Genomic DNA, 72089 nt, shown 5'->3' on the forward strand with positions numbered 1-72089 from the left:
GCCCGTGCTCGCGCTCGCGGCAATTGGTCTTTGGGTGGTCTTTGGGCTTGGTGCTTGGCCCAAACTAATCTTTTTAGACCACCGCCGAGTCAGCAGTCCAAGTGGCTTGACACGTCGTCAAGCGAGGCACAGTCACGACTGCCACGTGAGAATCCACACGCTCCACACGCGAATGGCACACTCCTGCAACACGCTTGTAACCGCCGTCGGTTACGAATCTGCCATGAGAGCCTTCATGGCTTGGTTGACCCTGCATGGTGGCTTGGCCTATAAATAGGCTAGCCATACAACTGCATTAGGACACACATACAAGCATTCTCTGCATAAGCTCTCTCCCTTTCTCTGCATTGTCCTTCTGTCGAAGCTCTGCCCTCTCCTCCATCCCGTTCGCCGGAGCTCTGCTGATTGCGGTGCTGCATCAAAAGAGACGTAGCCGTTTTACCTTTGGGGACGACACGCCAAACCGAGAGCACTACCGGGGCATATCTCTTCTTGCGGGAAGAGGCCTCCTCGACTCGGCTATCATACCATACTGGTTTAGTTGCTTCATTTTTAAGTTGTAATTTCAGTTCAGTTCTTCCTTCTGTGTTCCTTCTTTTGGGTTGTATTACGCCCGGATTTGCTATCTTGTAATCCAGAAACCAATAATCGCAAAACGAGATATAACTTGCCTTTGAAGGAATTTGGACTCTAAACTGAACCTAAAAACTTTCGAAACACTTAATACCTTTGCTGGAGATGTCGACTGATTCCAACACCGCCGTTGCCACCTCCGCCGCTGCCATTCCCTCCACCATGGCGACCACTGGACCGGTCAACACTTCATCGATTCTGTCGATGATGCCAACCCCTGGGTTCTATCCATCTTCATCAACAACCCCGTGTATGTTAACACCCATGGGCTCACTGGCGGATCCACCTCGAGTGGAACAGTTGGTTCCACTTTTAGTGGTTCCTTCGGATCCTTTAATGGATCGAGTGCTGGGGCCTTCGGGTCTCACACGGGTGCTGGCTCCTTCTGGACCAACACGGGTATTGGCTCCTCCGGGACCAATATGAACATGACGGGCTCTATGCCCGACATGACCATGGCGGGCTCTATGCCCAACCATGTTGTTGGCTCCTTTGGGGGCAACGGAATTGGTCCCTTCCATGGACCAACTGCGGCACCTTTGGCACCAAGAATGATGCCACCTGCCGAGAAACCACCCAAGTTTGGAGGATCTGACTTCAAGAGGTGGTACCAAAAGATGTTGTTCTACTTGACAACATTGGGCGTCGCCAACTTTCTCACTGAAAACGAGCCACCCGCGCCAAGCGACCTAGAGACTAGGCTCGAAGTCATGGCGGACTATGAAGCTTGGAGAAAAGGGGATTATCTATGTAAAAATTTTATTTTAAGTGCATTAGATGATAGCCTCTACAATGTATACTCCAATGTAACCACATCTAAACAAATGTGGGAAAACCTAGAAAAGAAGTATAGCATAGATAATGCTGCAGGGACGGAACAAGTTGTAGCTTCCAAATTTATGGACTACAAGATGGTCGATTCTCGACCCGTCATGGAGCAAGTCCAAGAGCTCCAAATGATCATCCACTCATTAGTGGCTGAAGGGATGACCTTGCCCGACAAATTCCTAAGGTGCACGATCATTAACAAGCTCCCTCCCATTTGGAAGGACTTCAAGAGTTATCTCAAGCACAAGCGAAAGCAGATGACCCTTGAAGATTTGATCGTGAAATTGCGCATTGAGGCTGATGTGTGCAAAAGCGACCAAAAGGCTAAGGGCTTCACCCCACTTGAAGCCAAAGCCAATCTGTTGGAGCGGGGCGGTCCCTCCAACAAACGCCCTCGCCCCAACCGTCCAAGCGACAAAGGGAAGGGAAAGCAGCCTTCAAAGAAGTTTGAAGGCGACTGCTACAAATGTGGCAAACAAGGCCACTTTGCTAAAGACTGCCGCAGCAAGAAGAAGAAGCCGGCTGCCCACGTCGTTGAGAAGGAGTTCAAGGACTGGGATGAAAACGACCTCATTGCTGTGGTCACCGAAGAGGTTAACCTTGTGGATAACAAGGGTGGCTGGTACATCGACACCGGCGCTACTGCTCATGTCTGCTCAGATAGGAGCAAGTTTGCCTCCTACACTGCTGCTGAAGGGAGGAAGATCAACATGGGGAATCAAGCATCGTCCGAAGTCCTTGGCGTTGGTAACATGATTCTCATGATGACGTCTGGCGTCACGATCACTTTGAAGGATGTGCTGTGTGACATCCCTAACCCGAAACATGCATTATTTTGCATATTATCATATTATATTGTCATTACATATTATATTGTCATTTTTAGTATAGAGATACTAAGTGTGTCATAGAGAATATATTAATTGTTATTGATTTAGGATCATTATTATTTCCTATGCAACATATATGTATATGTATATGTACGTAGATAAATACTAGCACTATATAGTACATATGCACACACATTTACATAATTGTGTATATATAAATACGAATTTATATTATAAAATATATACATGGATTCAATAACTACTAAATATAAAAATAGTTATGATATAATGCAAGTGGTAATGGGGATAGTCGATATTTCCCCTAAGCTATTATTTATCCAAATATATGTATACTAAATTACTTTCATTCTCATAAAGACACATGTAGGCAACGTGTCAATTTTTGAAGTGTCATTGGGTAAGTTGGCTTATACGATGCTAGTAAATATATTATGAGGATTTTCTTATAAGAATATCATATACTAATATACACGGAAGAGCAACAAATAAATCCAAAGGATGAGTGATCGAACTTTTCGTGTAAAAAGGAACGATGATTATAGATTGTAGAGTGGAGTTGGGCGTTCAGATAGATAATTTATCTGTCTTAATCAGGTGTGTATAAATCACACTTTTAGTTTTACATGTGTTATGTGGTTGATTGTTATATGTTGAATTGGAGTGAATTATTGGATTATATGGTGTGAAATTGATATGAATATTTGATTGCTGAAATGGACATGTTTGTTTAGATATATTAGATAATTTGATGGAATATGATATGGATATGTTATTGGTGCAAATGATATGTTTATGATACCGATTATGTGAATCATTGGATTAAAGAGGATCTGTGACGGTTTTGCCCTGGATCTGAAATTACAGTGGATATATTGGGACCTTCGGGTCAGACATATTGGGACCTTCGGGTCAAATCATATTGGGACCTTCGGGTCAAACATATTGGGACCTTCGGGTCAATTACAGAGGGACCTATGAGTCCAAATATAGAGGGACCTATGAGTCCAAATCATAATGGGACCTACGGGTCAATCATAGAGGAATCCCGGGCAGATACCAGGCTTGACTGTTACAGAATAATAAACTGAATAGAGTGGCATATGCATATGAATATGAAATGGTTTGTTTTTAAATTATGATATATATTGTTTCTGATTATATGTATTGATAAAAGAATATGCTTGATGTTTGTATCATGTGAGATTAAAGGTGGAGATTTATATATACTGAGTTGTGGCTCATATAAACCACTAAATTTTTCAGGAATAAGATAACAGTAAAGTTTTGACTGACATGGGTCATAGGAACTCCACATGTTATCAGGTTCGGCGGCTGACGCATTTTGACAACCTTCTCCTCCTCATCATTTTGCATGTAGATAAATGTATAGTATATAGAGTGGTGAGAGGGATCCACTACTTTACAGGATATTTTGAAATATGTATCGGATAAGTGTTGGTTTGAACTTGTATAATATGAGTTGTATGTCAGATCAGCGTTTTGATTACATAGTGTCTTTTCTTTGAAGCAATATTTACTATTGGGCAGAAACAGTCCCACAAGCTTTTATACAATCTTTGGTACTAAGTTCAGACGATTTTCCTAGAGAATTTATGATAAATATATGCAAGAAGTGTATTGTGATGATGAAGTAAAGAGAGATTCTGTCTTTAAACAAGAACTATGTTTGTTGTTGATTATGAGCTGGCATTGTTTCAGTATACACGGTTTATCTAGACTGTGGTGCGAGTTAATTCAGTTGAGCTGCCAGCGGATATTGATTCCCTTGTTCATACACAAATTTGATATTATCACGGGTATAAATTGGTTGTCACTTCATCGAACTAAGGCAGCTTGTCATGTTAAAGAAATGGTAATATAATCATCGAGATGAGATCGAGTGATATTTAATGGTATCGACCAATTGCAACTTGTCTTATATTAGCTACATCGACTTTTCAATTTATTCGAAGTAGAAATCTTTCTGGAGTATCACCTGATCAAGAGATAAACTTCACTATTGAGTTACTACCAGGTACTGCATCTATTTCTATTCATCCTTATCAAATGTCTTTATTAGAATTTCAGGAGTTTAAGAAACAGTTACTTGTCAGACAAGAGATATGTATGACTCACTGTTTTACCTTAGAGATTATTAATAATATTTTTGAAGAAGAAAGACGACACACTGCGACATTATATACAATATTGGAAGTCGAATCAAGTGAATGTGAAGAATAAATATCTATTACCGAGAATAGAAGATTTATTTGATCAATTTCAAGGTATGTAACTGTTTTCGAGTACTGGTTTTCGATCAAGATGCCATCAGTTGAAGATAGCTAAAGAGAATCTTGCAGAGACACCATTTTAAACTCAGTACGACTATTATGAGTTTTGGTTATGCCTTTCAAATTAACTATTGCACCTACAATTATTTATGGCATTGATGAACGAAGTCTCTCAATCATTCCTATATCACTTAGTGATTATTTTTATTGACTTACTAGTATATTTTGCGAAGTACAGATGAGCATGTTAATCACTTGCAGTTAGTATTACAAGTTTTGCGAGATAAACAGGTTATTGCATGGTTGGGTAAGTGTAAGTCTAGCTAGATCATATGGTATTATTGGGACACATGGTAGCAGGTTGAAGAATAGAAATGGATATACAGAATATTGAAGTATTTGTCAACTGAAAATGATTCTCGATTATGGTTGAATTGATGAAGATGTTATTATGGAAGAGTTCTTCTCTTATATGGAGTGAAGCAAGTCAAAACAGTTTTGATGAGTTGAAGCATTGATTGACTATGTTGTCTATATTGGTTATTTCCACAGGTACATAATATTATGTTATTTACAGTAATACACTGCAACATGGATTTGGTTTTCAATTTTTGATCTGGATTTCTATTAAAAAAAAATGGAAAGTTTATTGCTTATGCGTCAAGGACAATCGCGAGTACATGAAGCTTCTTATTCTCTTTCTGATCTAAATTTAGCAGTGTTGTTTTCCTTCAAAGATTTGGCATCATTATTTGTATGGAGGACTACGTCGAATTCTGGTTGATCATGAGAGATTGAATTATGTGATAAGTTAGAAGGAGTTGAATATGAGAAAAAGACATCGGATGGAGTTTCTTAAATATTATGATGGCACCATCGAAATACCATATTAAGAAGTCAAATGTTGTTACAGATGCTTTGAGTAACAAGTCAAGCAGAGTGATTACACATATGCAAATAACATTATTATTAACGTATTATTGGTGGTCGAAGATGAAGAAGAAAGTCGTAGAGTTTGTTTCAAGGTGTTTGATATGTCAGTAGGTTAAAGCAGAACAGTGTGTACCTACAGGTTTGTTGAAGCCTTTAACTATTCTAGTCTCAAAATGAGAACACATTACCATAAATTTTGGTACAGGGTCACCGATAGTACATTTCTTACCTATAAGATGGCGTTGTTCGTTATATCACTTAGCTGAAAAGTACGCGAAAGATGCATCACGATTATATGGTATTCTATCTTTTATGTCTAGAGGTCCGCAATTTACTATCTATGGAGACATGATTATATTTTAGTAATATTTTTCACCCTTAGAAAGATGATAAGTCAGAGAACTATAAAGACGTTGGAAGAAATGTTTTGTGCACATGTTATTGAATTTCAGGGTTCAGGGGATGAATATATTCTGCTGATAAAGTTTGCGTATACTAAACAGTTTCATTTATGACACTGTATGAGACATTGTATAGTAGAAAATGTAGAAGTTCTATATAGAGATTCTAGAAATGTCAGAGATTATTCGAGAAACTGTCCAAGATTGACATTATTAAAAGCAGATTGAAAGCGACATGGGATAGACAGAAGAATTATAAAGGTAAGTTGAGTCCTTATTATATTGGGCCATATGATATTGTCGAAAGAGTTGGACTGTTAGCGTACATGTTAGCATTACCTCCAGAGTTGGAGCAGATTCATAATGTTTTTCACGTCAGCATGTTTCGACATTATTGATCTGATCCTTCACATATTTTGAAAGATCCCGATATACAGATTTATGAAAATCTAAGTTATATAGAGGAACCAGTTAATATTGTAGACCGACAGGTTAAACAATTGCGAAGAAAAGAGATTCCAATGGTAAAAGTTATTTGGCAAAATCACGGAGTCGAAGAAGCGACTTGGGAAACTGAAGAAAAAATGAAAAAGAACTATCCACATCTGTTTACGAGTTAGTGATTTTATTGGATGCATTAACTCATGGGGAAAGCGAATTTTGCGGACAAAATTCTTAAAGAGGGGAAGAATTGTGACATCCCTAACCCGAAACATGCATTATTTTGCATATTATCATATTATATTGTCATTACATATTATATTGTCATTTTTAGTATAGAGATACTAAGTGTGTCATAGAGAATATATTAATTGTTATTGATTTAGGATCATTATTATTTCCTATGCAACATATATGTATATGTATATGTATATGTATATGTATATGTACGTAGATAAATACTAGCACTATATAGTACATATGCACACACATTTACATAATTGTGTATATATAAATACGAATTTATATTATAAAATATATACATGGATTCAATAACTACTAAATATAAAAATAGTTATGATATAATGCAAGTGGTAATGGGGATAGTCGATATTTCCCCTAAGCTATTATTTATCCAAATATATGTATACTAAATTACTTTCATTCTCATAAAGACACATGTAGGCAACGTGTCAATTTTTGAAGTGTCATTGGGTAAGTTGGCTTATACGATGCTAGTAAATATATTATGAGGATTTTCTTATAAGAATATCATATAATAATATACACGGAAGAGCAACAAATAAATTCAAAGGATGAGTGATCGAACTTTTCGTGTAAAAAGGAACGATGATTATAGATTGTAGAGTGGAGTTGGGCGTTCAGATAGATAATTTATCTGTCTTAATCAGGTGTGTATAAATCACACTTTTAGTTTTACATGTGTTATGTGGTTGATTGTTATATGTTGAATTGGAGTGAATTATTGGATTATATGGTGTGAAATTGATATGAATATTTGATTGCTGAAATGGACATGTTTGTTTAGATATATTAGATAATTTGATGGAATATGATATGGATATGTTATTGGTGCAAATGATATGTTTATGATACCGATTATGTGAATCATTGGATTAAAGAGGATCTGTGACGGTTTTGCCCTGGATCTGAAATTACAGTGGATATATTGGGACCTTCGGGTCAGACATATTGGGACCTTCGGGTCAAATCATATTGGGACCTTCGGGTCAAACATATTGGGACCTTCGGGTCAATTACAGAGGGACCTATGAGTCCAAATATAGAGGGACCTATGAGTCCAAATCATAATGGGACCTACGGGTCAATCATAGAGGAATCCCGGGCAGATACCAGGCTTGACTGTTACAGAATAATAAACTGAATAGAGTGGCATATGCATATGAATATGAAATGGTTTGTTTTTAAATTATGATATATATTGTTTCTGATTATATGTATTGATAAAAGAATATGCTTGATGTTTGTATCATGTGAGATTAAAGGTGGAGATTTATATATACTGAGTTGTGGCTCATATAAACCACTAAATTTTTCAGGAATAAGATAACAGTAAAGTTTTGACTGACATGGGTCATAGGAACTCCACATGTTATCAGGTTCGGCGGCTGACGCATTTTGACAACCTTCTCCTCCTCATCATTTTGCATGTAGATAAATGTATAGTATATAGAGTGGTGAGAGGGATCCACTACTTTACAGGATATTTTGAAATATGTATCGGATAAGTGTTGGTTTGAACTTGTATAATATGAGTGTTCTATGAATTAGGCACGTATGAGTGTTCTATGAATTAGGCACGTGTATTAATTGCTTTTATGATAAGGGATTTATTTATTAAAGGAGTATACGTCAGAGGGGTTGTGGTGTGACATGCTGCATGTCCCGGACATCCGCAAGAACCTAGTGTCAGGATCAATACTAGTTAATAAGGGGTTTAAACTTGTATTTGAGTCTGATAGGTTTACTTTGTATAAGTTTGGAAAATCCCTCGGAAAAGGTTATGTAACCGATGGGCTTTTCAAGCTTAGTGTGACAACTCGCAGTGTTGCAAAGCCTTTGGCTAATAAAAATAAAACATCTACTTCCTCTTACTTGACTGAGTGTTCAAATTTGTGGCATTGTAGATTGGGACATGTAAATTCAAAAGCCATTAAAAGATTAGTAAATTTAGATTTACTTAAGGCTAATGAATTGGATATCCAAGATAAATGTGAAATTTGTCTTGAAGCAAAAATGACTAAGTTGCCGTTTCACTCGGTTGAACGAAGCACAAAACCCCTTGAATTAATTCACACGGACGTATGTGATTTAAAGATGGTGCAAACTAGAGGTGGTAAAAAGTACTTTATCACTTTCATAGATGATTGCACCAGGTATTGCTACATTTATCTTTTAAGAAGTAAAGATGAAGCAATAGAAGCGTTCAAAAGTTATAAGAACGAAGTTGAGAATCAACTTGGTTGTAAAATCAAAACGATTCGAAGCGATAGATGAGGCGAATATGTAGCCCCGTTTGAGGAATTATGCAACGAAAGTGGTATAATCCATCAAACGACTGCACCATATTCACCACAATCTAATGGTGTTGCAGAACGCAAAAATCGAACTCTAAAAGAGATGATGAATGCACTGCTTCTAACTTCAGGATTACCACATAACATGTGGGGGGAAGCTGTTTTGACAGCCAACTATATCTTGAATAAGATCCCTCTCAAAGGAAAAGATGTCACTCCTTATGAGTTGTGGAAGGGAAGGAAGCCATCCTACAAATACCTCAAAGTGTGGGGGTGTTTGGCAAAGGTGATGGTTCCTCCGCCCAAAGAAGTTACAATCGGACCTAAGACGGTTGATTGCATCTTCATTGGATATGCACTTAACAGTAGTGCATATCGATTTGTTGTTCACAAGTCTGAAATATCGACTATCACAGTAGGAACAACAATTGAGTCGATGAATGCTGTATTTCTCGAAAATACATTTCCTTGCAAAGACAAGAAAAAAGTCTCAACCAATTCTGAGACAAGAATTGAAGAAGCCACTAGTTCTAAACCAATGGAAGAAGAAGCCACTAGTTCTAAATCAGCGGATGCGGAACCTGAATCGCGCAAGCGTGCAAGGCCCGATCCAAAAGATACAGTACTAAGACGTGGTAATAGAGTCAGAACACCAAAAACTTTTGGTCCTGACTACATTGCTTTCATGTTGGATGAAGAACCAACATCGATAAAAGTAGTCTTTGCTGGCCCAGACGGGCTGTATTGGAAAGAAGCTGTTTAAAGCGAAATTGATTCAATTTTGCTAAACCACACTTGGGTGTTGGTAGATCTACCTGAAGGTGCGAAACCTCTAGGTTGCAAATGGGTACTTAAAAGGAAATTTAAGGCCGATGGAACAGTAGATAAGTATAAAGCCCGATTAGTAGTAAAGGGTTTTAAACAAAAGGAAGGACATGACTTCTTCGATACATATTCACCTATAACAAGGATTACATCTATCCGAGTGCTTCTCGCTATTGCTGCATTGCACAATCTTGAGATTCATCAAATGTAGGCTTGCACAAGGGTCGGAACCCGCCGGTTCTGGGCCCGAACCGGCGGGTCAAGGGTCGGAAAATTCGCGAACCTGAACTGGCCCACCTAGATCCCGGCGGTTCCGGTTCAGGTTCAAAAAACCGGCGGGTTACGCGCCGGTTCAAAACCGGCGGTTTTCAGCTCGAACCGCCGGTTCCGGGCCCGAACCGGCGGGTTGACGATTTTTTTTATTTTTATTTTTTTGTATTTTTCAACTTTTCAATTTTAATCAAATTACATTACACTTTTCAAGTTTGCTTTTGTATGCAATGTGAGTAAATAAAATTGAAAAAAATACGGCTAAAGTTGCAATTTTATTGAAATTGCATATTTACAAATTACACGTTACAAGTTACAACAATTACAAATTGAAAACATATGGCGGTCTTGAAGTCTTAAACAAAATTTAAATACAAATGAGACTACTAGTGAAGAACTAATTACAAATGACAAGAAACGACGTTGAAGTTCTTAAACGTATAAGTGTATTATATATATACTCTTAACCGGCGAAGAAGATCTTTCTACATAACTAAATTAAGGACACCTTTAGCAATTCAACTTTAAATGTTGAGTTTCGTCTAACAATCAACAATTATAGTAGAATTGTCAAAAGTTTCCCTCATTAAGCCGTATAGAGAAATATACTTCATCGACTAGAGTATATACAAATACAATTATGCAATTGTATTTGTATATTTTTAAAGTAGGAATTAATGGGAAAAAAAAGAAATAAAAGAAAAAGGACTTGAGCTCAACTTAAATTAAAAATTTAAGTTGAGGTGCCTACGTATCCCAATTGCTCATTTGCATTAGGGAATCAAAGTCCACGTAGTTCTCTTACCTTACATACCTATTTGGCTTGGCCGGCGGCGGTTGACGGTTGGCCTAATCTTCATCCCCGGTGAATTCATCTTGTGATCCCTCTTGACGATCATTCCAATCATTTTCTTGTTCTCGGACGTCAGCTTTGGCCCAATCATCAAGTAACATCACGGCTTCCATATTTTTCGCCGAGAGCTTACTTCTTGATTCATCCAAAACGCGCGAGCCAACACTAAAAGCGGACTCGACGGCGACGGTGGAAGCCGGAACAGAAAAAATCTCCTTGGCCATTGAAGCAAGGATGGGAAAATCTTTCTCGTGGGTTCCCCACCAATCGAGGACGTCGATTTGGGCGGGAGGAGTAGGACCTTCATCACCAAAGGAAAAGAGTGATTCAAAATATAAATCTAATTCACTGACCATACCTGAGGACCTTCCGCCGGTGCTGTAGTTGTATAGGTCGGCTAGTTGGGATTGCGCGTCGGGGTCATCATAATCGGCTTGAAATGCAAAGCCATAGTTATGTTGTGGAGGAGGGGGTCTTCTGACTTGGTGAGTGGTGTTATACTTAGTTTCATATTCGGTGTAGAGAGAGCGCAAGTTATACTCGGTTTCATATTCGGCCTGAACCGGCGGTTCAACCTCAAAACCGGTGGTTTTTCCACGAAACCGGCGGGTTGGTCCACGGTTTTCCGACACAAACCGCCGGTTTCTGACCTCACCTAGCCCCCTACGCCTGAAAAGCTTCCGGAACCGGCGGAAACCGGTCGGAACCGCCGGTTCAAACCGGCGGTTTTCCTCCAAAACCGGCGGTTTTCACCCAAAACCGGCGAACCGCCGGTTCATACCTATCCCTACTTTGAACCCCTACGAACCCTAGCCGTTCGACCCTTTGAACCGGCGGTTCGAACCGCCGAACCGCCGGTTCACGGTTCAAGTTATGCCCGAACCTGAACCGGCCCTTATGACCCTCCGACCCTTCAGCCGGTTCAACCCGCCGGTTCCGGGCCCGGTTCCGGTTCATGAACCGGCGGGCCCGAACCGGCGGTTAACCGGCGGGCCGGGCCGGATTGTGCATGCCTAATCAAATGGATGTAAAGACCGCGTTTCTAAATGGTGAATTAGAAGATGAAATATATATGGAGCAACCCGAAGGGTTTGTAGTACCTGGACAAGAGAAAAAGGTATGCAAGCTCGTAAAGTCTCTATATGGATTGAAACAAGCGCCATTGCAGTGGCACTTGAAGTTTGATAATGTGATGTTATCAAATGGGTTTAAAATCAACGAGTGTGACAAATGTGTCTACATCAAGAGCACTAATAACGACCATGTTATAGTATGTCTATACGTTGATGATATGTTAATCTTGGGTAGTAACACTCAAGTAATTAACGATACAAAGGCCATGTTAAAGAGAAACTTTGACATGAAAGACATGGGTCTAGCCGATGTAATTCTTGGAATGAAGATTCTGAGAACGTCTGATGGAATCATCTTAACACAATCTCATTATGTTGAGAAGATATTGAATAAATTCAAGGCCTATGATAGCGCGCCAGTTAAGACTCCAATTGAACTCGACGTTCACTTGAGCAAAAACAAAGGCGAGCCCGTTGCACAAGAAGAGTATGCACGGGTCATCGGGTGCATTATGTACTTGACTAATTGCACTCGACCTGACATTGCTTGTGCCGTGAACAAGTTGAGTCGTTACACGAGCAATCCAAGCAAAGAGCATTGGAGAGCTCTTGTGAGGGTTTTGAGATATTTAAAACATACTCAAAATCTTGGGCTACACTTCTCGAGATACCCCCCGGTACTTGAAGGGTACTGTGATGCCAATTGGATATCCGATAATAGAGACTCACTTTCAACAAGTGGATACGTCTTTACTATTAGGGGTAGTGCAGTATCGTGGAAATCCATAAAACAGACATGTATAGCCCGATCAACAATGGAATCGGAGTTCATTGCCTTAGATAAGGCGGGTGAGGAAGCCGAGTGGCTTAAGAACTTCTTTAAAGATATTCCATGTTGGTCTAAGCCAGTGCCACCAGTGCTGATCCACTGCGATAGCCAAGCAACTATTGGAAGGGCAAACAATGGCTTCTATAATGGTAAGTCTCGACATATACGTCGACGACATAACACCGTGAGACATTTGATCACAACAGGGGTGATTACAATTGACTATGTGAAGTCAATAGATAATCTAGCGGATCCGCTAACCAAAGGGTTAAACCGTGATCAAATGAACAAGTTGCTAGAGGGAATGGGTTTGAAATCCACAAACTAAAGAACTATTATAGTGGTAACCCAACCATGATGAATGGAGATCCCAAGAACTTGGTTCAAAGGGACAACTAAGCTATGAGAGTTCATGAGAAACACTCAACTATATCTATTCCCTAGAGAGCAATAGAGTGTTAGAGAACTTGCCTAGTGGTAAAGGCTAAGTCTATGACTTTTAATGGTTCTTAAGGATCTCAAAGAGATGGAGTTCTCAAAGAGACCAAGTATGGCAAGGTACTTGACTAAGAATCACCTATGTAAGTTTGAAGTGTGGTCGCTTCATAAAACACACTTATGAATCCAAAGTGGTGTCCAAGACCGCAATGGACACAAAACGTTAGAACGGATGAGGTTGAGGTGTTTAAGCGTTAACACCATTGTCTCGGTGCACGCCATGGGGGATTAGTTCAAAGCATCGCGCTACTAAGCCGCATGTGTATCCGATGGTGTCGACTATGGAAGGTTCAAGGCCAACAACTACCTATCCTTATGCTTATATATCTCTCGAGGGTTGAGCTTGTGTCTGCATGCATATGCATTTGGCTATTTCCACTCATGTGGGGGATTGTAAAAATCATGGATTAAATATGACCGGTCAATGGATTTTGACCAAATAATAAATGTGACGAAACATTTAATTTTGTGAAATTAAATGACATAGCGTCGATCTACATTTTACGTAGATAAATGTAGTATATTCACTTTCTCAAATCCGATTTCCGGTGAGTGAGAAATAGTGGATTAAAGTTGGGCATAATTAACTTTTAATTAAAGCTTGGAGTTGGAGCATAGGGAATAATTAACTAGTGTTAATTATCCCACATTGGAGGATTAACACATCTTTTAATGTGCTTAAATTAAGTGCCTTTATGTTACTTAATAATTATAGTGGACCAAGATGGGTGAAAGAGCCCACACGCGCGCACACGCGCGCGCCCGAGCCCGAGCCCGTGCCCGTGCTCGTGCTCGCGGTCGCGGGCCTCGGGCCTCGGGCCTGGGCCCGATCTCGATCTCGATCTCGATCTTGATCTTGATCTTGGACTTGGACCTGGATTTTGGATCTTGGCAATTGGTCTTTGGGTGGTCTTTGGGCTTGGTGCTTGGCCCAAACTAATCTTTTTAGACCACCGCCGAGTCAGCAGTCCAAGTGGCTTGACACGTCGTCAAGCGAGGCACAGTCACGGCTGCCACGTGAGAAATCCACACGCTCCACACGTGAATGGCACACTCCTGCCACACGCTTGTAACCGACGTCGGTTACGAATCTGCCATGATGAGCCTTCATGGCTTGGTTGACCCTGCATGGTGGCTTGGCCTATAAATAGGCTAGCCATACCACTGCATTAGGACACACATACAAGCATTCTCTGCATAAGCTCTCTCCCTCTCTCTGCATTGTCCTTCTGTCGAAGCTCTGCCCTTTCCTCCATCCCGTTCGCCGGAGCTCTGCTGATTGCGGTGCTGCATCAAAAGAGACGTAGCCGTTTTACCTTTGGGGACGACGCGCCAAACCGAGAGCACTACCGGGGCGTATCTCGTCTTGCGGGAAGAGGCCTCCTCGACTCGGCTATCATACCATACTGGTTTAGTTGCTTCATTTTTAAGTTGTAATTTCAGTTCAGTTCTTCCTTCTGTATTTCTTCTTTTGGATTGTATTACGCCCGGATTTGCTATTTTGTAATCCAGAAACCAACAGTTGGATCCTTAGGCATACAAAAATTGAGATTCCAACAATTATATCCAAAATACCACGTGTTACTAAAAAACTGCAACAAAAGATGATGTGGTCGACTGTTTAGTATTCGACCGACAATGCGAATTGAGGGAAGCAAGATTATGATTCGGCTTGGATGATTTTGGCTATTAGTCCGTTAGTATATTGCTGGCTTTCTTTATGTAACTTTTGCACTGTTGTAATAGGAAATCAAACTACAATTATGCACATATTGCGCAAAGGGTACGTTAGAATGACACTACTCTTAAAGTGACAACGTGACAACAAGTAACATGCAATATGCAATACATATGCAAACACTACGTGATACATAGGCAAGCAATTTGACATATGGTTCCAAGCAATATGAGATACGAAATCAGAGCACTATCGTGACACCATAGTTAAAATGACAACTTAGACAAGCAATTAGCGATGCATAGGGAAGTAATCTGCGATACATAGGCAAACAACTCGGCATATAGTTCCAAGCAATCTACGATACATAAGCAAGACATGCTAAAATTGAATATGCTCCTAAAGGTTCTTATTGATGGTACATTGTCATCTTAATACAATTCTATTGCGCAACTACCTTAAATTCTGATAAACATTACATTTGAAGAAGTTCATTAATTTACTTTACATCTAAACATGTCAAAACGCATTAATCACATGTTACAAATTAAATGATTACATTAACAAATTGAACATGTGTTTACCATGATGGCCCAATGACTTTTCAGTGGCTACAATTCTTCCATAATCTGCGGTTACATTGTTAGAGAAAATAATCCTAATTATCATTAGTTTAATTAGGACTAATTTAATTAACACCACAAATTGCATATGCAGAGATTTTGCTCAATTTTGATTTTTGACTAATGATCATTGACAGTTGAAATCATCCACAAAACATGTGCCAACTTTCTAATTTAAAAAAAAAACTTTCTAATTTCTAACCATGTTCATTCACTTAGTTTAACCTAGTACCTAACCCATATTACTCCATGTTCAAATAGTACTATTATTTTTTTTCCTATTAAAATTTGCATAATGTATTATCATCATGTCAAAACCAATTTCTATATACGAGGCGTTATTGACTATATTATATATGAAATTATATAGAAATGAAGTTGATCACAAGAATATTGATATATGATGGTCTATGTATTTTATAGAATCAGTAAATTGATATGTTCGAAGTTCATTTATTGTACACATACTAGGATAAATATAGTATAGTCGTTGTCATCAATATTTATGGCAACGATGCTATTTTTATAAACCAAATAAAAAATAAAATATGTAATTATAGGGGTACGTTAAAATGACAATACCTTTTAAAGTGACACTATGACATCATGTAGCATGCAATATTATAAACGCTACACTACAATATCCAATACGCTAGATTGCAATATTGGATATTGCAGCCCAAGAAAATTTGTCCTTGAGCGTTTTTTATGATTGTCATATGGCAGCTGATTATTTGTCCACGTGTACAAATGATTGGCTAGAAATAGCGGTATGGTGTCACTTTGAGATTATGTTGTCATTTTAACCCAAATCTATTAAAATATTGAAACTCCACGCACATACAAACATTATATATGCTAGATATTTAATTATATTTTTTGAAAATCAAAAAACAATTAATACTTTCAGCTTGGTGATGTTGGTTAATGGATTCGATTCAATCCGTATACCTACAAAATTAATGATGAGCCGAGTTAAATAAAATAAACTTAATACTTTTTTTTATTTTTTTTAGCTTCACCTATCATTTTTCTCAATATAATAGTATTTCTTTAGATATATAGAGATCTATAGATGAAATAAAAGAAAGCTTTCCATTGAATTATGTAATGAAAGTGTGTCGGTCGTTGGCAGCAGGCCACAAGTTAAAGATACTACATTGAATTATTATTAATTAAAGCTACTACTATTATTTATGTTTTGGTACTACTAAATTATTATTTGGTACTAATAAAACAAAATACTACATTGAATTATTATTAATTAAAGCTACTACTATTATTTATGTTTTGGTACTACTAAATTGATGTCGAATGTGTCTTTTTGTGAATGACAGGATAATCCCCACACGATTTTTTTCTTTCTTTTTCTCCCAAGCAGAAAACTGCCCCAATAGATGCATTCAAGATATCACTCCCCTCCATAAATCGACCTAACTACACACAATTATTAAATTCACATTAATATAGGTACTAGTGACTAAGAACATAACAAAACCCCACTCATCTACAACTTAAATATATGCACATTATTATTTAACGAGTAATTTTGCTTCTAAATTCTTAAACTTTCATCAAATTCTAATTTTGCACGGTAGCTTTCAAATATGTCAATAATTTTAGATTTATTCTGATTTTGCAATCAATCAAAATTTTGATATTGACATGAATATGTGCCGACATGAATAAGTATCAAAATATGTCAATATAATATATACAATGTCATTACCGAATTGTGTTGACGTATTCAAGGAATCACATTGATATTTTTAAAACACTATATTGACATTTTCGTCTAAAACCTTAACTTGATAGTTTTTTTTATCTTTTTCGATTTAATTAATAAAAATGAAAATTACACGCAGAAAATTTTAGACCACTAGATTTCTAAAATTTTATGGTCTTAAATTAGTTGTAGTTAGCAACTAAAGAATGAATCAGCCATTGATGATCACTCCCGTGAGATTATTCCTATATTCTTTTTTAGTCAAACTGAATAATTTTTCCAGATAATTTATACCGTACTAATTACATATTTAGTGAAACTCAACTAATGTAGTATTGCATGATTTATAGTATGCATTATAATTATTATTATCGAGAAGTGTTCTATTTCTATTTCAATTATGAGATTACTACCTATATGAATTTTTAATTTTTCACAATGAATTTTTCGTAATCATCCCATAATAGTCACAATAGAAGCTGATGCAACAAAATCAAATATAATATTGCACAAAATAATGTCATTTTGGATAAATCAAAGTTGTTTTAATTGACCCACAATGTGTATATTTCTGCTACAGGCGGGGATGATGATGGAGTACGTACTAAACAAGCCAGCACAAAGCCCAAGAAAGAGTATCAGTTCGGCATGACCAAAGAGTTCGGCCTCAGCCTACAGCTCAGTAAAAACCAACCAATCAAGCTCTGCCCTCAGGTCGGCATCAAGCTCTACTCTCAGATCGGCAAAAGCTGCTCGGCAATAGTTCAGCAGTTCGGTCTCAGCATCGGCAAAAGCTGCTCGGCAATACCGGACTGGGAGACACGATCTATCTAGTGGTGGACCCATGCAGGCTCTCATGACCTCCACGACATCCACGACATAATTACTGATGATGTAAGCCACCGCCTAATTAGTGGCCATGCAGGATCTCATGACCTCCGTGACCTCCACGACTTAGGGTGGTGATGCAAGCCACGATCTCAGTTCTATATATAAACGGAACTTAGATCCGATAGAGGAGACACCAACTCTAAGAGAGAGAATATCATATAGCAAGCTTGTATTTGTAAGCTGTAGAAAACAGATCAAGCAATACAACTCTGCCCTCTTTTCTTCCCGTGGACGTAGATTTACCTCAGTAAATCGAACCACGTAAATCTCTGTGTTGTGATTTCTACTTTCCTGCATTTACTACCACCAGAAATTCGCGGATTCATCACTGGCGCCGTCTGTGGGAAACAGAGAACCAAATCTGTGATAAAGCGAATTTTTGACCCTTTTTCCACTACAAAAAAAAAAAAATGCATGCCAGACCGCACAACTCCCGTGCCTCCGTCCGTGATGACCATGAGGAAACTAACCCAACAGCCCATAGGCCTGGAAAGCAGCCTCGTGAGAAGTCTGTATCCAGTTCTCACGGTGAAGGAACAAGCCGCTCAAAAGGCCCACACACCGAGTCTTCCCAGCAGCCTGATTTGAATGAGGCTGTCAAGCTGTTCTTGGCTGAGAAGCAGGAGGAGTTCTTAACCTTCCTGCAGAAGAGCCAACAGCCGGAGAAGACAACGACGGATTCTCCCTCCTCGTCTAGGCATGAAAGTCACTACCGCAGTAGTGACGTGTCTTCCAGGAGAGAGAATCCTCAACCCCGACATGTTCCTGTTTCTCCTCGGCACCGGAATCACAGGAGAACTCCTTCTCCTCCGTACCGAAGAGATGCCGGGTTCGCCATGTACGGAGCGTTAAAGACTCCGTTCTCGGACGATATCATCCGAACTCCTTTGCCGCGGAACTACCGAACTCCGTCGATAACCTATGACGGACTCGTGGATCCTCATGACTTCTTGGGACGCTATCAGTATAATATGGCGAACCAGGGTCTCAATGAGGTCCACATGTGCAAGCTGTTCCCCGAGCTGCTCATCGGGAACGCCAGAAGGTGGTTCGACAGCCTTCCTCAAGGCAGCATTAGATCCTACCGAGATCTAATGGATGCTTTCCACAGGAGGTTCTTTCAGAAAGCGGAAGCCCGAATTACTTCGGCTCAGCTGCTTTCTATACGTCAAGGTCGCGACGAAAAGATCAGCGACTTCCTGACGAGATTCCACAAGGAATGCCTACAAGTAAATGATCTTAACGATCTACTTGTCATTTCGGCATTCCAAAATGGAATCCTGCCCGGAGCTCTCTACAGAAAGCTCGTGGAGTGCGGCCCGCAAACAGCTCAAGAAATGTGGGACATTGCGGACCAGTTTTCCCGTGCGGATGAGGCAGACCGTCGAAAACGGTCTTTAGACAGCTCATCCCAAGAAGAGAAAAAGAAGCCCGATCAAAGCGGCCAGGTGCTTCCTCGCCGAACTCCTTTTGAAAGAATTCAAAGGGCACCGGTACAAGGCAGATTGGGGCCACGGCTCAATCCTGAGAAGCCGCCCGCTCAGTTCGTACCATTAAACAAGTCAAGAACGGAAATTTTCGAACTACATTCCGATATGTTCGAAAAACCAAAGCGGATGACGAAATCAGCCGCGCGGCGACCTCAGGATCAATATTGCTCCTTCCATCAAGCCCACGGTCATGATACCGAGGAGTGCCGAAATTTGGCTGCAGGTATTGATGTTCTTGTGAAAACAGGAACGTTAAAAAAATACCAAGGCAAGCAGCCGAAAAAGAACAAAAAGCAGAGAGGTGCGAACTGCAATCCTCAGGATCCGAAAAGGCATGAAGATCCCGAAGACGACGATGAGCCGCAATATGATGGAGTAATCCAGACTATTGATGCTCTCCCTGCCGGGAAAACTAAGTCGTCCCTAAAAGCAGAACGCAGAGGTTCCAATCAAGAGGAGCCGACACATAAAAGGCTGAAGAAAGACGAAGTGATTACGTTTTCAGATGCCGATCCCGTCCCAGCCATCTCTCCTCACCAAGACGCTATTGTCATTCAAGCCGGAGTGGCAAACAAACTGATCCACAGAGTATTTGTGGATACAGGAGCGTCAGTCAGCGTTCTTTTTAAAGAATGTTTTGATAAAATGGAAGTGGATCCAGCTCGGCTCAGTCCGGCTCCACTTCCTCTGAAAAGTTTCGCCCAGGAAGACACCCGCCCTGAAGGTATTATCAGCCTTCCGATCACGGTGGGAAAAGCGCCTACAAGCTCCAATACGATGATCGAGTTCTTTGTGGTAAAAGCTCGGTCCCCGTACAACATCATCCTGGGGAGAGACTGGCTCAACACAGTTCGGGCCGTTTGCTCTACTTATCACCTCACCATCAAGATCCCCACTAAAGGTGGGATAGCGGTCATCCGAGGTGATCAAAAGAGAGCAAAAGAATGTCTGCAGATTGCGCTTAAAAGTGCCGAGCAACCAGTTCGGCACCATCAAGCATAGCAATCACAGCAACCGGAGTCAGAGGCAAGCGAGATGACCGAAGTCACTTCAGAGCCGAACTCAATGACCGTTCAGTTATACGAAGATGATCCATCCAGAGTGGTCAAGATCGGCTTCGCAGGAACGCCTCTACTCCGGGAAAAAACCATCCAGCTCCTCAAGGAGTATAAAGACGTCTTTGCATGGTCTCCGTTGGACATGACCGGAGTGCCCCCCGAGGTAATCACTCATCGGTTAAATATTGATCCTTCGGTCCGGCCGATAAAACAGAAGCAAAGACTCTTTGCGGCAGAAAGAAGCCAAGTCATCCATGACGAAGTCCGCCAATTACTAAAAGCGGATGTACTATTCGAGGTAAAATATCCTTCCTGGGTGGCCAATCCTGTAATGATCAAGAAAAAAGGAGGAGGATGGCGGATGTGCATAGATTTTACCGATCTAAACAAGCACTGTCCTAAAGATTGCTATCCCCTTCCGAATATAGATAAAAAAGTAGAAGCTTTGATCGGCTTCGAAATTTTCTGTTTTCTTGATTTATACAAAGGATATCACCAAGTGTTGATGGATGAGAGTGACGCTCCGAAAACAGCTTTCATTACCGATTTCGGCATTTTCGCTTATAAAAAGATGCCATTCGGTTTAAAGAATGCCGGAGCCACTTATCAAAGGATGGTAGACAAGCTTTTTCGGCACCTAATCGGAAAGCAGGTTGAAGTGTATGTCGACGACATAGTTGTCAAAAGCCAAAGCACTTCGGAGTACGAAGACAACCTCAAGTCCACTCTCAACGTGCTCAAGAAAGCCAACCTCAAACTTAATCCCCAAAAGTGTACCTTTTTGGTAGATTCGGGAAAGTTTCTGGGTTGTTGGGTTTCAAAGGACGGACTCAAGGCAAACCCCTCCAAAGTTCAAGTCGTTCAGAACATGACAATGCCGAAGTCCATACATGACGTGCAAAGGCTAACTGGATGTCTAGCCGCACTGAATCGATTCCTTTCCCAAGCAGCCGAAAAGCAACTGCCGTTCTTCAAGGTGTTGAAAAAGGCACCAAAGTTCGAGTGGGGAGCCGAGCAGAAAAAGGCCTTTGACGAGCTCAAAAGTTATCTAGCCGAGCTTCCTATTCTCTCTGCTCCAACCGGAGCCGAAGTAATATTCTTATACTTAGCGGCATCAGATCAAACCATCAGTGCGGTGCTTGTACGAGAAGAAGGCCTAAAGCAGTTTCCCATCTACTTTACAAGCCGAGCATTAAGAGGTCCAGAAACAAGATATCAACCTCTGGAAAAAATTGCTCTGGCGTTAGTAAATGCAGCAAGGAGACTGCGGCCATATTTCTATGCTCACAAGGTATGCGTCTTAACCGATCTGCCTCTTCGGCAAGTTTTGACCAAGCCAGAAGCATCAGGCAGAATCGCCAAATGGGCCATAGAGCTGGGAGAACACTCAATCGAGTACCTACCTCGGAAAGCCATCAAGGGACAAGCCTTGGCAGATTTTCTTACAGAGGCCAAGTTCGATCAAGCAATCCCTGTCATTGCCGAACAGAAAAAGTCTGCCAATGCCGAACTAGCACAGCCCTTGGAATCCGAAGTAGAGTCGCCGGACTGCTGGAGCGGATTCGTAGATGGAGCTTCAAACAAGATGGGAAGTGGAGCTGGTATTTTACTTGTCGCTCCCGACGGACACGAGGTAACCTACTCACTTCGTTTCCTATTCCCCACTACTAATAATGAAGCCGAGTACGAAGCCCTTCTTGCCGGACTCCAGTTAGCGCAAAGTCTGCTCGCCAAATCTCTCAAAGTCCATTGTGATTCACAAGTCATAGTAAATCACATGTTGGGTACAAGTGAAGCTCGTGACGAGAGAATGAAGAAGTATTTGGACAAAGCGCAAAGCATCAGCCGAAGTTTCTCCTATTTTCGGATAATCCGCGTTCCTAGAGCGGAAAATAGCCGAGCAGATACCTTAAGCAAGTTGGCCTCAGATCCGAGCTCAAAGGCGGAAGAATTAACGCATCGAAGCATTGATGAAGCCGAGGTACATTCGGTATCCAGCTCGCCGAACTGGATGACGCCGATCTTGCAGTATCTGGATCAAGGACAATTGCCCGAGGATAGGAGAGAAGCTCGGAAGATCACGTGCCGAGCACTTCGGTACGAACTTCATGAAGGAGTCCTCTTTAGAAAGTCTTACCTCCAGCCATTATTGCGGTGCGTAGGACCAGGAGAGACGGACTACATCCTCAGAGAAGTTCATGAAGGATCGTGCGGTAGCCACATCGGAGCCAGAGCTTTAGCTAAAAAAGTTCTGAGATGGGGATATTATTGGCCAACCTTGGTACAAGAAGCAGTGCAGCTCGTCAAGACCTGCCCGAAGTGCCAAATCCATGCAAATATCCCAAAGATGCCGCAGACCGATCTATCCACTATGCAGAGCCCTTGGCCTTTCATGCAATGGGGCATAGACATAGTGGGACCACTTCCTCAAGCTCCTCGGCAAATGAAATTCCTAATCGTTGCCGTGGACTACTTTACGAAGTGGGTGGAAGCTGAACCATTAGCTACGATAACGAGCTCGAAGGCATTGGATTTCGTCTGGAAGAACATAGTGTGCCGATTTGGCATACCCCACATCCTCATCTCGGATAACGGGACTCAGTTCACCGACAAGACGTTCAAGAATTGGTGCCAAGAGCTGAATATTCAACAGCGGTTCACTTCGGTCTCTCATCCACAAGCAAACGGACAAACGGAGGTAACAAATCGTATCCTGGTGAAAGGGTTAAAAGCTCGGTTAGAACAAGCCAAAGGACAATGGATAGAAAATCTCCCTCAAGTCCTATGGTCCTACCGAACTACACCCACAACCTCCAGCGGTGAAACTCCGTACAGTCTGGTGTACGGCACTGAAGCCGTGATTCCGGTTGAGATCGGCGTACCCAGTCCACGAACTCTACATTTCTCCTCAGAAATGAATGATGACGGACTGCGAGCCGAGTTAGATCTGGCCGAAGAAAGAAGAGAATTGGCGTGCATAAAAGCAGCCAAGTACAAGGAGCAAGTAGCCCGGTATTACAACCAACGGGTGAAGAAGCTGCAATTTCAAGTGGGAGATCTCGTCTTGAGAAACAACGAAGTAAGCCGAGCAGAAAAGCTGGGCAAGCTCGAACCCACATGGGAAGGTCCGTATCGGGTGTCAGAAGTCCTCGGCAAAGGGTCTTACAGATTGGCTCACATGTCAGGAGAACAGGTACCCCGAACATGGCACATTTCCAACCTCAAGAAGTTCCATTTGTAAGAGACAGTCCGGTCGGTCAGTCAGTCTTATGTGCTTTCCTTGTTTTTTATTTTGCTCTCTTTGCCTATGTGCGTTTTTGTTTGTCTTACGTGCGTTGTGTCTGTCTATGTGAGTGTCGTCTCTTACAAATGTAACTGAGGTATCTTGTTCTTCGAAGGCTGATCCCCTTCTTAGAACGTGTACAAGCCAACGATTGTGAGTCAAAGCTTCTAAAGAGGATACAAGACCACAATTCAGCTTAAACAAGCAGTTCGTCTGAAACGAGCTGCAATAAGCCAACGATTGTGAAGTCCAAGCTTCTAAAGAGGATACAAGACCACAATTCAGCTTAAACAAGCAGTTCGTCTGAAACGAGCTGCAATAAGCCAACGATTGTGAAGTCCAAGCTTCTAAAGAGGATACAAGACCACAATTCAGCTTAAACAAGCAGTTCGTCTGAAACGAGCTGCAATAAGCCAACGATTGTGAAGTCCAAGCTTCTAAAGAGGATACAAGACCACAATTCGGCTTAAAAATCAAGCACTTCGTCTGAAACGAACTGCAACGAAAGTCCGATTCTCGCGATAAAACTTGCCTGAATTAGGACAAGGGAAAGTCCGATCCACGCGATAAAACTCGCCGAATTAGGACAAGGGAAAGTCCGATCCCCAAATTAGGACAACGGAAAGTCCGATCCGAGCGATAAAACTCGCCAAATTAGGACACAAGCTTAGTCCGGTCAAAGATGTTTATTTCATCAGACCAAAGACGAGTCCGGTCAAAGATGTTTATTTCATCAGGCCAAAGACGAGTCCGGTCAAAGATGTTTATTTCATCAGACCAAAGACGAGTCCGGTCAAAGATGTTTATTTCATCAGGCCAAAGACGAGTCCGGTCAAAGATGTTTATTTCATCAAGACCAAGGACCAAGTCTGGTCAAAGAAGAGTTCACTTCATAAGACCGAGGACAAACATCAACTTACCCCGTACCATTATCCAGGATGCCGAAGTGATTCACTTCGCTTTTCGGGGGGGGGGGTAGTGATGGAGTACGTACTAAACAAGCCAGCACAAAGCCCAAGAAAGAGTATCAGTTCGGCATGACCAAAGAGTTCGGCCTCAGCCTACAGCTCAGTAAAAACCAACCAATCAAGCTCTGCCCTCAGGTCGGCATCAAGCTCTACTCTCAGATCGGCAAAAGCTGCTCGGCAATAGTTCAGCAGTTCGGTCTCAGCATCGGCAAAAGCTGCTCGGCAATACCGGACTGGGAGACACGATCTATCTAGTGGTGGACCCATGCAGGCTCTCATGACCTCCACGACATCCACGACATAATTACTGATGATGTAAGCCACCGCCTAATTAGTGGCCATGCAGGATCTCATGACCTCCGTGACCTCCACGACTTAGGGTGGTGATGCAAGCCACGATCTCAGTTCTATATATAAACGGAACTTAGATCCGATAGAGGAGACACCAACTCTAAGAGAGAGAATATCATATAGCAAGCTTGTATTTGTAAGCTGTAGAAAACAGATCAAGCAATACAACTCTGCCCTCTTTTCTTCCCGTGGACGTAGATTTACCTCAGTAAATCGAACCACGTAAATCTCTGTGTTGTGATTTCTACTTTCCTGCATTTACTACCACCAGAAATTCGCGGATTCATCAGATGACAATAGTAGAACTCACAAATCAAAATTTCTACTATATCCCAATTTCATTGTCGTTTATAGTTTTCCATTATTGTCATTTGAATATGTATTTATACAAAGACATTCGAAATAATCTTCTCTTTTTAAATATTTTAAATTGTATACCGATATTAGTTACATTCCAGAGTTTTTGGAAAAGTAAAGTAAAGTAATGTAGCAAAAATTAAAATTAGAAATCAAATTCGTATTATTCCAAAAGAATTTTGATGGCTTTAAAGAGATATCGTAGTTTCCGAAACCAATGGCATTCACTCCCTACCTTCACCGCTAGATAACAAACGGACCTCAATTCAGATTCCGATCCCTCCTTCTCTCTCAGCAATGGCGACCACTCTCTCCAACGCCCTCCTTCCTTCTCGGAGCAATTTTATCTTCCTTCAGAGCGGCGGCTTGACCTGCCGCCGAGCCGCCGGATTCTCGGTCCGGCCGAGTCACCTCCGGATTTGCAGCTCTCCGCACGTCGCCATTTCGGCGGCGAGTTCGGTGGATGAGCAGCCGACATCTTCAGGTAAGAGATTGGAATTTCTGTGATTTGGACTGTTTTTGACTGAGCTGAGTAGTGTATTATTTTGCATGCTTGATTTGCGTTTATGTTCTGATATTTGTGCAGGAATTGTTGAGAGGGATTAATAGAAATTGTGTGTATAATTATGATTTACTATGGATTGTATAGAAACCTTTCCGGTTAGGTTTTAGAATCGAGGCCTGTATGAGTAGAATTGTGCCTTTTGTATGCTGCTCGTTACGTTACAATTGGAACCCTTGGATTCGTCGAGAGAGAAGTGTTCTTGTTCTTGGATTTGTCAATGTTGAGAGAGAGGCAGAGAGGAAGTTATTTAAGTGGAGCAAATGACTATTAGATATTTTAAATGCAGTCAATCTCTCTCTTTTGCAGCTGGGGGAATTGAGAATGTGGTAATAATAGGATCAGGTCCAGCAGGATACACAGCAGCAATATATGCAGCTAGAGCCAACCTGAAGCCAGTAGTGTTTGAGGGATTCCAAGTAGGTGGTGTTCCAGGAGGACAGCTGATGACCACGACTGAAGTGGAGAACTTCCCTGGCTTCCCAGATGGAATAACAGGCCCAGACTTGATGGATAGGTACTGGGATTCAAGAACTGCTTCGGGCTTGATGTGCCATGTTGAGATTCTTAATGTTCGTGTTTCTCACTGAAAGAAGTGTGTTTATTTGACCAGGATGCGAAAACAAGCTGAGCGCTGGGGAGCAGAATTATATCAGGAAGACGTGGAATTCATTGATTTGAAAAACAGACCCTTTACTGTGAAAAGTAGTGAACGCAAGGTGGTGCTAGTTTTGGCGGTTTTCATTTGTTACAGATTTGATATCTAAATTAGGCCCTTCTTGCTATGATGGAATCATGGAATGGAATGGAACGACAATTTCTATGCATTTCCTTTGCATTTTCATTTCATTCCATCGTACAAAGCAAATGAATAGAATGGAAGTAGGAATCACATTCCATTGCATCATACGAAGAAGATCCTAAGTATTTTTCTGTTTGTTGATCATTCATCTTCTTTAAAATCTGAACCTTTACTATTGAATTCTAAACTCAATGTTTGTTTTATATGGCATGAACTTTTCTCATGAATTTGATGTTATATCTTAATTTATTACTCATCTGTTTACTTCCATAATTGCATGAAGTGTCTGGTTTCATTCTTTGCAGTGAAAGATAGGTCATATCATAGTGAAAAATGTTACATTTTTGCATTCTTAAGATAATGATGCAGATTATTTGGTACTATTTTTATTTCATTAACTCCACATTTTTAGTTGCATGTGCAGTAAGCCTTGTGTTGGCTGACATATCTAGAAACAATCTTTTTGGATTTATGGATTCATATCTTTCTAAATCTGTCTACTCTGCATTTTGTATACCAAATCCAGTTCTGCATTTACTACATTCTTTGATTGATATATGGTTTTCTTGTGTATCTCCGGCTCAATTTTTCAAAGAACATTGACTTATTTTATAATTCCTTCTTGGCTTTCCAGGTAAATTGCCACAGTATTATCTACGCTACTGGAGCTACAGCAAGGAGACTGGGATTGCCTCGAGAAGAAGAATTTTGGTGTAGAGGAATCAGTGCATGTGCTATTTGTGATGGGGCATCCCCATTGTTTAAAGGCCAGGTCCTTGCTGTGGTTGGGGGAGGTGATACTGCTACTGAGGAAGCTTTGTACTTGACTAAATATGCTCGTCATGTTCACTTACTTGTTCGTAAGGACCATCTTAGGGCATCGAAGGCAATGCAAGATAGGTAAACACATATGTACTTCTGCAACATATCTTTTGAAGTTGTGTGGTGGAACTTTTGCAGTTTCTTTAACAAATGTATTGAGGAGGGAATGGAGTCCTTCTAAGTTTACATTTGATAAAATTACCCATACATATATACAATATCAGATTTAGAAAATTTAGGGCATCTCTCCTAGAAACCTCTGTGAACACACACTCTCTCTCTGTCTGTGTTGAATAAGAACTATAAAGAAGAAAGAATACTTCAGTAATACAAAATTATTTTATTCCATTCCTAGGGTCTTGTTTCTGGATACTAATCAGAGGGATGGAATCAATCAAGGAATTACGATTCTATTCCTTTTCTATTTCCTGTGCATACCAGGCATTCCTATCACCATTCCATCATACCAAACACCTCCTTCGAGAATACACTATCCTGACCTCACTGTAGAATTGAGTATAGCATTTTAGAACTGAAAATAGCATTAACTGTCCATACATGTATACTTATGGGGAAAGAAAATGAAATGCTATGATTCTACTTTTGGCTTCCATACATGTATATTATTGACTTTTTTCGGGCCAATTCAATTACTAATCAGCAACGTTTTTTAAGTTTCAACTCCCTGAATGTTTGTTTAACAGGTTGATTATGGCGAATGTTTCAGAGTACTTTACAATCCAAATATCACCGCCCACTTCAATACAGAAGCAGTGGATGTCGTGAGCAACAACAAAGGGCAGATGTCAGGCATATTGGTCAGAAAGATTGACAGTAATGAGGAGTCTGTTTTGGAAGTGAAAGGCTTGTTTTATGGGATAGGTCATTCACCGAATAGCCAGTTATTAGAAGGCCAGGTTGATCTCGACTCCACTGGCTATGTTTTGGTCGAGGAAGGTTCTGCTAAAACTTCAGTAGAGGGTTTATTTGCCGCTGGTGATGTACAGGTATAGTATTCCATAGGTCCTCTTCTGTCGCATTACCTTGATATCTTTATTGCAGTTGACTATTGATTGCTTTCGCCTCTTCTCATGGCTAACATGTCATGCTTTACGGCATGCAATTCAAAATTTATGTACCCTTCTATTAATTTATGTTTCTTGTTTCCGAAGTATCAGCCTTGTGTAAATCTCATGGACTACGATTTTATATGCTATCAATAAATAGGATCATGAGTGGAGGCAAGCAGTAACTGCAGCTGGATCGGGATGCATTGCTGCTCTCTCTGTTGAAAGATATCTAACAAGTGAAAACCTACTGATTGAATTTCACCAGGCAAGCTACATCTGACTCTCACTTTCATTAAAAGTGATCGAGTGAAAACAAACAATTGAAATTTTTTTGCCATTTTGATTTAATTTTTCAGTCTGGCTATTGCATGTTTCGTGCTGATGTAAGTTAATCTTATATTTCTGTAAGTACAGCCTGTTAGTGAAGAGGTTAAGAAAGAATTCACTGATAGAGATGTTCAAGAAGGTTTTGATATGACAACAACAAAGCACAGGGGTCAGGTATGAATTTCTCAACTGAAGTTCATTCATTCATTTGCTCGTTCAACCAATACTATTATTACATGCTGCGTCCTTCTCTCTCCAGTACGCTCTGCGGAAGCTGTACCATGAAAGCCCAAGACTCGTCTGCGTGCTTTATACATCACCGACATGTGGCCCTTGTAGAACACTGAAACCAATTCTTAGCAAGGTACATGTCTCTGTCTAGTCTATAGTTAACGGTGCACAGGTTTTGGGTTAAGACGCTCTCCATGTATATTGTTTAATAGACGAAAATTAATTCAAAATGAAAAATTTACAAAGATTGTATATCATGAAGATGGAAGTATTTGAATTACCTCTACATATTTCCCGCTGCATACCAAATTACAATGCTATCTATAACCTCTCGATGTGGCAGGTCATAGATGAATTCAACCAGCACGTCCATTTGGTCGAGATTGACATTGAGGAAGACCCAGAGATAGCTGAGGCTGCAGGAATCATGGGCACACCTTGTGTACAATTTTTCAAGAACAAGGAAATGATCAGGTTGGTTAAATTTGGTCCTAACCATCAACATTTCGATTCCTTTATGTACTACAACCTGTTGCATTTGTCTCAGATATATCACCAACCTAATTTTTCATATTATCTATATAGCTTTGTGATGTTTTTTATCGTCCGCAGGGATAATGAGTGCCTTAATCTTACGATAATACATTATTAGAACCTAAAACGTTGTCGTTGAGAAAAATGTACGTTTTTGTTGATCTTGATTTTAATTGAACGTGCAGGACTGTATCGGGTGTGAAGATGAAGAAAGAGTACAGAGAATTCATTGAAGCAAATAAATAAGGTGATGCTCAAGAAGAAACTGACTCAAGTTTTATTCACTACTTATGTGTGACTCAATTTTTATGTGTAGCAATTGTACCATTTATTTGCTGAAGAAACAGAAAAAGATATACCATTTCTTTTGCCGTTGAGATTGTATATTTCGAAATAGTCTTATTTAAAATGTACAAAACCGCTAGTATTTCTTTTTATGGAGCTTCAATCTTGTCATTTTTGGATTGTATATAGCTTATCGTACAGAAAATTCGTTGAAATTTTCGAATTATCTTTATTGCTTTAATTCACATTGTATTACCATTTTAATTCGATTGAGCTTTCATTTTTGAATGCCTTTGAGCTTGAAGTTTACTAGATATAAGCTTCCTGAAAATAAATCTCAACTCCAAATTATTTCATCATTATTTCATAAGTAACAATCATTTAAAAAAAATCCTACTATATTTGTTAATTACAATATTCACCCATCCAATTTCTCCTTTTTGTCCATTTTTTTTCTTTCTATCGATATGGGTTAAAAGTGCAATTATTTTAACACTTTAACAATTTTAATAATCTTAAATAATTTTTAAGAATATAAATTATAAAAATGACTACTACATTGCATATATACTTAATTTCACAATGGTATCACCCAAAGTGATCATTACGTCAATTTTCTTATATACTCAGCAACTTTGAAGCAAAATTGGTAAGACGAAAAAGCTATGACGTATAACAGTTAAATTGATAATAGTCATTAGTCCAGTTATTTAATTATTAAATAATTTTCAAGATTATAAATTATATAAATGGCAACATGCACATAAACTTAATTTTTCTTAGTGATATCACCCAATTAATTAATTATCGTTATGTCGATTTTTTTTATGTTCTACATCTTCATGCAAAAAACATTAAACAAAATTAGATATTACTATATATAATAGTAATAAATAAATTAATATAGTAATATGCGTACAATTATTATTTTTAAATAATTCTAGAATTATAAATTATAAAAATGACTACATGTACACACTATTTATATTTTTTAATGATATTACCAAACTAATTGATGATAATTAATTCGATTTCCTTGTATCTCTATATCTTTACTTAAAAATATTTAAATGAAATTAGTATAATAATATATAATAATAAGAAGAAAATGAATTAAAATAAATAATAGTCATTCGTTCAGTAGTTATTATTATTATTATTATTATTATTATTATTATTATTATTGTAAATTGTAAATTGTAAAAACTCGTACATGTGTATATACTTAATTTCCCTTTACTATCACCTAACTTATTGAAAAATTTTAAATCAATTTCCTTGTATACTCTAGATTTTTTTGTGAAATAAAATTAGATATGATAAAGTATAAGAAAAAAGTAAATCAAAATGATAATAGTTATACTACAGGTATATAAATACTAGTATTTGAATATATATACTTAATTTTTTTGTAATATTATCCAACTAATTGATAACTATTAAATCGATCCCAATAATGTTAAACTTGGATGTTACTCAGAAGTTTAAAAGGTTGAAATACATAATAAAAATAAGTTTTAAAATTTAAAATTTTAAAAAATGAATTAGCTACAAGAAAGAAGTTTAAATTTTTTTTAAAATATTATCTTGAACTTTATCGGATTTAATTCGTTAGATAGATTTGTTAGAGACAATTTGATATCATTGAAATACAAAGGACAATTCAATTTAAATTTGCCTAAAGTTTTAGGGTTTCTATGGTTAAAAGATTATATTAATGAAAATAATCAAAAGCTTTTTTAGTGGTATCTTTATGAATAAAAGGGTAACGTAGGAAGGAAATAATATGTTAATAAGCAAACCGGTTTAGATAAAGCCAATTTAAAATTAAGAACATTTTGCATATATGATTTATGTTAATTTATCTTTACTCCTTTTCTATATACCACTCATATCTCAAAACAAACAATCATTTAATCATCAATGAATTTCGCAAATTCAAAGTTCATTTATTTCAACTCTTTATATTTGATTAGTATTGATTGGAGAGATGCATAAATATTGTGGTGTTTTAAAATAAAAACATTGCAATTATTAGCAACAATTAGGGATACTTCTTCCTAACAATTAAGGATGTCAATCTAGTCTGAAATTTTTTTGGACTGATTCCTTTACCCGCTAACAATGTGTATTATTTTAATCTTATATGTGGAATTTATTAACAATATCAAGTACTATAAAAGTAAATTCAATCACAAGATATTAACTACCACATCAAAATAGAAAGAACATGATAGAGATTTACCATATAATGAAATTAAACTACTCAGATCTAGCAATAAAAAATGAGCATTCGAGTGGAGTTAAGAGCCTAAATTATTTTTAATTAAAATTCACAATTAGTAGACAATACATAAATGTGTAAAGCTCAACCTAGAAATTGTATAACTACAATAAATTGACTTGACTTTTCTACCAAATAAATCATCGATATTGATACAAGCAAGTATCGGTCAATCTCAACTGTCTAAGATGGAAAATTTACCAAACAAGAAAAGATATAAACTAATTGAATATTAATTGCAATTAGAATCGTTGATTAGTTTACTCAATTGGAAAATAATCTTAATAAATCTGAACTCTTATTTAATAAACGCTCCAAATTTTAATTTTTCATTCCAGTCAAAATAGGAGTAATTGATAAGGAAAGAAAACCAAGGCCCAAATGAAACGAGCCCAAACGAAACGAGCCCATAAAGCAACTTTAAATCTCAAAAGAAAAATCAACGGTTCGGATCAGTTGACTCCACGATCGAATTCAAATTTTTACCCGAGTAACGTTACGATTCCCGAGCCTTCAGGTTCGTGAATCCCGAGCCTAAACTTTTTTTTAACTAAGTAAAGAAAGAAATGAAATGATATAATTAATCACACACTACCATTTTCTCTTCTCTTCAGCTGAGATTGCAATTTACAATCCCCATTCTGTTCTTGATTACTCTCTCTAAACGAGAGATTCTATTGGATTTGTTTTCTCTCTATGTAAGCAGGCTCACTCGTGGAAATAAATCTTTGGAGTATGTTCTTGGATATGACTTCAATTTTTTTAATCAATGTGTTTAACCTATAATTGTGTTAGTGTGTGAGATTGAGATCAATTGCGTGGAAATGATTAGAGATTTTAATTAATTTCTTTGTAATTGCGTTAATGGCAATGTATTTCAGCTTTGATGGAGGATTCGCAGAGTAGAGGGGCAGTTGGTGTGTTGGATTTGGCTTCGAGAAGGGCTGAAGAAGCAGGTATTGTTTGTTCGTCGTCACATGGATTGTTTCTTGGAATTTAGTTTTGTGTAATTAGTATTTTTGATTAACTAATGAAAATCTGCATGCATGACGAATTAATTTCGAATTAAATCGCAGCCATTTATTGTTTTTTATTTACAGATAAATAATCCAGGATACGATCTTTCATTTTTCAGTGTTTCTGGAATATTTGAAATCTTATTTTGTTGTTTTTTTTTTAATTTTGCTTTTATAGAAGATGGTTGTAACGTGTTTCAAATGTGTGCTCTGTTTCTGGAAAATGTGCAACTGTTTGAGCTTCAGTGGATATATATAGGCTAATCAGGTTTCTCCTGTTCGATGTTTTCGTGTTATTTTACTGGAAATAATAGCTTTGAGGAGATATCAAGCAGTACATTGGCTTGATTACCTGGTGGGACCGCTGGGAATACCGAGCCAACCATCAGAGAAACAGTTCATCTCTTGTTTGAGGAATGGGCTAGTCCTTTGCAATATAATCAACAAAGTTCAACCTGGTTCAGTTCCTAAGGTATACTTTTTTGTCTCTTGGAGTTTATGCATATGTATGTAATTATCTGTTATTCACATTCGTAGGTCCTTGGATCATTTTGATTTATGATTGTTTTTGTATTACAATATATTATTAGGTGATAGAGAAAACTACACCTTTACAATCATTACCATGGGATTCCCAGCCTTTGCCAGCATATCAGTACTTTGAGAATATTCGGAATTTTTTAGTTGCTGTTGAAGAACTGAAGCTTCCCATATTTGATGCTTCCGTTTTTGAAAGGGTAGGAACTGATTTTCCTTTACCGTATCAACTATCATTTGCGTTGTAATTTGTAACCTGATGTATATGAATTGTTTTTTGCGTGTTTAGGAAAATTTGGTTCAAGGGTCGTCTATTAAGGTTGTTGACTGTATTTTGGCACTAAAAGATTACCATGAATGGAAGCAAATGACAGGAGGCTTCGGAGTTTACAAACCACCCAGATCACCGCTAATTTTAAATTCAGCTGGTAGAATTTGTCCTAGAACTCCAAGTGTAGTTTCTTCCAACAGTTCGAGGCGATTAGACGTGACAGGAAGCAGCAATAAACCAGTGCCATCAGAGAGCAATATTACGAAAGTCGAAGGTAGATTAACTTGTTTCCAAATATTCACATATTATTTCCGCCCAAAAAATGATTCTCATCTATGTGCGATGGATAATATGTGCAGCAAATAATTACTGTTAATTATCTACATTGGGAAACATATCGCAGCATTATAAGAAGAGACATTTATGGCTACATCAGTTCAAGTTTGTTTTAGTTTGTCCTAGTTTATAACTTTATACTAAGTAATATTTTGTAAACTTCCACAGATGTTATTGTCAAGGTTCTTGCTGAACATATGGTTTGCTCAAAGGAGAACATAGATAATAACCTCATTGCTTCATATCGTAGTGGGAAGGTGGTACGTAATTTCTGACATCACTCTTTTTTCTGGAACTATTGAGAAATTAAAAATTTGAATCTACCTTCTTATTTCAATAGAATCCGGCAACTTTCCTCAACGAGATTATATCAAGTTTTGAGGAAGAATTCAAAAAAAAATATCCCGAGGTAAGCTACGAAAGTTCCCTACTTTAGAGAAAATCTCCTAGCCATTATTTTTAAAATTTAAAAAATGTCAAGGTTGCCTAGAAAAAAAAGTTAGAAGTTTGGTGACTTGATTTTTTCCGAGATATCTACATTTTAAAGTTTGTGTATCATTAACCAGGTGAAATTCAGTATGCAGCATTTAAGAGAAAGAAGTAGCTCACCGTTGCATGTCAAGTCAGTTCCGCTTGCTGATTTGTCAAATTTGCAAAATCATAAGGTATCATTCTAAGAAGCATAAACAGAGTAATCTGAATCGACTTTTCTTCATAACTCTTAGATATGTCAACTGTACATACATTTGGAGTTTGTATCCATTAAGTAGGGACTTTTATTTTATATTTGACACGGATGAATTATTTCATCAATAGTGTTGCAGAGCTTGCTTGAAGAAGGGTACTTGCAACCACTGGAATCAAGTTAAGCAGCAAGAGGGCGAACTTTTGGTTAGTTTATGATTTAGTTTTAAGCAATGTTATCAGCATGTGATATCTTATAAATCTTGTAATTTATTTTCCTCTCAATTATAAGCGCAAGCCCTATCTTCCAACGCTTGTCTGACAGGGATATGTATTGTATTAGTTGAGTGGGTTTAATGTGATCGAATTCCATTTTCTATTGCAGAACATCAAATCGCTGTTGTCGAGTGCCAAGCAAGAGGCTAAATGCCTGCAAGCTCAGATTCAAAGTGATTTGAAACAACTTGGTATATTTCTCTCAGAGAACCCTTTACGTGCTTCATTGTGCTAAAATGCATCATGATTCTTAATGGAAATGCTTAGAGTATCATGAATTCTCAGAAGTCATTTGCTGTTTGTTCACATGGTTCAGGAGATCAAGTGCTTGAGATGTCTTCTGCTGCTCTTGGTTATCAAAAGGCTGTAGCAGAGAATCGAAAACTATATAATATGGTTCAGGATCTGAAAGGTTAGTAGAGATTATATCAACTGAGATACACAACTATACTCTTGCCATCTTAGAAGTTTGATCTTTTAGTTATTTTACATGTATGTTTCTGCCCATTTTCAGGAAATATTCGAGTATATTGTAGAATTAGACCTGTAAGTCCTGAAGTCCAAAATGTTATTGATTTCATTGGAGAAGACGGGTCTCTAGTGGTAAAAGACCCGAAACCCCTAAAAGATGGAAAGAAAATTTTCCAATTTAATCATGTCTTTGGTCCATCATCCTCTCAAGGTATGAAATTCTTTCATAAGTACGTAATGCTTGGAATTGTATACCAATCTTATGTTTGTAAATCTGGTATTTCAGATGAGGTTTTCAGAGACACACAATCTCTGGTTAGATCTGTAATGGATGGTTACAATGTGTGTATGTTCGCATATGGTCAAACTGGATCAGGCAAAACACATACTATGGTGAGAATGTACATCTCTCTTTTCTCATTGAATTTAGTGTGCATACTTATACTAATATGCAATGCTCGACACTTGCTATTGACAGTACGGCCCTCCAGGTGGATCAACGAAGGAGTGGGGAATCAGTTATTTGGCTCTGAATGATCTCTTTAAGCTTTCTGATCAAAGAAGTGACCTCACGAAGTACGAAATTCAAGTCCAGATGGTTGAGATTTACAACGAACAAGTCCATGATCTTCTAGCTGAAGATTCAGGCGTTAAGAAATATCCTTTCTCATTTAGCCATTTTATTTCCACTGATTAAAACCTCATTAGATTTTTTTAATGGACAAATATTGATTTTTCTGTTTCTTTATGTATGCATTATTCTTTTGCATAATTGGTTTCTTAACTATCAGCACATTAGAGATCCGGAGTTGTATGAGTGAAAACGGCTTGGCCCTTCCTGATGCTACGTTGCGTCCAGTGAAGTCAACAATGGATGTCATAAACTTGATGAAGCTTGGTGACATGAGACGATCTATTGGTTCCACAGCAATCAACAGTAGAAGTAGTCGTTCACACAGGTCAGGAGTTAACTTCCTATGGCAATTCAGCGTTTTAATCATAGCAGACACTAACTTTGTTTCTGTAGCGTATTGTCCGTTCATGTCTATGGTGCCGATACTTCTGGAAGCATGCTTCGGAGCTGCCTCCATCTGGTAGATCTCGCTGGCAGCGAACGGGTGGATAAGTCGGAAGTAACTGGTGATGGGCTCCGTGAAGCACAGCACATAAACAAGTCTCTTTCTTGTTTGGTTGATGTTATCACAGCCTTGGCTCAGAAAAACTCACATATTCCCTACAGAAACAGCAAGCTCACTTTACTTCTCCAGAATTCTTTAGGTAATGCTATATCTATATCTATGCCTATATGAAATTCTCTTTTGTGTAATCTTATGCATTTAATGGCTAGAAAATCGCAGTCTGAATTTGAGTGAAGTGTGATGCAATGTTACTGATTAGAGTTTACCTGATCAGGAGGAAATTCCAAAACCTTGATGCTTGCTCACGTGAATCCAGAGGGTGATTCTTTCGGAGAGACTATGAGTACATTGAAATTCGCACAGAGGGTCTCAACGGTAGAGCTCGGTGCAGCACGTGCAAATAAAGAGAGCAGCAGTGAGGTATTAGAGCTCAAAGCTCAGGTATGTATAGACTAGATGATACAATCAAAATTGTTTAATCCGTCAAATATATGCTCGTGATGAGATTATATGATTATGCGGCTTGATGGAAGCTCCATTGTTTTTGCAGATAGAAAGCTTAAGAAGAGCATTGGATAACAAGGAAATTAGGACCCCTCCAATGACGAAAGCAACAGAATCAGCAAGAACAACAACAGAACGAACACCCCCGCGTGTCAGAAGATTAAGCATCGAGAATGGCTCCTACACGGCACTGGAGAAACCTATGAATTATGATGACAGAAGGGCGGCTAAAACTCCTTCCGCAAAGCCTAAACAGACGGAGCGAACGCCTCCTCCAAAAAGCAGAAGGTTGAGCATTGAAAATAGCACCCCTATAAAAGCAGGAGCATCTATGAATTATGATGACAGAAGGGCGGCAAAAACTCCTTCCGCAAAGCCTAAAGATACCGAGCAAACGCCTCCCCCAAAGAGCAGAAGGTTAAGCATTGAAAATGGCACCACTGTAACAGCAGGTGCATCCAAGAATCATGAGGAAAAAGGGGCCAAGACCCCTTCTACGAACACTCGTTCACGAAGATTGAGTCTAGAAGGTCCGAGGAATGTACAGAAGGATTCCAACCTCATAAAATCACCAAAACCGGTAACAAAGATCTCAAAGCCAGAAGTGAGAAGTCTGCAAAATCATAGCCAGCTTGATCAAAGGGCGCCTCGTAGCCCAATAAGTTATTCTGTGAAAAGCCCGATGATCCAGCTTGATACAGCGAACATGAGGGTGATTCCGTTACAAACACCAAAAACACCTGAACCACAGATAAAATCAAGGAACGAGGTCCAGAGACCGCTGGCAACTGACTCTGGCCAGACCCCTTCCGCAACTCATGGAAAAGGATCCCAGATAAGAAAGTCTCTTCGAACTATTGGGAAATTCATCAATGGCTCAGAGAAGAGGTAGGCAGTCCTATTCTTGCTTACTATTGTTTAAATGAGTTTCATTTTTCTGCAAATTCACCTATTTATGTGAAAATGCAGGAACCAGCAGCAGCAACCAGCAAAACCAATGACACCATTCAAAGGCACTGGCAAGCATGATCCTAAATCTCCAACATCATCTAATCCAAGGGCCTTGAGGAGGCAGTCATTGACAAGCATACAGCCACCAGAAAGATCTAGACGATCTTCGATTGGGGGCATTCCAACCGATCCTTGTGAGTTTAGTTAGGACAAGATTTCGTTTTATGATATCACTTATGTTACTTTCTTTGAACACCTCTCTTTTCTTCTGCAGATGGAAATGAGAGTGTAAATGCTAAGACACCCCCTCCAGTTCGAGCTTCCACAAAGTTAACAAAACGCTGGCTTTAAATCGCGAGGAAATTTGCTTTAGCTCGATGCAAATCAGGAGAAGCTGACAATTTGATTCCTTGTACAGAAGTTCAAGGTTTGTAGAATTTTTGTACTGGAAATCAAGGGGAAAAATGGATTCTTGATTGACACAAATGCCATTGTCTATGAGATTTTAATGAGAAACTAGATGCCATTTCTTCATGACATGCTTGGTACTACTAATATTGTAACATATTTAATATACTATAGTAGTAGTAGTAAACAAAATATATGTATATGCCCACAGTAACGGACTTTAAAGTAGAAAATTGGCTGCTGTAGATCCTAAAATTAAATAAAGGATTGGTGATTTTAACATCACTCAATCTTGCATCATTTTTAACTTTGGCATTTCTACCAGAAATATGTGGTTTTTAGTTAGGGTTCACAATTTTCAATACAACACGAAAATTCAATATAAGAGTGCATGAAATTAATGAGTTTGGTCAATTCTTATTGAGTTCGTCGTGTCAAGCCTTATTGAGTTTATGTTCTTATCGGTTTTGTCTGATAGAAACCCGATAATTTGGGATTGAATAGGATTGGATTGGGTTGTTGGGTTCGAATAACCTATTTAAAATAATATTATTATTATTTGAATAATTATATTTCAATTTTCTTATCTAGAGCATGATGTAAAGCATGTTTAAATGATGTAAAGCATGTTTAAGTCATGTAAATTGAGTTTTTATCGTGTGAATTACATTAAAAATCATGTTTAATCATGTAATATCTTTTAATCATGCAAATCAAGTTTGTGTCATTATCGTATTGTTATTGTGTCGTATCAACTCATATTATATCGTGTTCAAGTTGAGAATTTCTTTAACAAGTCAAGTTCACGTAAAACCTTATTGGATTGAGCATTATTAGGCTAATCCAATAAAGGCCCAACTCTTAACAACTCTTGTTTGGGTTTGACTTTATTAGGTTGGGTCGTTATAAGGTTAACTTGATAACGACCCAAACGGCACGATTTGACACCCCATTTCACATCAGAGCCAAGTTGGAAATTTTTTACCCTCAATCAAAAACACTCAGAGAAATTCATAATCAGTTGGAATAATTTCAACAGATTTCAGTTGGAATCCTCATGTATTACATTTCGAAGTTTCATATTGCTGTTCATACACACACGAGTGTCAATAAACAAACAATGCATTAAGTAGTTTGATGTACAAATGACATTACACTAATCTTTACAACCCTCTCTCTCTCTCTCTCTCTCTGTATTTGATTTACAAAGTGATGCTACACTAAACAAAAGAATGTGTTGAAGACAAGGGACTTACACAGATAGACGGCGCAAAGGCCTGCTTTTCCGAGCTCTGGTGAAGTAGTATGCGCGAAGCAATCGCTTCTGAAACCTCCGAAGATCCAACCTCACATCCTGGGAATCAAGATAGATCTTCTTGGTGAATTCCCATCCCTTTTTGTTCACACTGTCTGGATCCATCAGTATAGGATCATCCTTGCTGTAATCTTGATACAGTGAGCTCTCTTTAGCTAGAATCTTGTAGCCAATGTAGTTCAACCCGAGCTTCATCGCCGGCTCCCCATAGTAAGTAGCTGCAGCCCAGTCTGTACCTAGTGGTATGACTTGAATGAACACCGAGCCGGGCTTCATGAAAAGGAAGTGAGTCATGGCAGCACCGTGGACCCCAACCATGACGTCGCTTGAGTTGAGAACGCGGTAGATTTTAGCAAGCTCGGTGCTCCTCTCGGGCCTGAGAACTTCCACAAAGAATCCAATATCCTCTGCAAGTTTCACCAATGCATCTTGATTGGTTATCGCCCTAGACCCGTTCCTGGCTACTATGACCAGTTTAGGCCTGGTTAAACTCCGCTCCCGTGCCACTATTCCCGCCTCAGCCGCCTCACACTCCTCATCCTGAACGAGGCTGCTGATACGAGGCAGGTAGGAGCGGTCCAAGAGATCATGGAAGTCGGATATGGTCCTGTTCTTGCCTTCCATCAAGGCAGGATCAACGCTGAGCTCGTCGTGGATTCTCAACCCCATGATGGCCTCAGGGAGGCAGTGGACCCTCGTGTCGTTGCTGAAGTCAATAGGCGGGAAGTCCGAGAGCTGTGACAGTATGTCTCCATACTTTGTGACCCACCAGTTGTGATACTCAAGAATCACAAAGACAACCTTCTTGTTGAATTCTTGGGAGGTTATGTAGAGGGGGATGATCCCGTCGTTGAACTCGTGGTAGAGGTTGCCCGTGAAGCCTCCGGTTGAGAAGAACACAGCCGGGACGTCGTGGCGGACATCGCAGGCGTGGTGGGGGCCCAAGCCGCTCCTGACAAGGAGGTCTAGCTCATCAATTGTGTCCATGACATGGGATTCCCATTTTCTTGTGTAGGGCCTAATCTTTTCATGCTGGATCACCTCCTCCTCGTCAGATGGGGCGGTGGCGTTAGGGCCACCGGGACGGTAGAGGGTAATGGATGAGGAGGCAGGGTGAGTTCTCAAATCCCCTTTCATCACACATGTGTCTGACCTTGTGCTACTTCTATCACAACAAAGAGTATCTGCATTTTGAGAGATATATGTTGTGCATCAGTTACAACTCCAATGATAGATAAAGATTTCATCTTTACACTAACAAATACTACCTCGTCCCTCAAATATAGAAACTATTTTCATATTGGCCGTCCCTTAAAAATAGAAACTTTCGAATCTTTCTTTCTTAGGACGTGGACCCCACAATCCAATAACACTACTTCGACTGCCTATTCTCTTCAATCCAATAACACTACTTCTTCAACTACCCATTCACAAAAAGATTTTATCTTTACATTAACAAATGTGAAAAAAACTAATTAAGCATAAGAATTAGCCTGATTAAACAAAATACTCCAATTGAGGTGATCATCCTACCCCACTGCAATAGTAGTAGCCCAAATAATCCCCACCTCAGGCGTTCAAATCCAATTTTTTTTTTAAAATCTCTATTTCTTAAAGCTCTCATCAACTTTCCTCTCCAACACAAAGAAAAAGAAACACAAAAAAGAATACAATAGAAGAATTTGAGAGAAGAAGAGGAAATAGCTAAAACTAACCGTTGGGAAGGGACAAGCAAAGGAAACCCTTGACACCTCTTTCAGATTCATCTGCAAAACAAAAGAAAACAAATAAATAAAACAAGAAATCAAGGAAGAAGAAAAGAAAGCTAAATTCCAGGAGAAAGAAGGCTTACAGAAGAGAGAGAAGGTGGAGGTGAGGGAAAAGAGCATGGGAAACAAGAGCAAGATGCAAGAAACGAGGGCGAAAAAGGCCAAATATAAAAACTTGGGCTTGAATCTCTTGTGAGAGGAGCAGATTAATCCAAGAGGAAGAGGGTGGTCTAGGCCTGAATCTTCATCTACAACCAACATGTATTCTTTGCCTTTTCTCCACTGGCTGTGCAGAAAATTCTTCTGGTACTTGACCATTTTTGCTTGCTCTTACAATTCAAGGAGGGAGAAGAGAGAAGAGGAATATATGAAATGTGCTGTGTTCCTATCTTGCTGTATATTCTGAGAGAGACAGATAGGACTTAGGAGAGGGAGGAGAAAGAGTTGTGTAAAGCTTGCTTTCTGAATTTCGAAACAGAAATTAATACTACTCTGTATGCTAATTTTGACAATGTGTTTTTTTTGTATTTAATGTATTTTTTAATTAAATTGGCCTAATTTAATATATTTTCAGTTGTTCAACGCGTTACTGGAGACTGAAAAAGAGTAAACAGTGACAGCTAATGATTCTTGAAACTATTAAATAAAATACTCCCAAAGAATATGCACTTTGAGTTCGGCTCGACTTTAACTATTTATTATCATTTTTATAGAACGAGTGTAGAAAATTAAATGTGACAGTTAATGCAGGACGGATGTAGTATTAAAAATAGTGTCCAATCCAAAGTGCATATTCTTGGAGGGAGTAATAAAATGTGAGTGTGAATAAGTTAGTGTAATGTAGGGTCTATTACCAAAATTAGTAAAAAAGTAAGTATAACAAGTATTGACGAACGGACTAAAAAGGAAATCAGTGACAAAGAATGGCGGACGGAGGTAGTATTATATCATTGCCAGATTATACAGTCTTATTTTATACTACTACTATAATTGTAATGTATAGTATAGTAATTATGAATGAACATTTCTTCTTGCCATTGTTAGGAATGACTTGTGTAGTTGTGTCTCTCTTGATTATGTAAACAAGGCATGGTCATCATTGAAAATCAAAATACCTAAATAAAATTAGAGAAAAAGGCCTCTAAAATTGTCACGGCCGCATTTTGCTAAGGATAGCGAAAACGGGCAAACCGCGACTAATAAGAAGGATTTAAAAAGCGGGGAAGAAAAGGGGTAGAACTTGAGGATTCACACAAAGGCCAAGTCGATTGATATCATGAAATAAGAACCAAGTATTCAATTACATAGTCTTGAAAATAGAATAAACATCTCGTCAAATAAATCAGAGTTCGATGGTGAGATTCTACAATTCCCACTTCACTAAAGCACAATGGAATAAGTCCTTACTAAACGACTTTGTGTATGAAGACACGAATCGTTGGAAGATCCACTTGATTATTTAATAACATCGACTCCGATCAATACTCCTTCCTCCTGACGTTCAACCTGCACATTTATAAATACATGCAGGGCTGAGTACAGGAGACTCAGTGGACACGTGCCGAAAATCAAAACATACATTATATAGTTTCCATCCATCTACAGTATCACACGGGGGTTTTTCTTAAAAGGCCCGAGCATACTAAATTCTTTGTGATCTTAAAAGTCCGACTGATCACTCTAAGTTCTTCAAAACTCATACCATATCTGAGAAACGTGTACCGTGAAGGTGGCCACCTTTGGCGAACACCATAGCCGGCCAACCCCTTTTGGATGGCTCACGGCTCTTGCGCACATTATTCCGAACAGGATTTGTTGTCCCATTGGGAACCGAATTTGTTACATAGCTTTGGCGTCGCCAAAACTCGCAGGCATATAGCCCCAAACAAATAGGCCTCAACCAAACATTTTATGGCATGACAACAACTTAAAAAAAATAATTCCAGCTTCATTTTGAGAAAAGATGATATTTCATATTTCGCAAGTATTTTATTTATAACCACACTAATGTGCTTGATATTAAAAGAAAGCCTACCTGGTATGCTTATTCCTCAACTTAATTACTCGCTTTGGCCTCACTCGCCCTTGAGCAATTTATCTTTTGAAAATAAATAGCGTAGCACGCTAGTACTTGAACTATTTTTCTTAAGAAAAGAATGCATGCATCCTATTGGATAGCACCTACATCTTAGTCTCGGCTTATAGGATTTTTCTTAATCCTAACTCGGGCACTACTTTGCAGAATTATTTATTCACTTTACTAATTTTGGAGAAATTCTATTTTCTCTAGCGCAATTATTTGGGCACTTATTTTAAATTAATTATGGATTCTTGGAAAATCCCTTTTTCCTAAAATCCTTCTCTTCGGATTTTTCTTAAGGCCGCTCATGGCATCGCGGGGCGACGCCGGTCGGCTTTCGCGTCTCCCACTTCGTCACTTTCCATCTTTGGGGACTTAATAAATTATTCAGGAAAAAATTAATTAATCAAGCTCGAAAGTTGATGAATTAATTTCCGAATAAATTACTAGGTTCCCGAAGATGAAAAATAATGATGCTGGAGAAGCGAATGGGCCGACCGGCGTCGCCCCGCGACACCATGGGCAGCCTTAAGAAAAAATCCAAATGAAAAGGATTTAAGAAGGGATTTTCCAAGAATCCATATTTTATTAAATAAGTGCCCAAATATTTATTTTAGAGAGAATATAATTTCTCCAAAGTTAGTAAAATGAATAAATAAACTCTGCAGAGCAGTGAAGCCCGAGATAGGATTAAGAAAAATCCTATAAAAGCCGAGACTAAGATGTAGGTGCTATCTTATAGGATGCATGCATTCTTTTCTCAAGAAAATTGGTTCAAGTACTAATTAGCGTGCTACGCTATTTATTTTCAAATGATACATTATTCAAGGGCAGGTGAGGCAAGACGAGGGTTGTTATTTGGACATAAGCGTATAAGGTGGGCTTTCTTTTAATATCCAGCACTATAGTGTGGATATAAAGCAAATACTTTTGAAGTTATGAAATATCATCTTTTCTCAAAATGAAGCTGTGATTATTTTAAAGTTGTTGTCATGCCATAAAATGTTTATTTTTTAGGCCTGTCTGTTGGGGCTATATGCCGAGGGTTTTGGCGATGCCAAAACTAAGTAACGAATTTGGTTCCCAATAGGACCGCAAATCCTGTTTGGAATAATGTGCACAAGAGCAGTTCCTAGAGAGGTTGGCCGGCCATGGTGTCCGTTGGAGGTGGCCACCTTCTTGGTACACGACTTTTCAGACATGGTATGAGTTTAAAGAACTTAGACTGCAGTCGGACTTTTAAGATCACAAAAGAATTTAGTATGCTCGGGCCTTTTAAGAAAAACCCCGTGTGATATTGTTGATGGATGACAACTATATAATGTATGCTTTGATTTTCGCCACGTGTGCACTGAGTACTCATGTACTCAGCCCTGCATGTATTTATAAATATGCAGGTTGAACGTCAAGAGGAAGGAGTATGGATCGGAGTTGATGTTATTAAGTAATCAAGTGGATTTCTCGACGATTCGTGTCTTCATACACGAAGTCGTTTAATAAGGACTTATTCCGCTGTATTTTGTTAAGTGAGAATTTCAAGTCTCATATTCGAACTTTGATTTAGTTGATGAAATGATTATTCTATTTTGAGACCATGTAATTGAATACTTGGCTTCTATCTTATGGTATTAATCGATTTGGCATTTTCGGCAAGTTTCTTGAGTTCTACCATCTTTTCTTTCCCCGCTTCGTTAATCCCTCTTATTAGTCGCGGATTACCTATCTTTAGCAAAATGCGGTCGTGACACATAAAACATAAAATAATCGATTTGAGTGATTCCATGTATACATAAAGCAAATTGTATTAGACCTCATTAATGGATGTAACATGCATTGCCCAAAAAATAATTAGGTTATACAATAAACTATAATTTCAAAACGAGTTAAACACGCTATGACATAGATCTAGCTTAATTAATGTAAAATAAATGTAAGTGGCCGGTGTTAAAACTAATGAGTTAGAATTAACAACAAATACTAATTCTTTGTTAAATTGGAAAACAGAGTTAGTACAATATTTACAATATTTAAAATTCATAAATGTTAAAAATACGTGAAGCCGGTATCAAAAATTCAAAAGCATAATTAAAGGCGGCCGGAAATCAAAATGTCTTATTTGGCTTTTCAAACATTTCAATGCAAATATCATTTGACTAATTATTCCTTATATTCGCTCTAAACAATTTTGGTCATATACATTAGTGTATTATTTTTGGTTCCAAATAATATATTTTGAACTATAATTAATATTCCATTAAATCTAAAAGTTGACGTGTGCAGAAGGAAATCTAATTGAAATATTGAATTATGGGAATGATTTGGCATTCGTTAAATTGTGGAAGCGTCCATGGTGAAAATTAAGTCGCAAGGTTGAGGAAGAACGGTCTTAGAAAAAAAATTTGAATTTTATACTAGAATTTAGGTAAAAATTTGAAGCGTAGTTTAGTCCCTTGATAAGAGCATCCACAGTGGGGCGGACGATAGCCCGCTCGATGTCGGGTGGACTATCGTCCGCTACTGTAGCTAGGCGGACGATGGCTCCTCCATCGTCCGCGGTATCGTCCGCCCCATTCCGGGCGACGCGAACGGTACCGCAGATGATGCAACGCGTTTTTCTTTTTTTTTTAAATATTTTTTATTCCATTTTTTTTATCTATATACCTCAATTCTTATTCTATTGTTCACATCAATCTCTCATTCCCACCTCTCGATTTTCTTTCATCACACGCCAATCTTTTTCTCACTCGAAAAATGAGACCCGATGTAACGACCCGAAATTTCGTAATTTTGAAAATCAGCAATAGAAATCGATAGTCTAAATTAGAGGTCTCGGTGAGTAAAAATTTATGTGTCGGATTAGTAGGAAATAAATTTATTAGAAATATGTTTATATTAATTTTTTAATACAATGTTCGAGTTATGAGGTGTAGGATTCTAGAAATAAAATAGAAAAAAAGGGGAATTGGAAAATGGATTGAGATTTTTATCTCAATTCCCCACTTACTACTACACACACCATTCCACTTTGTCCTCTTCTCCACGGGGAACTCCCTTTCTCTCATTCCCATTTTTCTTCAAATCTCCAATTGAAGGCGACCCCTCCCATTTCTCATCGGCGAAATCGCCGTTCCAATCGGTCGTCGGAGCTCCGCCGGCGCCAACCGTGCCTCGGCTCTCTTCTCTATTTCTCCCTCAACTCTATTCACATCACATTTTTCCCAAATTAGAAACCCTTAATTTGAGAAGAAGCAGCGGTGCTTCGTTCCATACCTCGCCTTCTTCTCCGGTGAATTCACGCCACCGTGAATGTCTCGCTGGAACTCTACCAGCGGTTCGCGCCTCTCTCTGGTCACTGAACACCGTCGCCAGCAGCATTCGCCCCCCCTCTCTCTCGGCTTTCCCCACACGCCGCTCTTCCCGGCGCTCGTAGCACCACTGCCGGAATCCAGTAGAGGCCGTTGCTGCTTCACGAGACTTCGTCTGTTGCTGTTGTTCGGCGAGACCCTCAGCCTAAGTTAAGTCATTTCTCTTCTTTCTCATTACTTGAGTGTTCTTAACTTGATCGAAGCATGTGGTGTGAATAGGCTCAATTGTGGTATTTATTTCACTGGAATTGGTCTTTGGCTATGGTATTAAAGTTCTGACTTTTCCTTTGGGAGCATTTAGCTCACTGCAATGAGTCCCTACTTTTATACGTGAATTCTGTGGAAGGACTTTGATGGGTTTGCTACTGTTCCATACTTGATGTGAGGATCCTATGGGAAATTCTAAGTTCTTGTGTTATCTAATTGTTCTATATGATGCAAAAGGGTGGTGTTGGTGATTACCTCACTCGGTGAATCCTCCCGGTTTGCCCTCTTGCTGCCTCCACCTCGCGCCGCCGCTCCTCACCCCGTCGCACTTCTTGCCTTGTGAAAATATAAGGTAACACGGACAAGGAGGAGCGGGAATCTAGGATTTTGATGTCAAGGCTCGTTGGACTTGAGGTAGTATATTCTACATTAGGTCTTAATTCCTGAATTAAGTTTACGCGATTGCATATAGAATATTGTGCGTTAATCGGTGATACTTTATGTGATCTATATATTTTGCTTCTGACGTGAAATATATTGAATATTGGATATGTGATGATATTGATTGAATTGGAATTTATTTGTTTATTCGATATGATATGGTGTGAAAAGAAGTAGTTGATCTGATATGTTAAAGATTATTGAAAATAAGTAATTTGATGAGAAAATGAATATAAATGTGGCTGTAAAGTTAATGAGATAAATGTGGAAGTGAGCATTAAGGTAAATGAGATAAATGATATATGCCTATGAAATGTATACTTATATGATTTACATGTGAAGATGTCAGATCGATCTGTGATGACGTCTAATCTGTCTGTATGGATTTGTTATGTTGGAAATCGTTGATAATAAAGTATACTTGTCTGTGCTTATGCCCCGTGCTTGAGTGTGTTCTGTGGGTACAATTGGCATGCCATAGGACAGCAGCGCTGCATTATATGTGATCACTCGTCTTCTGGATAACCGAAGCGAGGATCATCTGATATCTGATGGGCCTCTATCTGATCTGTCTGATATACACCCTATGGGTGGTCTGATTATCTGTCTGCACCCTAATGGGTGGTCTGTGCGGCGTCCTCTCAAGGACCATGGCCGCGTCTGTATCTGATTCTGTTTCTGATCTGGTCCGCGTACCCTAGTTTGGCACTAAGCACTTAATGGGGCTATATGTGTTCCGGTATGTGAGAACAATGGTGATTGTTATATGTGTTATGATACGTGATTGTGTGAAACCTCTGTAATAACTCTGATGTATCTGGTACATGAAAGCATATTTTGTTATATGTGTTTGGATATGTGAAAGCTATATTCTTATGTGAAAAATGATATTATGTGATGCTAATTGATATATTCTGATGCTTATGATCCTCTGATGCAAAAAGAGTGAATCTGACATTGTTTGATATGATTTGACGTTGTATGAAGTTATGATGTTGCTCGACACTAGCAATTGATAAATTGATCATGTTTATTGGTATATTATGAGATTATATGACTATGCCTTCAGTAAGTCCCAAGAAATCAAAGGAGGAAAGGTCAGACTTTTATTGTTGGTTATTTTGATATGTATATGGTTATGAGAATGTTGGCGATCTGTAAGCGCGTTGGTGTATAAATAATATTGTGACATTCTGTGGTTAACTCGATAATTGGTGATGTGAACTTTCCTTTGTGTTCTACCTGATTAATTTATGAATTTATATGTGATTATGAATCTGGTAAATTCCATGAGATCAAGGAATGGTGACCTAAACTTATGATTATGATGTTGGGGGTTTCTAATATTAGATATATGTAAATGGATATGATGAGGTAAGCTTTGGAGTGATTTCTAGATTAATAAAAATGAAAATGCATAGGTTGCATAACGTTTACTTAACCCGGAAATTAGGCTCTAATGTTGAGTATACTACTGGGCTTGTTGAAGCTCACCCCTTTCTTTTTCCCCTATGCAGATTAGAGGATCAGACCTAGCTCTTTTGTTGTACAGCTGCTCAGCCAGGTCACTAGTCAGTCTTTTGAGTTCGAGTAATTCTTGGATATGTTAGTTGTGGCATGTATAGAAAGTGTAATGTAGTTTGGACGTTTCATTTACTTCGCTATCTAGGTTGTATAAATATATATAAACTTTTGGGAAACAAGTTTATGGTCCAATTTCAGATGTTATATAGCAGTTTTTTCGTTTGCCAAGTAAATGAAAATTATATATCTCTATATATATAAAAAAAAGAAAAATAATCAAGGATTTTCTGTTAAGTAGAGATTGGTACTGAAAGGTGACATCACTTATTCGATTATGAAATTAATCGGGTAAGGGGTGTTACATGTTTTGGTATCAGAGCCTAGGTTTAGGCGGTTCTAGGCTTGAGACGTGTTAGGATGTGTCTAGAAACATGCCATATAGGATTTTGATTTGAGTCATTGCTAGTGACCTGGTGTGTGTATGTTTTCCTGATGTGTACATGTTTTCTGGCTTCAAGACTTGACAGTCTTTAGTTTCTGAGTGATACGGAAAACCTTTCTGTATAAGGTTCGAAATGGTGAATTGAGGTTGAATAGACCGATGATCCTGTAGTCATTTGGCCGGCTATTAAAAAAAAGCTTGCATCTTCTGCCCTTTAAATTGGCTCTTCAACTTATAATATATACGATGTCAGCCGCGTCGTGTTCTTGCTTTCTGTCTTCCTCAAGTTTGGCTTGCCCTCGCTTTCTGAGTAGAACTTTCTCAACAACACCACAAAAAAGTCCACTTTGGTTGCCCACTGAGCTGATCATCCATCAAAACTAGGCTTTAAAGCTCCTTTAACTGATATAGTGTAGTAATATGAATATGCCAAATGAGAGTTATCCTTCGTGATCTCTTCCTTTGAGAATTGTTGTTTGGGACCCTCCAACGTGTTTGTCTTTTTGTTGACCCTATAAGATAATTGAAGGAAGTGATTTTTCCTGCTAGTACTATTACCTTGGAGAAATGATCTTCTTTGATTAATTCCTAACAATTGCATCCTTCCAGGTCATCTAAACATTAAGTGTTTACTTATCTACCACCACTGTGTCATTATTTTCTATACCGAGTCTGGAGCTACTTGTAGTTTATGTGAAACCTGATTCTGACCCTTGAAACTTGGAATACTTTTGGTTGAACCTTCTGTCCTTCGTGATTTATTGTCTCTAATGACAATAATCCTTTACTTGTGTGCTTTTGCCACTAAATTTTGTTGTTGAAATTGTTCGAGCTTATGTCTTTTATATTGACAAAGCCTCTTTGATAGTTGTTTTTAAGAGATGACACATTAAACATAATATCTTTGGTTGACCCCTTCTATATTAATTATTGGCGTTCTTTTCTGCTGAAATTACACTGATTCCTTTGCCTAACCCTATTGTTTAAATTGTCTTCTATCTCGAGACCTTTCTGCAACTTGAGATTTGAGTTGATGTTTTACCTTTGTCTCCAATAACTCTGCTTCAATCATCATCTCTATGAGTTGTTTTTCTTTGAACTATCTTCGAAATATATGGACCCAACTAACGATATGATTCGTATGTTCCTATTGTTTCTTAACCATGATATTTGTTAACTTAAGACCAGATGTGGCTCAGAGAATATGCAGTCATTGTTCTATTGAAATTTTTGCCATCTCAATCGTGTTTTTCTGACCTTTGATTATTGACAATTTGCTTATGTCCTACGGATGCTTAAATTGTTCTGAAAGGTAATAAATATCTAATTATGGAGCAAAGTTTTCATGTGACTGAGAAAGTAGTTAAGTGGAACTGGCCACTCCATGTAACTCGAATCTCAATAGCGTCTTCCTTCGACAAACCGATGGGTTTTAACTTTGAAGTCATTTCATTGGACTTATTGTCATTTCATTCTTACCATCGGTTACCTTTTCCAAGCTTGTTCGGTAATTATTTGATGAAATCTTTTGATCAGTCACTCTACTTCAATGTATGAAATGGATCATCTATTTTCTCATCATTGTTGTTTCCTGTTGATTTTCCATTCCATGGAATTTGTGGATCAACTCTTCCAATTGGTATCTTCATGTCTTGATCCGAAATATCTTTTTGTGATATCATATTCGTTAAACATCTGAGATGGTCAATCTCTGAATTTTCTTTTGAAGAACAAGTTTAACCACTTATTATTCACTTGATGCATCCAATAAGTTAATGATCCATTTTTGCCTCAATAATTTCCTAAATCATGTGAACCGTATTAACCAATCTCTGTGTCAATCTCTGTCTCCTGTCATCTAATATTTCTCGTACATCTGCACTAGAAAGTCATGCCTTAATGGATTTCTTTGTATCTGAGTTTGGATCACCTTGTCCAGGATCTTCTGATTTGGCTTACTAGGAGGCAATATGTGTCTCCATACCTATTTCTTCCGTAATGTGTAACCTTCTATAATTCGATACTGTTCTGTACCCTTGCATATTGGAGTTGGTGATATTTTTGACCATCTAATGTTAGTTTCTGCTACCAGAACTTCTATCAAAGATAAATTGATTGTCTTGTCGGTAAGTTTCTTATGATCCTTTCTGAATAATCCACTCGAGATATCGAGGTATTTTCTAAACACTCTCTCTGGTGAATAGTGTGTCTATGTCTGCATTTGAACCGGATGTCTTATGGCTCTTATATTACAACATTGCTTTTGGTGAAGTACGGTTTGCATTTCTTTGTCATTGAACAATCCAATCTCATTGGCAATCTTAGCGATTCCTTTCCCAAATTTATATCACGTGTTATCTTCGAATCCATCATTTACTTTATATAAAGTTCTCTTTTCTTTCTTTATTGAGTACGAGTTGTTCGATCGGAAATGGAACTGACTTAAGATTTTCCTACACTTGTTATGTTATGAAAGTTCTTGAGGTTCATTCGAATCTGAGTTGTAATAAACCTATAATTTGTGCTTACTGAGACTAATCCTTGAGCCTACGATGATCGGATCTGAGATTATCTTGCAAATCTAATTGTTGGTGAAAGATAGTGATTTGTGACAAACTGAAGATTTAAAACTCTTGAGTTCATGTTGGTTTGGTTACTATGATTTAATATCTTTGAACTACTATGATAGTGATTGGCTTACAGAAACATCACTACATGCTTATGTGACCATTTGGGATTCTGCTATCTAACGCTGATGAGATTTGAGGAAAAAAAAAATCCATATAAATGCCAATTGTTCTATTGTCTTTAGTGTGGTGGGCTTGGCTAAGACTAATTTTTGCATGAATTGGGTATAAAATTTTCTTTGAAAGAATATGATATGAAAGCAATATTCCGTCTCTTCGATTCGGGTATCAATTTCGAGGACGAAATTTCCTAAGGGGGGAGAGTTGTAACGACCCGAAATTTCTTAATTTTGAAAATCACCAATAGAAATCGATAGTCTAAATTAGAGGTCTCGGTGAGTAAAAATTTATGTGTCGGATTAGTAGGAAATAAATTGATTAGAAATATGTTTATATTAATTTTTTAATACAATGTTCGAGTTATGAGGTGTAGGATTCTAGAAATAAAATAGAAAAAAAGGGGAATTGGAAAATGGATTGAGATTTTTATCTCAATTCCCCACTTACGGGAACCTTCTACACACATCATTCCACTTTGTCCTCTTCTCCACGGGGAACTCCCTTTCTCTCATTCCCATTTTTCTTCAAATCTCCAATTGAATCAAAGGCGGCCCCTCCCATTTCTCATCGGCGAAATCGCCGTTCCAATCGGTCGTCGGAGCTCCGCCGGCACCAACCGTGCCTCGACTCTCTTCTCTATTTCTCCCTCAACTCTATTCACATCATATTTTTCCCAAATTAGAAACCCTTAAATTGAGAAGAAGCAGCGGTGCTTCGTTCCATACCTCGCCTTCTTCTTCGGCTAATTCACGCCACCGTGAATGTCTCGCTGGTAGTCTACCAGCGGTTCGCGCCTCTCTCTGGTCACTGAACACCGTCGCCAGCAGCATTTGCCCCCCCTCTCTCTCGGCTTTCCCCACACGCCGCTCTTCCCGGCGCTCGTAGCACCACTGCCGGAATCCAGTAGAGGCCGTTGCTGCTTCGCGAGACTTCGTCTGTTGCTGTTGTTCGGCGAGACCCTCAGCCTAAGTTAAGTCCTTTCTCTTCTTTCTCATTACTTGAGTGTTCTTAACTTGATCGAAGCATGTGGTGTGAACAGGCTCAATTGTGGTATTTATTTCACTGGAATTGGTCTTTGGCTATGGTATTAAAGTTCTGACTTTTCTTTTGGGAGCATTTAGCTCACTGCAATGAGTCCCTACTTTTATACGTGAATTCTGTGGAAGGACTTTGATAGGTTTGCTACTGTTCCATACTTGATGTGAGGATCCTATGGGAAATTCTAAGTTCTTGTGTTATCTAATTGTTCTATATGATACAAAAGGGTGGTGTTGGTGATTACCTCATTCGGTGAATCCTCCCGGTTTGCCCTCTTGCTGCCTCCACCTCGCGCCGCCGCTCCTCACCCCGTCGCACTTCTTGCCTTGTGAAAATATAAGGTAACACGGACAAGGAGGAGCGGGAATCTAGGATTTTGATGTTAAGGCTCGTTGGACTTGAGGTAGTATATTCTACATTAGGTCTTAATTCCTGAATTAAGTTTACGCGATTGCATATAGAATATTGTGCGTTAATCGGTGATACTTTATGTGATCTATATATTTTGCTTCTGACGTGAAATATATTGAATATTGGATATGTGATGATATTGATTGAATTGGAATTTATTTGTTTATTCGATATGATATGGTGTGAAAAGAAGTAGTTGATCTGATATGTTAAAGATTATTCAAAATAAGTAATTTGATGAGAAAATGAATATAAATGTGGCTGTAAAGTTAATGAGATAAATGTGGAAGTGAGCATTAAGGTAAATGAGATAAATGATATATGCCTATGAAATGTATACTTATATGATTTACATGTGAAGATGTCAGATCGATCTGTGATGACGTCTGATATGTCTGTATGGATTTGTTATGTTGGAAATTGTTGATAATAAAGTATACTTGTCTGTGCTTATGCCCCGTGCTTGAGTGTGTTCTGTGAGTACAATTGGCATGCCATAGGACAGCAGCGCTGCATTATATGTGATCACTCGTCTTCTGGATAACCGAAGCGAGGATCATCTGATATCTGATGGGCCTCTATCTGATCTGTATGATATACACCCTATGGGTGGTCTGATTATCTGTCTGCACCATAATGGGTGGTCTGTGCGGCGTCCTCTCAAGGACCATGGCCGCGTCTATATCTGATTCTGTTTCTGATCTGGTCCGCGTACCCTAGTTTGGCACTAAGCACTTAATGGGGCTATATGTGTTCCGATATGTGAGAACAATGGTGATTGTTATATGTGTTATGATATGTGATTGTGTGAAACCTCTGTTATAACTCTGATGTATCTGGTACATGAAAGCAGATTTTGTTATATGTGTTTGGATAACTGAAAGCTATATTCTTATGTGAAAAATGATATTATATGATGCTAATTGATATATTCTGATGCTAATGATCCTCTGATGCAAAAAAGGTGAATCTGACATTGTTTGATATGATTTGACGTTGTATGAAGTTATGATGTTGCTCGACACTAGCAATTGATAAATTGATCATGTTTATTGGTATATTATGAGATTATATGACTATACCTTCAGTAAGTCCCAAGAAATCAAAGGAGTAAAGGTCAAACTTTTATTGTTGGTTATTTTGATATGTATATGGCTATGAGAATGTTGGCGATCTGTAAGCGCGTTGGTGTATAAATAATATTGTGACATTCTGTGGTTAACTCGATAATTGGTGATGTGAACTTTCCTTTGTGTTCTACCTGATTAATTTATGAATTTATATGTGATTATGAATCTGGTAAATTCCATGAGATCAAGGAATGGTGACCTAAACTTATGATTATGATGTTGGGGGTTTCTAATATTAGATATATGTAAATGGATATGATGAGGTAAGCTTTGGAGTGATTTCTAGATTAATAAAAATGAAAATGCATAGGTTGCATAACGTTTACTTAACCCGGAAATTAGGCTCTAATGTTGAGTATACTACTGGGCTTGTTGAAGCTCACCCCTTTCTTTTTCCCCTATGCAGATTAGAGGATCAGACCTAGCTCTTTTGTTGTACAGCTGCTCAGCCAGGTCACTAGTCAGTCTTTTGAGTTCGAGTAATTCTTGGATATGTTAGTTGTGGCATGTATAGAAAGTGTAATGTAGTTTGGACGTTTCATTTACTTCGCTATCTAGGTTGTATAAATATATCTAAACTTTTGGGAAACAAGTTTATGGTCCAATTTCAGATGTTATATAGCAGTTTTTTCGTTTGCCAAGTAAATGAAAATTATATATCTCTATATATATAAAAAAAGATAAAGAATCAAGGATTTTCTGTTAAGTAGGGATTGGTACTGAAAGGTGACATCACTTATTCGATTATGAAATTAATCGGGTAAGGGGTGTTACATGTTTTGGTATCAGAGCCTAGGTTTAGGCGGTTCTAGGCTTGAGACGTGTTAGAATGTGTCTAGAAACATGCCATATAGGATTTTGATTTGAGTCATTGCTAGTGACCTGGTGTGTGTATGTTTTCCTGATGTGTACATGTTTTCTGGCTTCAAGACTTGACAGTCTTTAGTTTCTGAGTGATACGGAAAACCTTTCTGTATAAGGTTCGAAATGGTGAATTGAGGTTGAATAGACCGATGATCCTGTAGTCATTTGGTCGGCTATTAAAAAAAAGCTTGCATCTTCTGCCCTTTAAATTGGCTCTTCAACTTATAATATATACGATGTCAGTCGCGTCGTGTTCTTGCTTTCTGTCTTCCTCAAGTTTGGCTTGCCTTCGCTTTCTGAGTAGAACTTTCTCAACAACACCACAAAAAAGTCCACTTTGGTTGCTCACTGAGCTGATCATCCATCAAAACTAGGCTTTAAAGCTCCTTTAACTGATATAGTGTAGTAATATGAATATGCCAAATGAGAGTTATCCTTCGTGATCTCTTCCTTTGAGAATTGTTGTTTGGGACCCTCCAACGTGTTTGTCTTTTTGTTGACCCTATAAGATAATTGAAGGAAGTGATTTTTCCTGCTAGTACTGTTACCTTGGAGAAATTATCTTCTTTGATTAATTCCTAACAATTGCATCCTTCCGGGTCATCTAAACATTAAGTGTTTACTTATCTACCACCACTGTGTCATTATTTTCTATACCGAGTCTGGAGCTACTTGTAGTTTATGTGAAACCTGATTCTGACCGTTGAAACTTGGAATACTTTTGGTTGAACCTTCATTCCTTCGTGATTTATTGTCTCTAATGACAATAATCCTTTACTTGTGTGCTTTTGCCACTAAATTTTGTTGTTGAAATTGTTCGAGCTTATGTCTTTTATATTGACAAAGCCTCTTTGATAGTTGTTTTTAAGAGATGACACATTAACCATAATATCTTTGGTTGACCCCTTCTATATAAATTATTGGCGTTCTTTTCTGCCGAAATTACACTGATTCCTTTGCCTAACCCTATTGTTTAAATTGTCTTCTATCTCGAGACCTTTCTGCAACTTGAGATTTGAGTTGATGTTTTACCTTTGTCTCCAATAACTCTGCTTCAATCATCATCTCTATGAGTTGTTTTTCTTTGAACTATCTTCGAAATATATGGACCCAACTAACGATATGATTCGTATGTTCCTATTGTTTCTTAACCATGATATTTGTTAACTTAAGACCAGATGTGGCTCAGAGAATATGCAGTCATTGTTCTATTGAAATTTTTACCATCTCAATCGTGCTTTTCTGACCTTTTGATTATTGACAATTCGCTTATGTCCTACGGATGCTTAAATTGTTCTGAAAGGTAATAAATATCTAATTATGGAGCAAAGTTTTCATGTGACTGAGAAAGTAGTTAAGTGGAACTGGCCACTCCATGTAACTCGAATCTCAATAGCGTCTTCCTTCGACAAACCGATGGGTTTTAACTTTGAAGTCATTTCATTGGACTTATTGTCATTTCATTCTTACCATCGGTTACCTTTTCCAAGCTTGTTCGGTAATTATTTGATGAAATCTTTTGATCAGTCACTCTACTACAATGTATGAAATAGATCATCTATTTTCTCATCATTGTTGTTTCCTGTTGATTTTCCATTCCATGGAATTTGTGGATCAACTCTTCCAATTGGTATCTTCATGTCTTGATCCGAAATATCTTTTTGTGATATCATATTCGTTAAACAGCTGCTCAGCCAGGTCACTAGTCAGTCTTTTGAGTTCGAGCAATTCTTGGATATGTTAGTTGTGGCATGTATAGAAAGTGTAATGTAGTTTGAACGTTTCATTTACTTCGCTATCTAGGTTGTATAAATATATATAAACTTTTGGGAAACAAGTTTATGGTCCAATTTCAGATGTTATATAGCAGTTTTTTCGTTTGCCAAGTAAATGAAAATTATATATCTCTATATATATAATAAAAAGAAGAAAAAGAATCAAGGATTTTCTGTTAAGTAGGGATTGGTACTGAAAGGTGACATCACTTATTCGATTATGAAATTAATCGGGTAAGGGTTGTTACACCCGACGACGACTGGACTACCTCGGAGGGCATTACGCGGGCCTTGACTCATGCCTTATACGTCGGCGTTCATGAGGCTGCAGCTGAATGCTTAGCCGAAGTGAAGCGCGAGCGTGAAGCGGCGGAGCAGATCCAAAGGCCAATTTGACGTCGGACCTTTGTCCGCCGCGAGCACGACTTGGCTCACCACGGTGGGGCCCGACAGTTTTTTACAGCCGGTTTAGAATGCGGCGAGATCTTTTTCTCAGCATTGTCCAAACGTTGGAGGCGCGTGATCCTTACTTCCAGTATCGGGAAGATGGAATCGGTAGACCCGAACTTACGCCGTTGCAGAAGTGCACGGTTGCGCTCCGGCAGTTGTCCTACGACACCACGGTGGACATGTTCGACGAGTACCTTCACGTCGGGGAGACAACTGGCAGCGAGTGCTTGAAGAAATTTTGTAGGGGAGTTGTGGAGGCTTATAACAACACATATTTGCCAAGGCCGACTGCTGAGGATTGACAGGCCCTGATGAAGATGCACGAGACGGTGCACGACTTTCCTAGAATACTAGGGAGAATAGATTGTATGCACTGGGAGTAGAAGAATTGTCCGACGGCGTGGAGGGGCCAATTTACTAGTGGATACAAGGGCAGCCACCTAACGATGATCCTAGAAGCCATCGCTGACCATCGACTCTGGATCTGGCATGCTACTTCGGTGTGGAGGGGTCGAACAACGACATCAACGACCTCAACTCATCCTATCTCTTCACCGAGCAATGCAATGGCAACGGCCCGGCCTTCAAGTTCACTGCCAACGGACGCCAACATTATATGGGGTACTACTTGGCCGATGGCATATACCCGAGGTGGCCTGTTTTTTTGAAGACGATCAGCAGCTCAATGGGTTCGAAAAGAGTTTTATTTATGCAAAAGCAGGAGGCTGCGTGAAACGGTTAGGACTCAGGGCGCTTAGGTGTCGTTCAAGCAAGGATACATCCTACTGGTCAGGATAGAGATCCTAACTAAGCCTAGACCCTGGTTTCAAAGATTCTTCAACCCACTCCTACTGATCAGTATAGTGGTGGTAAGGGTCGAATCCCACAGAGATGGTGCGTTAAAACTATTGTGGTGATATTCTGGATGGTTTGGTTAGCTACCACGCTCGGGTTGAGTCTCTACCTAGGCAAGAACTTAAAGGTAATTTCCTACTGACTAGAATGGGGAAAGAAGTGTAGAGGTGCAGCTGTGTACGTGGAAATGGGGAGACATTTTTGTAACAGAAAATATTTGGAAGGTACGGGATTCTATTTTGGGCTAGACAGAATATTCAAAGGGTAGTGGTAGTCATGGTGACTAGGCTTACAGATCTGCAGGTTATAACTAAAAGTAAAGGACAAAAAGCAAAAAGCATCTAAAAAGCAAAGTGGTCCCCAACATTAGACATGGACATCTTCTTCTTCAACAACACACACTAAAATCAGAAATTAATTCCAGATTCAACACGGAAACACAGTTTATCAATTCGCGAACACAGATCCACAAATAAGAACACCAAATCTGAAATCAAAACACAGAAACTGCAACTCTGCGTACTGGTCAGCAGGAAACGAAACGCACTCAAACTAAACTTCACATGCAGCGATTCACTCACGATCGAAAAGTTCCACGTTTAACTAAAGGAAAATTGTGACGGAAACAAGGAAAGAAAAGATTCAGCACTTAAAACACCAAGGAACCTTAGATCTAAGCTAACTAGGCGGAATAGGAAGGAAAAAAAATCATCACAATAACCGAAACGGAAATCAACTTCATGGAATAAACACGTTCAGATCTTCAACAAGTACTTCAAAAGCAGAAAACATCCAAAAGCAACAAAGATCCAACGTAAAGAAAGCAAGTAAATTAAACTACGAAAGCGAATAAAAGTGTTTTGCCACTCCGGGCGATGGAATCTCTAACTACGATTCTGCTGGCTGGAGCGGATGATTTGGAACTCCGGGAACATCTAGATCTTCAAGTGACCATGGCAGTGGCGAGGAACGAGATTCTGGACTGGGCTGAAAGACTAAACTCCGAGAGAACTCTCCTAAAAGTGATGATGATGAACGATGTTATTCTCCTCTTTCTCTCCAAGTGGCTTCCTTTTATAGGGAGGCTTACCCTTGATTTTTAGGGTAAGACCTTGTGGTGAAATGACTTCTTTGCCCTTAATTGTGATTGAGCAGTCCCAGCTATCCTCCTTCTCCATCTCGAGCCATTTTTGCATGTATACTGGTCAGTACGTAATCGTCCTGACGCCCTTTTCACTTGAAGTGTCTGAAACTCTGCCTACTGGCTAGAACGCTTACCATGCACGCTTAAGCAACTAGTTTTGCAGATATAATTCAATTATGCACATCATACTGACCCGTAACCTAGGCCTAGAATACGACTTATCAAACTGCTCACACTTACCACATGCTTGTCCTCAAACGTGAAAAACAAACAAAAAGGAATAAGTCGAATTCTAGCCTGGTTACTCCCCTGACCGACTCTACCTAAACTAGACTCTATACTACAACGACGCAAAGAAAAACACTTGGTCAAACACAGAAAAAACACACAAACACACAAATAAAACTAAAACACAAAGATTGGGCTATATTTTCAACCATCCCTTACCTCGGGATCTGGTGCAATCCGGCCTTAGACAGCCTTGAACTTCTGCCACCCCCCATTCCTTCCTGGTCAGTATATCCGCTTGTCAAGATCGCCCAAACTCTCGGCCAAACACTAGATTCACTCGGTCTCTCATACCTCACCAGGAATGTTAGGACCGTATTCTCTCAATATGCTCAACCACACTTGCTTCGAACTTAGATCTCACGTGCAGCTACTGAAGGGCTTAAAGGCTTGTAATGGGGCTATTGGGTTGCAGTGTTTTGGGGTAGATGTTCCTAAGGCTCTAAGTCTTCAAAATTTCTATTTTATTGATGTGGGGGGGGGGGGAACTGTGTGCATTAGGCTTCTGATCAGTTGCTTCTTAGCTGGCGCTTCTGGCTTGGGTTTCCAACTGGTTAGTATCATCTTGTGGCTTTGCCACCCTTATTCCTTCTCTTTTTTTTTATATTCTTCTCTCTTTTATTTTTCCTTTGTGGCTTCGCCACCCTTATACCTTCTTCTTCTCCCCCCTTTTTTTCTTTTTGTGTGGAACTGGGATAACTCCCTGATCGATTTTCTTCCAAACTTTCTTGCCCAGCTGGAGTCTGCTCTCTTTCACATCTTTCTGGCCAGTAAGCTTCATTCGCCTCATGCCTCGCACACACACAGCCCCAGTGGCTAGGGGTATTTATCTGGGTAAAAGAGTTAGAAAAAAAAGGTTCTAAAGGTGGTTTTTTTTTTTTTTTTTTTAACGGAGGGGGGTTTCCTACTGCCTTCAGTGTTTGCTACCCGTGGTCACTTCATCCTAGGCAAATTGTGGCAGCCTCTCCTTCTTTTCAATATTTGTGGAAAGTGGTTCCACTTTAAGCTTATAACTCACATTTGAAGAGGGCTTTCGCGTTTGACTCTAAGTATGGGCTTTTCTCTCATACTCACATCATCTATCCTGACTAGGAGGTACTAGGGAGGGTGGTTTCAGTTTTCCAGCATGTCTTATTTCCCTCAGTTCCCTTCACCGTCAGCTCAAGACGGTTGAGTTTTAAGGCCAATCAACACACAAATTAAAAAAAAACTAAACTTAACAGGACACTAACACAAGCACGAACACAAAAACTGCACATATACACATACTCATCATACTGGTCATTGCGTCCCCCCTCCCACTTCACAAGTGTCTGCCCTCAGATAAGGCTGTGAAGTGGAAAAGGTAATGACCAGTATGATGGACACATAGACAAACATACAGAAACAACAAATTAAAACTAAAACTTCTCTCACTTAGACTATGGAATAGACTAAGTGGGAGAGTTTGAAAACCTAAACAGACCAACAAAACACACATATATATAAAACTCCTCACACTTAGGCCGTGTAACGGACTAAGTGTGAGTCAACATGCGTACGAAACAAGAAAAAGAAAAAAAACAAAAACATGCTACACAGAAACAAACACCAACAATTATGAAAAAAAAAACTTAAAAACAAACAGAAAGCTAAAAATAAAACTAACTTGTCAGGGTGGGGGGTGGTCTAGCGAAGTCTCCTGCTCCTCCGTGAGGCAGGTGGTGTAGGCTGCTTTTCCAGGGGTTCCTCTTCCGTTCCAGTGTGATCCTCATTTTCCTTCGCCGGTTCCTCGGCCTCTTCTATCATTGTCTCTGGTGGGTGAGTCTCATCGTCCTGGCCTCCATTGCCGCTTGTTCCTGCAGCTGGTTCCTTCTTCCGGCTGGTCACTTCCTTCAACAACTCATCTATCACGGATGCCATTCTGCCCATCTCCGTGATCAATTGATGGTTCTCCTCTCCTAAAGCAGTCACCAATGTCCTCTGCTCTGCAGACCCTTCCAACATCCGTTCCACTACTCCCGCTAGCTTGACCATCTCTGCCTTCAACTGCTTATTCTCCTCTCTAACTTCGTCCATTGCCTTCTCCATTCTGGCTTGACGCTGTTCCTGGTCTGATGCCAATCCTATCATTTCTGCCCTTATCTGTCTGTTTTCCTCGGCTATTTCCTCCACAGCTTTTTCCATCCCCTCTTGCCTCTGGTCGTGTGCCGGTGCTTCATGAGCTGCTGCTAACCGAGCAGTGGGTATAGCTTCCTCTCCCATCGCATAGAAGTGTGGCACGCCTTGCCTCATGTATACCGCATTCGTCCGGACGAACAGGGGGGTATCAAACAATCCTGGGGCGTCCACCATCGTCAAGGGGGTTAAGTCTTCGTCCTCCGAAACGGTGATGTTGTTTCTCACAAAGATTCCCAATATATGGCAGAGGGAAATATTCCCTGCTGGGTGGGTAGCGATGAGGTGACATGTGTATGCAGTCCAGAACCCTAAGTGCAACTTCCTGCCCTTCTTGGCACACCACATAAGATACAACTGCGTCATCGATGTCCGGACTGCCGAATTTGACTGTCCTAAAAGGTTGTAATCCAAGAAGAGTTGAACCAGGCGTAGATTAGGATCGTTGAGATGGATAGATCGGGAGATAGTGGACTGAAACTGTCCTGCCCCGGGGTGAGTAAGCTCTTCCCAAGCTACCTGGGGCTCAAAGTCCACATGCCTGCGGGGAATCCCCCGCTCCCTATCTCTCCGCTCGGGCCCTATGGCCTCTTCCAAACTGCATATTCCTAGCCGAACAGTCCATTCAATCAAATTCATCCTAATCTCACCTCCAAATACTCTGAAACTGATACACTCTACATCCAAATCAGTTGTGACCTTGAATCGAAAGGTCGCGAAAAATTCTTTGGCCAAATCGACCGGAACATTCAAATTCTCATTTCTTAACAGCCATTCAAAACCCAACTCATGCACAAGGGCGAGAAACGATTCCCGAACCTTCAATTCATCTAAAGAGGGGAGATGAATTACCTTTCCACACTTAACCTTCTTGCCTTTTGCGTTCTTGGTGCGATAGATGGACTGGAGCTCCTTGGAGTCAAAAAATTTCATCTCTTCCACCACGTCATCTGTGAGCTCCACCGTCCAACACTTATATCGGAGTGGTTCTGCAGGTGGATGCAATAGTTCCCGATGATCGTTAGGGAGTTGCTGCTCCTTGTACTCCTCATCTTCCATGGTCGTATCGCTATCGGATTCAGATTCTTCACTTATCTCATATTCACTATCACTCTGTGTTTGCCGGTTTGATGGGGTCCTCGGGCCAGCCTCAGTGATCACTATGCCTGTGTTCACGGTACGCGGTTTTTTGGTACTCGGCTTGTTTTTCACAACGGTTTTTCCTTTCCTTTTCCTTTCTATCTGGTACCTGGCTTCCTCCTCAGCTTGGAGTAAGGCCTCATCCTTCTCAGATCCATCAGAGCTTCCTGACGCTGATGTGAGGTTCGGTTCCCCAGCCATTCCTTCCGTTGTCGTGCCCGGTTCGTTCTGTACTGTTGGGATTTACTCACACACAAGGCTTTCACACACTCAATAAGATCACACACACACTCACTGTTGTATGAGATCACACAATGCAGAAACACACACACTCACACTTTGAGTATTGAAGATGATAATCTTGGAGAGAAAACTGGAAAACTCTTTATTGATTAAACTCTACTCTAAACTACATACACGGTGAGCTATTTAAAGCTCTACAATCAAGTAGCAACTGCTACTAACTAACTACAAGAAGAATCAAGAAAGCAAGAAGAATAACCGCTACATCTCAGCTAACTAACTGCTGCTCCAACGGCTAGTTCGGCTAGGTTGCTTCTTCCTTCTCGGTTCAAGACCGAACTCCTTCTCGGCTTACAACCGAACTCTTCCTTCTCGGCTCATTCCAGCTCAACGCCGAGCTTCCTTACCGAGCTTCCTTACCGCTGAGCTTACCGACTTCTGCCTTCTTCTTCTCGGCTAGTTCCAGGCTAGTTCCAGCTCGGTAAGCCGAGCTTACCGAACTCCTTTCTAGCCGAGCTTCTTCCAACTGAAATGAGCACTCCATTATTACAATTCTCCACCTGAGGGCTCATCTCAGTTCTTGCACAAACATTGATCAATTTCTTGCAATGATCAAACTTGTCTCTACCTAGAGACTTTGTTAGCATGTCAGCCGGATTGTGCAAGGTGTTAATCTTAATCACCTTCACTCTCCCCTTTTCATCTGTATTCAGCTTGGATTTGTCCACCAAAATCCATGTTTTGTTCTTGAGTAAAGACTCTATTTCCTCATTCATGGCTTCAATCCATCTTTCTCTATCTTTGCTCTGCATAGCTTCTTTATATGTGAGTGGATCTGTACCATCAATACTTTCAGCTGCACACAGAGCATAATACACAACATCAGAGAACCTTGTTGGTGGCCTTGTTTCTCTTCTAACTCTGTCCCTTGCAAGCTGATAGTCTCTGATAGAGTCTGATATAGACTCACCAGCCTGGTTGCCCTGAGTTGGAGCCTCTTCTTTATCTAAATCAGACTCACTCCCTGAGTCAATAACTCCACCTGCTCCTAGGCCAACCCCCAGAGGCTCCACCTTGAAGAAATCACCCTCATCTTCACTGGAGTCCAGCTTATCTTTCAGGAATGGCATCTGATCCTCCAAGAACACCACATCCCTACTCACCATATCTTGAACTTTGTGAGTGTTTCAGATTTCTCTTTAAGAATATATACCCACAACTTCCTTGTATAGTCATCAATGATAGCTAGATAATACTTTCCTCCACCAATTGAACACACCGGTGAAGGCCCCCAAAGATCACTATGTATGTAGTCTAAAGGGGCTGTAGAAGAGTGAATACCTGTAGGATAGGGTGCCTTCTTAGCCTTTCCAAGTATACACTGCTCACAGGGGTCCATCTTGTTGAAATCTCCAGAGATCAGACCCTTCTTGATGAGTTCTTTCAAGCTTCCTTCAGCTGGGTGGCCCAATCTCTTGTGCCATAGCATTATGGAATCATCTGACACTGCATTGCTTTCTCCATCAACAGCCTTAGCCTTCAGATAATAGAGAATATGCTCTCTGTCAGCCTCCATCATCACTGCATCTCCAGATTTCACAAACAATTTTCCTTGACTCATCAATATGGTGAACCCTTTCTGCTCCAGCATTCCCAATGAGATGAGGTTCCTCTTCACTTCTGGAATATACCTCACCCCAGTTAGGATCTTTATAGAGCCATCTTGTAGGCTTAGCTTTACCTTCCCTATTCCTTTGATCTGACAAATGTGATTATTACCAAGAACAACCGTACCCGATGCTTCTTGAAGATCATGAAACCAGCTTCTATTGGGGCACATATGGAAGCTGCACCCCGAGTCCATTATCCACCTATGACTGACCCCACTATCACTGATATTCATGAGTTGAGCCGGGGGATCAGCACTCTCCACACAATCAGATTGATTGTGTCCCTCAGAGGCCATCTTTCTCTTCCATGCATGACAATCTTTCTTCAAATGTCCAGGTTTCTTGCACCAATAGCAAGCTCTAGTTTCCTTCTGAGCATCAGAACTTGAGGGTTTAGGGCCCTCAAACTTCTTCTTGAAGTTCTGCTTCTTGAACTTCTTCACATTCAAGGCCTCTGCAGCTTGAACATTGGAGCTTGCAGAGCCTCTGTTGGCTGTCTTCTGGAGTTCTTTGGCCATCAAGGCTGAATAGACTTCTGCATAGGTGATAGGTTTATCTCTTCCATAGATAATTGCATCACTTAGCTGGTCATACGAGCTAGGCAAGGCATTCAATGTGAGAATGGCCTTATCCTCATCTGAAATCTTGACATCAACAGATCCCAGGTCATCAATGATCTTGTTGAACTCCTCTAGCTGCTCAATGATGGACCTATCTCCAGAAAAACTATAGGCATACAGCCTCTTCTTGAGATACAGCCGGTTAGCCAAGGATTTGGCCAAGTAAACTTCATCTAACTTGTCCAAGATCTCCACCGCAGTCTTGGCTTCTTGAACTTCCCTCAAGACCTTATCTCCAAGGCACAGAATCACTGCAGAATGTGCCTTGAGCTGCATCTCCTCCATCTTTGCCTGAGCTTTTTCATCAAGCACTGGAGCCTTTCCTTTCTCCTCTGGTTTTGCAAGAACTTCCGCCAAGCCTTGTTGAATTAAAACCGCCTTCATCTTCATCTTCCACAGGCCATAATCATTCTTGCCTGTGAATTTTCTGCATCAAGCCTTGCTGCCATCTCTGAAACCGTTTGATCCTCTGCAAATCAGCTTCAATATCCCTTCCCATAGACGGCGCCACTTGTTGGGATTTACTCACACACAAGGCTTTCACACACTCAATAAGATCACACACACACTCACTGTTGTATGAGATCACACAATGCAGAAACACACACACTCACACTTTGAGTATTGAAGATGATAATCTTGGAGAGAAAACTGGAAAACTCTTTATTGATTAAACTCTACTCTAAACTACATACACGGTGAGCTATTTAAAGCTCTACAATCAAGTAGCAACTGCTACTAACTAACTACAAGAAGAATCAAGAAAGCAAGAAGAATAACCGCTACATCTCAGCTAACTAACTGCTGCTCCAACGGCTAGTTCGGCTAGGTTGCTTCTTCCTTCTCGGTTCAAGACCGAACTCCTTCTCGGCTTACAACCGAACTCTTCCTTCTCGGCTCATTCCAGCTCAACGCCGAGCTTCCTTACCGAGCTTCCTTACCGCTGAGCTTACCGACTTCTGCCTTCTTCTTCTCGGCTAGTTCCAGGCTAGTTCCAGCTCGGTAAGCCGAGCTTACCGAACTCCTTTCTAGCCGAGCTTCTTTCAACTGAAATGAGCACTCCATTATTACATGTACTGGAGACACCCCTGTGTCTTCCTGATCAGTAGCTTGAACAGGTTCACCTTCAGCCTTTTTCGGAGTGGCTCGCTCTTCCTCGCTTGCGATCTCTATGGGGTCCTCCGCCGTGTTCGGTTTTGCCCTACTGGAGGCCCACTTACCCAAACAACGTTGCGACACCCTCTGCGGCTTGGGCGAGTCTGCCTTGGGGTCTGCTTTCACCACCAGTTTTCGCCTGACCGGAATCGGCTTTACAACCTGAGGTGCCACTGGGGTGGGTGCTTCTACTTCTGGCTCTGCTGTCTCTGTTCCTGTGTCCTTGACTTCCGTAGACGCAGTACCTTCCTCTCTTACTTGTATTCTGTCATCCCCGGCTTTCACTTGTGGGTCTACTGGTTCTTTTTCTTTACTCGGTACTTCTCCTTCCCCTCCTACCAACTGGAAAGGTCGGCCTTCCGGTATGTTTCCTGATGTGGCATTCTCCCTGTTTCCTACTGCCCCCAATGCGAGGTCTAGACCCTCAGCCATTGGTGCAGTGTCCTCTTCTCTCCGGTTGACCCTGTTCAGAATCGAGTCAAATTCTTCATCTGTCATGAGGCCTTGTTTTCTGGCCGATTCATTCAAATCTATTTCCGGCCTTCTCACTTCTTGAAATACCGGCTCCGCTTCGGGCGTTTTCTCTGTTCCTTCGCTCCCCTCCGGAGTTGTCTTGCCTTGACTCGACTTTTTCTTACGCTCCTCAGAGTCGGAGTCGTAATGTGCGGCGATAGCGTCGAGTTCTGCCGAATCCGGTACTGAAACTGCTGCATGACTGACCGACGCAGGCGGAGCTTCGCTGGATGTGGTTCCGACGCCCCCCGTTTGGCCGAAACTGGTCAGAGCCGTCGTCCAGTCCCTAGTTGGGTCCTGTTGGCGAAGAAATGCCATCATGGCATCCAAGGAAACCATGGGCGATGGCTGAGCGACGGGTGCTGTTGGGGTTGGCTGTGGTCGTGCCTCCGGGGTTTCTCGGCGGCTGGGTTTGGTTTTCTTGGCGAATGCTTTCTTACCCATGAGCAGAAATTACGATCTGGAAATTAGGGTTGGGAGTCGGCGGAGATGAAAGAGGAATTTTTCGAGAGAGAGTGTAATTGCAAAATGAGGGTTTGTGAGGGGAAAAGGTAAAGCGGTATGGTTATGTGGGAGAGAGAATGCAGTTCCAGGTGGTTGTAACCGGTTATCAGGGGTAGCCGGTCGCGACGTTTCAGACGGGAAGGGCGGTTGAGGTTTCTGGCCTCTGATTGGTCCGCGCGTCTTTTCCCTCTGCTCACGCGCCATTTTTCCTGCTGTCACCCTGCAGAAGCTGCACAAGCTTTAATTCAAACTTTCGTCCTCTCCATAATTTCCCCTATACTTACCTAAAAAAGAAACTAATTCAAATGGGCACTTAAATAAAATTTTGAAATAGCAGCAGATAAGTAATCCCTTGGTCAATGTGCACTCCAAATTAAAATTAAGGCCCGAAAATATTTTTGGATTTTTAGGAATTATCTAGCGTGAAAAGATTAATTACGTATTCACAATATTTACAACTTCCTTAGGCAATTTGGAATTCAACTTGGCCAGTATATGTAAACTATTTTCAAAAGGAAACTGGCCGCGCGGAACTCCAAATTCCTATCTTACTGATCAGTATGAAACCGATGTAAGTGGCTGTAGTGGAATTTCATCCACCACACCCACCTCGCTTTTATCCCTGAATATTTTCAACCTATGCCCATTTACTATGAAAGGTTCAGAGTTAGAAAAACTCCCTGAAATTTCTACTGCCCCATTAGATCGGAGTGCAGTTATGATGTAAGGTCCTGTCCACTTGGACTTGAGTTTCCCTGGCATAAGCTTCAATCTTGATTGGAAGAGTAGTACTTCTGGCCAACATGGAGCTCATTAGTCCTCAGATTTCGATCATGCCATAATTTAGTTCGTTCTTTGTACCACATGGCGGAGTCGAATGACTCCAATCTAAGTTCCTCAAGCTCCTGCAGTTGCAACTTCATTTCCTCTTCACAGGCTGTAGCATCCATATTCACTTTCTGTACTGCCCAGTATGCTCGATGCTCGATCCCAACTGGTAAGTGGCACATCTTCCCAAAAACAATCCGGTAAGGGGACATGCCTATGGGGGTCTTGTAGGCTGTTCGATACGCCCAGAGAGCATCCTCTAACCTTACACTCCAATCCTTCCTAGAAATGTTCACCGTCTTCTCCAAAATTTTCTTTATCTCGCGGTTAGAGATTTCTGCTTGACCATTTGCTTGCGGATGGTAAGGGCTGAATAGTCTATGGTGCACACCGTATTTCTTCATCAAGGCTTCAATTGTGCGATTACAGAAGTGTGTACCTTGATCGGATATGATCGCCCTGGGTACACTGAATCGGCTGAAGATATGACTCTTTAAGAACTTGGCCACTTCCTTGGCTTCACACGTGCCTGTGGCCTTGGCTTCTACCCATTTGGAGACGTAGTCTACAGCAACTAGGATGTACAGATTCCCATAGGATGAAGGAAAAGGCCCCATGAAATCCATTCCCCATATGTCGAATAGCTCGCAAACTATTACGGGTACCTGCGGCATTTCATCCCGGGCAGATATTCCACCGGTCAGTTGGCAGCGCTCGTAACTTCTGCAAAACTCGTACGCATCTTTGTTGAGGGTTGGCCAATAAAAGCCGCTATCCAAAATCTTCATTGCCGTCTTCTTGGACCTGAAATGTCCTCCGCATGCTAATGAATGGCAGTGGGTTAAAACATCCCGCTGCTCCCAGTCAGGAATGCACCTCCTTATCACTTGATCGGACCCTACCCTCCACAAATAGGGGTCGTCCCAAAAGTAGTATTTCGCTTCACTCTTGGTCTTCATTCTTTGGGCTTTGGTAACACTCGGCACTTTTGGAAGCTCTCCAGTCACTAGGTAGTTGGCCAGGTCCGCATACCATGGTTCCTGCCCTACCCTCTCTTTTCCTTTTGCTGTATCATTCTGACAAGTAAGCTTGAACACTTCTTCCCAATCAATTCTTCTGGGCGCAAAAATCACCTTACACAAATGTTCCTCTGGAAATTTATCGTGCACTTCGTCACCGTTTCCATCTTGCACTATTCTGCTCAAATGGTCCGCCACCTTGTTCTCGACTCCTCGCTTATCTTCTACCTCCCAGTCAAATTCTTGTAACAAGAGTACCCATCGGATCAAGCGTGGTTTGGATTCCTTCTTGGCAATCAGATACTTAATCGCCGCATGGTCAGTATACACTATGACTTTGGATCCCAACAAATATGGCCTGAATTTCTCGAAAGAATACACCACTGCCAGCATCTCCTTTTCAGTGGTATCGTAATTCCGCTGGGCTTGATTTAAAGTCTTGGACGCATAAAAAATTACGTACCTCTTCCCTTCGATCTTCTGACCCAGCACGGCTCCTACCACAAAATCGCTGGCGTCGCACATTACTTCGAAAGGATGGTTCCAGTCAGGAGCCCTTATGATAGGTGCGGATATCAACTTTTCCTTGAGAAGGTTGAAAGCAGCCTTGCATTGCTCATCAAAGATGAATTCCACGTCATTCTGAAGTAATCTAGTAAGGGGCTGGGCGATCTTGGAGAAATCCTTGATAAATCTTCGATAGAATCCGGCGTGCCCCAAAAAACCCCTTATTCCCTTCTGATCAGTAGGGAATGGTAATTTGGATATAACATCTACCTTGGCTCGATCCACTTGGATACCTCTTTCTGAGACCACGTGTCCTAAAACTATCCCTTCGGCGACCATAAAATGGCACTTTTCAAAGTTCAAAACCAAACTCTTTGCTTCACATCTTTCCAAAACTATATCCAAATGGTGAAGGCAAGAGTCGAACTAGTCTCCGTAAACCGTGAAATCGTCCATGAATATCTCTATGCAATCCTCAATCAAATCGGAAAATATGCTCATCATACATCGTTGAAACGTACCTGGAGCGTTGCACAGGCCGAAAGGCATGCGACGGTATGCATAGGTTCCAAACGGGCAAGTGAAAGTGGTCTTGTCCTGGTCCTCAGGATCTACGTAAATTTGGAAATACCCGCTGTACCCATCTAGAAAGCAGAAAAACTTCTTCCC

General features: G+C 39.9%; 3 protein-coding genes and 1 long non-coding RNA gene across 7 annotated transcripts; 3 read left to right on the forward strand and 1 right to left on the reverse strand.

Moving 5' to 3' along the window:
- Window positions 1-25902: 25902 nt before the first annotated feature.
- On the forward strand, window positions 25903-30513 carry LOC121751181 (thioredoxin reductase NTRC). Its single transcript, XM_042145897.1, has 10 exons — window positions 25903-26193; window positions 26581-26788; window positions 26885-26990; window positions 27708-27973; window positions 28623-28902; window positions 29123-29230; window positions 29380-29466; window positions 29552-29656; window positions 29867-29997; window positions 30243-30513. Exons 1-10 carry the CDS (start codon window positions 26007-26009, stop codon window positions 30301-30303), a joined length of 1539 nt encoding a protein of 512 aa, XP_042001831.1. The 5' UTR covers window positions 25903-26006; the 3' UTR covers window positions 30304-30513.
- A 2709-nt stretch (window positions 30514-33222) lies between these two features.
- On the forward strand, window positions 33223-39348 carry LOC121751978 (kinesin-like protein KIN-14L). Of its 3 annotated transcripts, none has more exons than XM_042146822.1 (20): window positions 33223-33359; window positions 33508-33582; window positions 33957-34114; window positions 34233-34379; window positions 34469-34724; window positions 34955-35046; window positions 35127-35195; window positions 35353-35451; window positions 35603-35677; window positions 35856-35937; window positions 36063-36158; window positions 36261-36428; window positions 36504-36610; window positions 36696-36874; window positions 37012-37176; window positions 37245-37495; window positions 37631-37797; window positions 37907-38748; window positions 38830-39005; window positions 39086-39348. In XM_042146822.1, the coding sequence occupies exons 2-20, from the start codon at window positions 33513-33515 to the stop codon at window positions 39160-39162; spliced, it is 3276 nt and encodes a 1091-aa protein (XP_042002756.1). In that variant the 5' UTR covers window positions 33223-33359; window positions 33508-33512; the 3' UTR covers window positions 39163-39348. The 3 variants fall into 3 exon arrangements, with proteins under 3 accessions (XP_042002756.1, XP_042002759.1, XP_042002757.1); XM_042146825.1 differs by having other exon boundaries at window positions 33229-33359; window positions 34955-35043; XM_042146823.1 differs by having other exon boundaries at window positions 33229-33324.
- Window positions 39349-40227: 879 nt separating this feature from the next.
- On the reverse strand, window positions 40228-42767 carry LOC121751979 (xylan glycosyltransferase MUCI21-like). The gene is made up of 3 exons (XM_042146826.1): window positions 42387-42767; window positions 42250-42300; window positions 40228-41718 (listed from the first exon to the last, which is right to left on the reverse strand). Exons 1-3 carry the CDS (start codon window positions 42619-42621, stop codon window positions 40472-40474), a joined length of 1533 nt encoding a protein of 510 aa, XP_042002760.1. The 5' UTR covers window positions 42622-42767; the 3' UTR covers window positions 40228-40471.
- Window positions 42768-47370: 4603 nt separating this feature from the next.
- On the forward strand, window positions 47371-56293 carry LOC121751980. 2 transcript variants are annotated; one of them, XR_006040224.1, is made up of 3 exons: window positions 47371-48369; window positions 49914-54550; window positions 56095-56293. It is a non-coding gene; the product is annotated as an uncharacterized LOC121751980 (long non-coding RNA). The 2 variants fall into 2 exon arrangements; XR_006040223.1 differs by having other exon boundaries at window positions 49914-56293.
- Window positions 56294-72089: the final 15796 nt, after the last annotated feature.

This window comes from Salvia splendens, chromosome 10 (genome assembly GCF_004379255.2).
Source record: "Salvia splendens isolate huo1 chromosome 10, SspV2, whole genome shotgun sequence".
Classification (NCBI taxonomy): domain Eukaryota; kingdom Viridiplantae; phylum Streptophyta; class Magnoliopsida; order Lamiales; family Lamiaceae; genus Salvia; species Salvia splendens.

What these genes read in the sequence shown, in the direction of transcription:
- LOC121751181 (XM_042145897.1), top strand. Translation starts at nt 26,007, where the DNA reads ATGGCGACCACTCTCTCCAACGCCCTCCTTCCTTCTCGGAGCAATTTT. An exon ending in TGAGCAGCCGACATCTTCAG is followed by an intron (nt 26,194 to 26,580) that starts GTAAGAGATTGG and finishes TCTCTTTTGCAG; the next exon opens with CTGGGGGAATTGAGAATGTG. An exon ending in TTGCCGCTGGTGATGTACAG is followed by an intron (nt 28,903 to 29,122) that starts GTATAGTATTCC and finishes ATCAATAAATAG; the next exon opens with GATCATGAGTGGAGGCAAGC.
- LOC121751978 (XM_042146822.1), top strand. Translation starts at nt 33,513, where the DNA reads ATGGAGGATTCGCAGAGTAGAGGGGCAGTTGGTGTGTTGGATTTGGCT. An exon ending in AAGTGATTTGAAACAACTTG is followed by an intron (nt 35,938 to 36,062) that starts GTATATTTCTCT and finishes CACATGGTTCAG; the next exon opens with GAGATCAAGTGCTTGAGATG. An exon ending in ACTTCTCCAGAATTCTTTAG is followed by an intron (nt 37,496 to 37,630) that starts GTAATGCTATAT and finishes TTACCTGATCAG; the next exon opens with GAGGAAATTCCAAAACCTTG.
- LOC121751979 (XM_042146826.1), bottom strand. Translation starts at nt 42,621, where the DNA reads ATGGTCAAGTACCAGAAGAATTTTCTGCACAGCCAGTGGAGAAAAGGC. An exon ending in CTCCACCTTCTCTCTCTTCT is followed by an intron (nt 42,301 to 42,386) that starts GTAAGCCTTCTT and finishes TTTGTTTTGCAG; the next exon opens with ATGAATCTGAAAGAGGTGTC. An exon ending in TTGCTTGTCCCTTCCCAACG is followed by an intron (nt 41,719 to 42,249) that starts GTTAGTTTTAGC and finishes CTCAAAATGCAG; the next exon opens with ATACTCTTTGTTGTGATAGA.